General features: G+C 44.8%; 1 protein-coding gene across 1 annotated transcript; it reads left to right on the forward strand.

Moving 5' to 3' along the window:
• Positions 1–18,787: 18,787 nt before the first annotated feature.
• On the forward strand, positions 18,788–49,820 carry MECR (mitochondrial trans-2-enoyl-CoA reductase). Its single transcript, XM_066573370.1, has 10 exons — positions 18,788–18,965; positions 20,931–21,028; positions 34,627–34,758; positions 40,357–40,500; positions 40,595–40,697; positions 40,791–40,893; positions 41,439–41,512; positions 43,077–43,137; positions 48,255–48,327; positions 49,248–49,820. The coding sequence occupies exons 1-10, from the start codon at positions 18,868–18,870 to the stop codon at positions 49,409–49,411; spliced, it is 1,050 nt and encodes a 349-aa protein (XP_066429467.1). The 5' UTR covers positions 18,788–18,867; the 3' UTR covers positions 49,412–49,820.
• The last annotated feature ends 12,564 nt before the right edge of the window (positions 49,821–62,384 follow it).

Below are 62,384 nucleotides of genomic sequence, written 5' to 3' on the forward strand. Positions count from 1 at the left end.
CGTCCCTTGATGAGGTCTAGGGCACAATTTGCTATGTTGGCCTTGTGATATAAACAAAAGTCTGGCAGGCCCAGTCCTTCCCTTTCTTTGTCTCTAGTCAAGAGTGAATGTCGCAATCGTGGTTTTTGGCCCCTCCAAACGAAGTTTGTGATTATTGATCTGATTTTTAGGAAGAAAGATCTCGGGAGTCCTATTGGGATGGTTTGGCAGAGGTATAGGAATTTGGGCAATATATCCATTTTAATCGCGTTGATTCGTCGATTCCACGAAATGTATAAGGGATTCCATTTACCCAGGGTTCTTTCCAGTTTCTCGACAAAGGGAATATAGTTTAGTTTATAGGCCTGGGAGGGGTCTGCTGAGATGTTGGTTCCCAAGTATTTTATATGTGAGTTGGCCCACCGAAAGGGGAGCGCTGCCTCCAGTTGGGAGACCTCGGCCTGCGGGAGTGAGACGTTCAGGGCTTCAGATTTTTGGGCGTTGATTTTGTAATTGTTTATTCTCCCAAATTTTTCGAATTCTTTAAGGAGCACAGGCATGCCGACTCTGGGATTGGATAAATAAAGTAGCAGATCGTCTGCAAATAGTGCCATTTTGTGTTCTGAAGTGTTTATCTTGAATCCTTTTATCGAGTCGTTGCTTCTGATCGAATTGGCTAAAGCCTCCATAGTTAAGATATATAAGAAGGGGGAGAGGGGGCACCCCTGTCTCGTTCCATTACTCACTTTGAAGGGGTCAGACAGTGCTCCGTTTACTCTAATTCTAGCTGTGGGGTCTTGATACAGCACCATGACCCACTGGAGCATTCGAGGGCCCATTCCAATTTTTTTAAGTGTGGCAGAGAGGAAGGTCCAACTCACCCTGTCAAATGCCTTCTCGGCATCAATTGCCAGAAGGCACAGCGGGGTATTGGTGGATTTGGCTCTGGCTATCAAGGACAGTGTCTTAATGGTGTTGTCCCTTGCCTCTCTGCCTGGTACGAAGCCCACTTGCTCCAGGTGGATCAGCCTGGGTATTAGATTCTGTAGCCTGTTTGCTATCAATTTTGCAAACATCTTGACGTCTACATTTATTAATGAAATTGGTCTATAGCTCCCGCAGGCCGAGGGGTCCTTCCCTGGTTTGAGAATGATTGAGATGTGCGCCTGTAGTGCCTGTTTGGGAAACGGGTGTCCTCTATTTACTGTGTTGAAAGCGTCTAATGCTATTGGGGCCAGTTCTTCCATAAACAGTTTATAGAACCTGGCCGTATACCCGTCTGGTCCTGGGCTTTTGTTTGTCTTTAAATTTTGGATTATGGCAGTCAATTCTTGTGGAGTAAAGTCTTGTTCTAGTTCCTCTGCCTCCGTTGGCGTCAGGCTCTTTGGGGCATGTGCTAGTAGATATGCTTCTATCTCTTCCTCCCGGGCAGAAGAGGTAGAAGGGGGCTCTGTTGGGATGTTGTAAAGTTTGTTGTAATAAGATTTGAATTCTTCCAGTATATCTTTGGTGCTGTGGGCCATGTGTTCTTTAGATGATTGAATTTTGGAGATATAAGTAAGTGGCGAGCTGGGGTGGAGGGTTCTGGCTAAGTGGCTTCCGCATTTATCTCCATATTCAAAGGACCCCTTCCTGAGCTTATCTCTGGAGGTCAGGGAGCGCTGATCTAGAATTCCCAGTATTTGTTGACGTATTGATGAAATCTCTGATCTCAGGGCTTCGCTTTGCTGTTTTTTATTTGCGCTTTCCCTGTCCCTCAGAGAGGCTAATAGTCCCGTCAGAGTTGCTGATCTCTCTTTTTTAATTCTTGTTCCATGGGAGATTAATACCCCTCTCAGGATGCATTTTAGTGTTTCCCATTTTATTGGAGCCGGAGTCTGATCGGTTTGATGAACCTCTTTGAATGTTTCTATTGCATTCCTGATTGCCGTGGTGCATAGTGGGTCTCTTAGGAGATTGTCATTAAGTCTCCAGGACTGGAGTCTTGGAGTGGTTCCCCATCCCGCTAAGCCTCCCAGAACCGGAGCATGGTCTGACCACAATATGTCTCCGTGTGAGCATGAAGGATATCTATCTAAAAGGCTGTGTGAGATCAGTAAGTAGTCTATCCTGCTATAGGAATTGTGGGCTGCTGAGTGGAAGGTGAAATCTCGGTCCTCTGGATGCAATATTCTCCAGAGATCTACAAGCTGTAGTGTGTCTAATTTTTTCTTAAGTGTCCTAAGTGCTTGTTCGGGAGACGGAGGACTTACCCGATGAGGTGTCCATGGTGGGATCCATGACCAGGTTGAGATCGCCTCCCAGGATGATTTCCGATCCATCCACGAATTTGGCGAGGATGTTTAACACTTTCAGTGCTTGGGATACCTGGTTCTGGTTAGGAAGATAGATATTTGCAAATGTGATTACTTTACCCAGAATTTCAACCTTGAGGAAAATATATCTACCTCCTTCATCGGTCAGTGAGTCAATTCGCTGGTTCTGTAGAGTTCTATGTAAAGCTATGGAGACCCCTCCCGCCTTTCTCAGGGGTCGGGGCTGTGCAGCCACGTGGTGTAGAACGAGGAGGAGCAGGCCGGCACACAGCCCACCTTGAAATGGGTTTCTTGTAGTAGAGCCACCATCACCTTTTTTTGTGGAGATGGTAGAGGAGCTGCCTTCTCTTCTGTGGGCTGTTCAAGCCTTTAGTGTTAAATGAGCAAAATGTTAGATTCGCCATTTGGAGTCTATTGCAAGGATAGGTGTGTGCCTTTGTCTCCTCTCGATCAGGTTGTTGGGGGGGGAGGGGGACACATGAGGGAAGGAGGTGGATAGGAAACACATAAGGGGATAACGCTTAACTGGGGTACAAACAATAACTGTTGGGGTGACCCTGCTGGTCCCCTTCAACTAATAGCCTGCCTAGTTCAGGCAGAGATCGGCAGCTTTAATTAGCTGTCAGCCCTACGTGGGAGAGTGGAAACCAAGGAGGGGTAAGCTCCTCCCGCTTCCCAACCCCTAGTATTTGTTGTTTCCCGGCTCCCTTCTTTCAAAAAGAAAAAAGCCCAGGACTGGTGATAATAGGCGTAGATGTTCCCAGACCCAACTGGGTCTAACTTTGCCCCCCATCTGATTAGATCTGATGACACGTTCCCCTAGCGGGGTGATGATTGTGAAAGAGAGAAGGGGGGGTAACTAACGGGTGAGATAGAGGATAGAGGATTAGGTTGAAGTAAAGTTAAATCACAGGGTGAGTTAGGATAAATATATGGTTCGTCGGATCATTCCGGGGGTTCGCTTCTTTCTCCCTGTCACGGTTCTTTGCGGCGGCGTCTGGATTTTGCAGGTGCTGGTTGCCATGTGTTCCTTGGGGGCATCACCGGTAGGGCGCACGGGGTGGGCCAGTCCGGTAACCGGACCGGGGGGAGCTCTAGGGTGCCCAGGAAGTTTGGTAGGTCTCCCAGTCCTCTGAATGTTGTAGATTTGCCATTCTTGGTTGCATGTAGTTGGAAGGGGAACCCTCATTGATAGGGTATTTCCCTGTCCTGCAGTAGAGTCAGTAGGGGTTTTAAGGCTTTCCGCAGCTTGAGGGTCCTACGAGAGAGGTCTGGGAGAATATGGATCGGTGTTCCCTTGAAGGTCAGTTCTTTAATGACATGGGTTTTTTGTAGTATTAAATCTTTATCCTTGTAAAAATGGATTCGACAGACCACATCCCTTGGTCTGCCCGGATCCGCGGGTTTCAGGCCTAGTGATCTGTAAATTCTATCGATTTCCAGGATGGTAGCTTCGGGTCTCTTCAGGATATTGTTGAAGAAAGACTGGGCCCAGGGTTCGAGTTGGGATGGTTCTATTTCCTCTGTGAGGCCTCTTATGCGCAGGTTATTTCTTCGGTGGCGGTTCTCCAAATCGTCTATGTGGGTATAGAGGTCTAGTATCTGCTGGGAGTGTAAGTGGAGTTCTTGGTTATGGGCCTCGAGGGTCTCTGTTGTTTTCTCCTGGGCCTCCTCCACTGCCTCTACTCTTTGGCCAATCTGTCGAATCTCAAATTGGAGGGACTCCATGTCTTTCTTGCAGGCGGTTTCCAGTTGCTGGAATTGGGCGTCAATATGGTTCTGTGTTGGTAAGGCTCTGAGGTGCTTTTTCCAGTCCCAGCTGTCTTCCTGTGTCGGCGTGGGAAAATCATTGGGATTCCTCGGGGTGGGGCGTCTGGCCTCGGTTGAATGCCTCTCTGAATCGCTAGAGTGCTTATGGCTGTTTTGCCTCAAGGTCAACTCCTGTGTCGATGGTGCCTGGTTTGTGGGCGCAGTTGTGCCCTGGGTGTTTGGCTGTCTGGGTCTTCTTTGGCTCGGGATTCTTTGAGGCTGCGGGTAGTCCCAGGTTGACTGGGTTACTGTGGCCCCTTTCGCATCCACGTATGGGCCTCTTAAGGAGCCCTTGAAGGCATTTCTGGAGCTGTGCTGCAATTCGGGGGAGCTTTGTGGTTCTGGTGAGCTGCCTGATGGGGGGGAACCGCGATTTGGCGGTGGTGTTGAGCCGCTCTGGGGGGGTGAGCATTGTGAGAGTTCTCTCTCCAGATCTGGGGGTTGCAGGGGGCCTGAGCTGATGCGGGCTCCTTACGTTCCCTTATTACTGGTGGACACTGAGCCTGTTGCCCCTTGTGGGTTGGGAGCCCCCTTATGCGTGGGGATCTGTACTTGGATGCAGTCTTGGAGCGTGCTCCCTCCTGGCTCCTGTGTTCCTGTGGGGCTTGGGGGGGGGGAGTGCAGGGGGGGGGCTGGGGCCCTGGTGGTTTCAGCCCCTGTAGATGATGAGGCACCCCCCTCTCCTGTGTCTGTTATGCCCGCATCACTCACCGCTCCCGCCGCCACGGGTGTTGCTGAGCCGCTGTCTCCGGTCGGGGACTGTCCCCTTCTTCCTGTACTATTGCTGGCCGCAGGTTCAGAGGCTCCGCCCCCCTCCGGCTCTCTCCCGCTGGCCTCGGCGGCTCCCCTGCCTTTTCTGCCTTCGGGGCTGTGTGCCGTCTCGCTCCCTCCGTCAGTGCTGGCCCCGCTCCGTGTGCCCGGGCCGAGCGGCCCCTCCGAGCTAGTCTGCCGTGCCAGAAGTGCCGCGTCCCCCATCTTGGGCGCTGCCGTGCAGGACTCTCCTCCCGCCGTTCTCTTCATGAATGCCGCTATGCCTCTCCCTGTGTCTTCCGCTGATGTCCTGGAGGTTCCTCTTCTCTTCCCCTTGGTCATGGCCGTGAGTAGCCGGGTCTGGGTCATCCGCCTGTGGGTTTTCTGGGGTCGGTTGCGGGAGCTGTGCTGGCGTGTGACCTACTCCTTCATTGGCTAGCCACGCCCCCCCTGATAATCTATTTTTGTTCAAACGAAAAAAAAACATAAAGACTAGAGGCAAAAAACTTAAGATTTAACTTTTATTAGGTAAAACTATAAAATTACATATGCATCAAATTCTACATTAAAAGAATTTATCTCTTGCCATAAATAATAGATATATATGCCAGGACAGTAGGCGTATATCATCAATGGTTCCAGAGTATATAATGAGTAGTTGCAAAGATGTGTAAACATAAATAACCACAGCACAAAAATAGGTCACTAAACCAAAAGTTAGAATTTCTGACCCTAGTGTTCCCTATCTCTGCAATCTATACGCAGGCAAATAGCTCACCCTGAAAACAGCCCTAATACCTTCACAAATTTTGTACAGACTGTGGCATCTTGACGGGCAATCATTTGTTATCTTTATAGCACTAAGTATTTGTGCTGAGCACTAAGTGTACATACTTCCAGTGGCTGCTGTATTTCCACAGGGTCTCCTTGTTGTTGCTGAAAATTCAAGAAAAATACAGTCCTTTGGATTTTTATATGGACTGAGTGAGCCGCTGTGTCTTCGCCGACACCCCACACACACAGACATTGCTACATATGGTGGAGGATGCGGGCATGTCTGGTTGGTAGGGGCAACGGCAGGACAACCTGATGAGATATAAGGACTCTTGGCCAAAGAGACCAGCAATGTCCAGAGCAAGTGTGGCTGAAGATAAAACTTCAAGAGGTGAAGTGTTTGTGTTGCTTCAGATTGCAGGAATTTAAAGGACCAGCTGTCCCAAAGAAACAAAAGTACTGCTATGGTTTGAGGTGTCACAGTATGGCACGCTGTGCACTTAAGTGTCCTGTGGCCAGAAGGCCATCAAAATTGGCTACAAGAACATGGGAATTGCTGGTGGGTGGAATCCCACTGCTGGGGTGCCTTGATTCAAAGCAGGCAGTTTTTAGGAGTATGTCTGAGGTTCTGCCATTTCTTGCTGCAGATCTGGAAACTCGCAGGACAGTGATAATTAACGTTGGAACTGTGTCGTTTGAGGGCTCAGTCACACGGGTGCATCGGCACCCATGTTACTGCAGGAAGGAGACGGCCGTACCTCAAGACGGATGTCTTTCTGCAGCGCCGGAGGAAAGAACATGTGACGGGCTTCATGGCCGGTCATGTGTTCTTTCTTCAGCGCTGCAGAGAGACGGCCGTCTTGAGGTACGGCCGTTTTCCTACAGCAGTGAGGGCTAAGTCACACGGGCGCATCAGTGCCTGTGTACGGGTGCCGATGTGCCTGTGTGACTGAGCCCTGAGCTTGAAAAATGGAAAGCTCTGGAAGTGGAGCTGGTTCTGGACAGAGACTCTCCCCATTTCTGGTCTTTAAAACAGTTGCTGGCTAGAGTCGCAGTGACTGATTGTATGAACTGTGTCTAACATCCGGAAAAGCTGCAGTGCCGCAAGTTAGGTCCGAAGAATGGGAAGATCGTTCCAGGGATTCATGAAAAGGTGCACTATGGGCTTAAAAACATTTTGCAGGAAATATCTGGTGTGAAAGTGTATATTGAAAATGACAGAAAAAGAGAAGGTGAAAATGTCAATGCAATAGAATGTGATGTGCATAATATGTTTGCTTTTCAGGATGATGCAGTGAAAGCTGCACAATGTGCATTAGCATTTAATGAAAACATGTGTGAAAAGTGTATTGATCAGAATATTTTGTAAAAAAATGTTTCTAATAATATTGACGCAGAAGCCTTATGTAATAAAGGTTATGAAATGTCTAGTTCTGTGTATGACATGTCTAGAATTTGTGAAAGTATTCCACAATCTGCATAGGTGAATGCAGAGTGCGAATACGCTCGTACAGAAAGCTGAGCCACAGCCCACGTGGGAGTTAGCTCAAATATGCCTTTAGTGGTAGAGAGTAGAAATAATGCAAAGATTGCATGTAGTACTAAAAGTGAAGGCAAACTAGAGAGAGGTGTTGCCAGTGTAGTTTCCTGTGAAACTAAGGTACTTGCTGAGAAAGAAGAAAAAAAAAGAGAAATAGGTCTGTAGAAGATGTAGGCAGTAAAGTTCAAAATAGAAAAGAAGGTGAGCAATTGCACAGGGTTTGGGAGGAACGTGTACAGATGCGAACTAGCATTCATAGTCTGTTGAAGGGCTAAATAACTGCAGGAGAAGTCGAGAGGCAAAGGCTACTGGCAGAAGTGGAAAGAGAAAGGATACTGAATGAAAAGCTTGCTATTCTCAATGAAGTCGCGTGGTTGGATACCTGATCACAGTTTGTTGCACCCGAGCCCAGGGTCTCTCTTCTCTATATAGGGAGCCCAGGTCTATGAATAAAGCATTATAGTTGGGGGCCCTGTTAAAGGTTTTGCATGGCGGCCCAGGAGCTTCAAATTACGCCTCTGGCTAGAAGAGCAAATTACTCAGTGCAAGCAAGGCTAGGAAGAATTGCGAAGTGAGAAAAAAGAATGAGGGATATCTTGCATAGATCCACGAAAAAATGGAAGATCTCAGAATGCAAATGAGAACCCAGGAGTCAGAGGTGACTCAGTTAAAGAAAAGCTTAGTTGATAAAGCTAAATTATATGAAGCTCAAATCCAGGAGCTTAAACAGAAGTGTACTGAAGTTGTGGAGGAACTGACCGAATACATAGAGCAAACTAAACAGGCTCTGGAAAGTTAATCGAGTGTAATGAGTTGACCAATGAGGTAGAGGTATTTCTGCAAGACAAGAGTGACTGAAGAAAAGAGAAAAAGGGTAGTCAACTTCAAGATCTACAAGTAAAAATCACTGAAGGTGACAGATTACAGACCGAGTTGTCTGAGGTGAACAGACTGCATGTGGAATTGGAAGCTCAGATTGAAGATTCTCAGAAATTGTTGCAAGAAGAAATTAGTCAGATGCTTGACCTTAAAACGAGGTTGAAACAAATGGAAGATGAGATGAATGCATTCCTTAAACAGTTAGAGGAAGATATAGAAACAAAGAAAAACCTTGGGCAAAGTCTTCCTTTGCCACCTTGTTATGAGGAGTGGGAAGACTCGTTCATCAGCAATCTCCAGACATTTCTGGCCACCTTCAGGAGAGTATTTGAAGGGCCAAACTGAGTTACTACTGCTACTTCTTCACTGCTGCACTGCTGACAGGATTCCATGACTGTGGAACAATTTTTAATCTAATTCTGCATTTTGTCTTCTGACTTGGAGTGAAACGAATGGACATTGGTGGCAACCTTTTGGGAAAACCTTTCTGGCAAAATATGAGACAAACTGACAGGTCAAGATCATGTTGTTGACTTCTCTGCAAGAATTGACAAGCAATACAAAAGAAGGCCACATCAGACACCTACATTCACAAAGCCTCTTAAACCAATTTCTCCACCTGCAGTTAAGCCAAGAAGACCATGCCACTGAGGAGTCGTAGGAGAGGCTACTCTAGGTGATACAGTTCCCTGCTCAAAAAGTTTTTTTCCTGTGAACCTGAGCCATGAATTCATCCAGCTATTTTCTGAGGCCTATATTGATTCCGGGTCTGCCAGGAACTTTATCCATCAAGCTCTAGTCACCAAACATAAGATACCTATTCTACCCTTGTGGAAGAAACTTCTGTAGACTGGGAGCTGTTGTCTGACATCGGTTTGCCACAATGCCTCTGGTCATGTTGATTGAGGTCCTACACAGGGAGAAAATCACCTTTTATGTTCTCCCAACATCTATAAACGCCATACTTTTGGGACTCTTGTATCTTTGTCTCCATTCTCCCGACATTGATTAGTTTTCTGGACAGGAATCTTGCTACAGCACAGAATGTCACAAATATTTCAAGATTTCATTAACAGTATATTTTGTAACCTGTTCTATTCCTCCATAGTCGTATATTTGGACATTTTAATATTTTCCTCAGATTTGGTTTTCCATCAAAAGCTTGTCAAAGAGGTTTTGCAGTATCTACATGCCAATGATCTTTATGCCAAGCTGGAGTAATGTGTTTTTGAGCAAGAAAGCCAGCAATAAAGAAACACTTTGGACTCTACTGATTATGCCCTTTTTGAACAACCGTTTGAGGGTGCATACTGCTGTATGAGATGTGAGATCCACTGACAACCTGGAAAGGGGTTTGCTTTCATTGAGCAGACACTTGTAGCATAGATTTGGTGGGGTTTGGTAGTATCGGAATGCAGAGGGAAATTAGAGAGGTAAACAAGTGGCTCAAGAGTTGGAATAGAAAGAAGGAAATTGGGTTCCTAGAGAATTTAGCTGACATTGCTGTTGGCTGCAAGTTCTACTATAGGGATGGGCATCATCTCTATAGGGAGGGTGCAGCTGTGCTGGGGAAGAAGAGGGCTAGAAGGTTGGAAGAGTATTTAAACTAGGAACCTGGGGGGTGGGTGGAGAAGAGGCAACCAGAGAGACAGAGGGGAAGATAGTGTAGACAGAGAATGAGGGTGGAGTGGTGGGAGGGACTAGTAAGATTAAAATGGGCAGAATAGTTAGTAGAAATATACTTAGTATAAAAAATAACCAAAAAATCTCAACTGTATGGTGACTAATGCTAGAAGTCTGACCAATGAAGTTGACAAACTGGCAGTAATAATGTCTGAAGGAAACTATGGCACAGTCAGAATAACAAAGACCTGGTTTGAAGAAAGCTGTAACTGGGTGGTTAATTTGCCGGGTTACAGTCTGTTTAGAAAGGACCATGCAGCCAAGGGTCAGTCTCCCTTTCTATGTCTCTTTTGGGGCAAAAATTAATATAAGAAGGTCTTGTTTTTGGGAAAACGTGGTACCTATGCTGCCAGCCCTGATTCAAGCCTGTTTCTCCACTACACTCCTGTTCGCACGTTCAGGTACCACACCTTGGTCCAATGCAGTGTCAGCAGCCAAAAAAGGGTAGCGGTTTTCTTTATGTAAAATCCTGTTTAAAGTCCACAATATTGGAAGATATATGCAAAGATAATTAACATTTGGAGTAAGGGACAAACAATAATAAAATCCTCATAGGATTTTTATATAGACCACCAAAAATAACAGAAGCTACTGAAAATCTATTACTGAAACAAATAGATAAAGCAGCAAATCACAATGAGGTAGTTACTATGGGAGACTTTAACTAATCGGATATAAATTGGCAAGTTGAAACCTGTGGGTCTCATAAAGGAAGTGAGTTTCTATCAATAGCCAAAGATAATTACCATTTCCAACTTCCACAGGACTCAACTATATGGACAGCCATTTTGGACTTCATACTAACCAACAAACCTGACAGAATAAAACGTTCGGAGACACTTGGGAGAGAGTGACCATAATATAATAAATTTCCACTTGTCTTTCAATAGTCTTATCGGGTAGCTACAAAAATACTAAATTTTAGGAAGGCATCGTTCAATCAGCTAAGAGACGCCCTTAACCTTATCGACTGAGACATTATGCTCAAAAATAAGAGTACAGACAATAAATGGGAGATTTTTAAAACCATCTTAACCCCTTAGTGACCAAGCCTGTTTGTGCCTTAATGACCAGGCCAAATTTTGCAAATCTGACACGTGTCACTTTAACATGGAAAAACACCAGAAAGGTTTTGCATATCCAAGCGATTCTGACATTGTTTTTTCGCCACATGTTGTACTTCATTTAGGTGGAAAAAAAAGACCGATAGAATTTGTGTTTATTTATTGAAAGCGCCAAAATTGGGAAAATTTTGAAAAACTTGTCATTTTTTCACATTTCCAACTGCAATATCTCAAATATGTGCAAACATAATATAGAAATTTTTGCTAAGATATATATTTCTATCCGTTTACTTTATTTTGGGTGCACATTGGAAAAACTTTCGTTTTTTTTTTTAAACCATTTAGGAGACGTACAAATTTAACATTACTTTTCAGCATTTTGAGGAACACTTTGTTTTCCTACACCAAGCCAAGATTGGAAAGGCTCATAGGAGTCAAAATGATAGATACCCCCACAAATGACCCCATTTTAAAAACTACACCCCTTAACGTATTCACTGAGGGGTGTCATGAGTATTTTAACCCCATAGTTTTTTTAGGAGTCAATGCAATTTAGAGGAGAAAAACTAAAATTTCATATTTTTGCAAATATGTCATTTTAAAGACAGGACTTTTTTCTATAGTACACATGAAAATGAGGATTTGCACCCCAGATTGGATACCCCTGTTTGTCCCGTGCTCAGAAACATACCCATTGTGGCCCTAGTATTATGTCTGGATGCACAATGGGGCCTAAAATGAAAGGAGCAACCGGTGGCCTTCGGAACAGAAATTTTGCTTGAAGGAGATTTAAGCCCTATTGCCCACTTGTAGAGCCATTGAGTGACCAAAACGATGGAGAACCCCCACAAGTGACCCCATTTTGAAAAGTAGACCCCTTAACAAATTTATCTAGGGGTACGATGACTTTTTTGACTTCACAGTTTTTGAATGAATCTAAGCCAAGCCGAAGGAAAAAAATTACGATTTTCATTTTTTTGGTAATTCTGTCATTTCAAAAGCAGTTTTGTTTTGTACAGCACATATATGAATGAAATCTTGCACCCCAAAATGGGTAGCCCTGTTTGTCCTGTGCTCAGAAACGTACCCATTGTGGCCCTAGTATTACGTCTGTATGCACAATGGGGCCCAAAATGAAAGGAGCAACCGGTGGCTTCCGGAACAGAAATTTTGCTGGAAGATTTAGTCCCCATTGCCCACTTGTAGAGCCATTGAGTGACCAAAACGATGGAGAACCCCCACAAGTGACCCCATTTTGAAAAGTAGACCCCTTAACGAATTTATCTAGGGGTACGTTGACTTTTTTGACTTCCCAGTTTTTGAATGAATCTAAGCCAAGCAGAAGGAAAAAATTATGGTTTTCATTTTTTTGGCAATTGTGTCAATTTAAAAACAGTTTTTTTTGTACAGTGTACATAGGAATGAAGACATTCACCCCAAAAGGGATACCCCCGTTTGCCCCGTGTTCAGAAACATACCCATTGTGGCCCTAATCTACTTAAAGGAAACATGTCTAGGCCTATAATGGAAGGAGCACCCGTTGGATTTCAGTGTACAACTGAATAAATTCCAGGCCCCATTGCCCACTTGTAGAGCCATTGAGCAGCCAAAACGATAGCGAACCCCCACAAATGACCCCATTTTGTAAACTAGACCCCTTAACAAATTCATCTAGGGGTGTACTGCGTATTTTGACCCCACAGTATTTGAATGAATCTAAGCAAAGCAGAAGGAAAAAATTAAGATTTTCATTTTTTTGGCAATTTTGTCAATTTAAAAACTGTTTTTTTTGTACAGTGTACACAGGAATGAAGGCGTTCACCGCAAAATGGATACCCCCGTTTGTCCCGAGTACAGAAACATACCCATTGTTGCCCTAATCTACTTACAGGACACATGGCAAGGCCTGTAATGGAGGGAATGCCCGCTGGATTTCAGGGCAGAACTGAATAAATTCCAGGCCCCATTGCCCACTTATATGGGAAAAAAATTGACTTCCAAAAACAGGGAAAATTACAGAGGCTGGTTGGGTTAGTCACATTGGGCAAGAAACCGGGTATCCCCCCTCCTCTCATGCTTTTTGGGGGGTATTTCGTGACCTCAGCGGCGGGGATGGGGTGTAAAAAGTAGCGTTCCGTGAGTCTTCGTAAGAGGTGGTGCAGCAGTATCACACAGAAGACGCTCAACAAGCTGCTCCTGGAACTGCAGGAAGGCGAGCGTTCCCGGGGCTTCTTGTAAAATACGTATCACAGGTAGCGGTCTGAATAATGCCAGGCTCACGCAGCCGTAGGCGCAGTCCGCTTGCGGAGGCCCGCAGCGGATTCCAGCTGTGACCCTGCGTACGGACGCGTAATGTACTGCGCATAACTGCAGGCGGTCATTCGCAGTACACCTTTTTTGTTGTTTGTATTTCCCGCACCGTCGCTTAGCGATGACACGGGTACCCACAGCCCGTACACAATGTAGTTGCGTATGGGCTGCGGGTATATCCACGACCATGGAGCACAATAGGCTCTATGCTGCGCATAGCAGTGGTAAAATAGAACCTGCTGCATTCTCTTTTCTGCGAGTGGATTACACAATTCCAACCCACTAATGTGAGCGGAATTGTGTAATCCAATGTGATTGATCTGCGTAATACCGCGGATCAGACGCATGCGGAATCCATAAGTCCTATCCGGTCATGTGAGAGCGACCTATGTTAGATCGCTACTTTTTTATTACGTGACCGGGGACCGCTCAACGAGGCCACCCGTCACTGCTCCAGGCCCTCGGTGACCGTTGGTCGCCGAGAGCAAGGAGATTTTACATTTCCTGGGCTCCCCGACTCCTGCGCATGTGTCCGGTATTTTGCCGGCGGTCACATGTGGAGAATCCGGGTAAGTTCACGGATGAGGATTGCGTCGGGGTGCAAATACGGAGGCCTCCGGTAAAAAGTTCATCTTATCTCACCGATCGCATCGGTGAGGGGAGATGAAACTAACTTTTTTTTTAAACTTTTACTTGATAGCCATTATCCATTGGATGACGGCGAACACGTGATCAGGAACCGCTCACCGCGGCCCCCTGTGAAATTTCCAGGCTCTTGGCTAAGTTTTGTAGCCAGGAGCAGGGAGATTTTAAGTTATCCTGGCAATCCACAGCTTTTGCGCATGCGTCCGCCGCTTTGGCGACGGGCGCGTGCGCAGAAGCTGGGGTGAGGTGCGTGCAATAATCTGGGGGCCTTAGGTACGTAATTTCATCCTCCCTCACGGATTTGATCCGTGAGGGGAGATGAAATGTAAGCGTTTTAAACTTTTTTAAAAACTTTTTTTTAATTACTTTTTTACACTTTTTTTTACTTTAAATGATCACTGCTATCCATTGGATAACAGTGATCATCTTTGCAGTGACATCCCTCTGCTCCTGGCTACACATGGCAAGCCAGGAGCAGAGGGATTTTAAATTTCCCGGGTCCTGAGCCTCTCTGTGCACGCGCCCGATGTCAATCATCGGGTGCGCATGCGCAGAAGGGGACTCAGGTCCCGGAAGACCGGGACACCGCTGAGGACCGGGGGTGAGTATTTTCACCTCCCCTCATAGATCCGATCCATGAGGGGAGGTGAAATTAAGTTTATTTTTACTTTTTCGCAATCGCTGCTATCCACTGGATAGCGGCGATCGCGGGCCTGGGGACCACTCGCCGCGGTCCCCGGGGACATCCCCTGGTTCCCGGCTACCTTCAGGAGCCGGGAAGCAGATTTTAAACTCCCCCCGGCTCCCATTCTTCTGCGCATGCGCGTGACGTCATTCGTCTGGCGCGCATGCGCAGAAGAGCCGCGCCAGGTCCCGGAGGACCCATTCTCCGCGGCAGACATCGGGGAAGCTGGGTAAGTATTTTCAGCTGCCCTGATGGATCCGATCCATCAGGACAGCTGAATCTTTAACTTTTTTTTAAACTTTATTGCGATCTGCGCTATCTTGCTATATTCCGATCGCAATGCCAGGGGGGGGGGGGGTCCCCGCAGCCCGTGATGACAGCATATAGCTTTCACGTCCATAGCCCACGGGGCTTTATTCTCTGCAGGACGCATGTTTTTACGTCCTCAGAGAATAAAGCCCACTTGGGCAGGACGTAAAAAGACTATGGGCTGGTCGTTAAGGGGTTAAATACTGTGAGCAATTCATACCTTACAGAAATTATAGCGCTAGAAATAGGAAAAAAACTGTGTGGCTCAGCAAAGATGTGCAATAAACAACAAAAAGAGAGAGCATATGTGGACATATCTGTATTTAGCGTCCGCTGAACGCCCTGTACCATATTCAGAAGATATATACCTGTCCCAACATGTAGCAGTCTTCCAGAGCTCTTCACAAAAACAGATGCAATGTGAAAGTGGTACAATTCGCAGTAAGTAGAGCCAATGCTTTTCTATTGGTTCTTCCACACAAGCGATGTTTTGTAGCCTGCGACATTGCGAGACTACAAAATCGCGGCATGCTCTATATAGCCAGAATTTGCGATTTTTTTTTTTCTAGCCCAGGTTTCCCTATGGAGCCTTCCTTTTTGTTGCATGGCATCGCACGAAAAAGCAGTTTTTCATGTGATGCGATGGAACTTTTACAGTAGGAAATCCTACTGTAAAAGCCCCAGCTGCAGTAAAAAAATAATAATAATACATCACCTAGGAGACGCTGTCCAGCGTGAGTCTCTTCTTCACGTCCGGCACTCTTCTGCCAGCCCTTCCTGGGTTAAAGGATCAAAAGCCCCGCCTCCAGGAAGAGCTGACTGTGATTGGTTCATTGAGCACTGGCTCTGATTGGCTGAGCCACCGCGCTCATGAACTAATCACAGCCATTCAATGAATGAATGAATTCGGCACTCGTGAACCAATCACAGCCAGCCCTTGCTGGAGGCGGGGACTTTGATCCTCCAATCCAGGAAGGGCTGGCAGAAGACTGAAGACGAGTGCCGGGTGTGAAGAGACCTGCGCCAGAGGCGGACATTGCTTCTTAGGTGATGTATTTTTTGTTGTTATTTTTTTATTGCTGCTAAGGCTTATTTTCTAGGTAGGCCTTATATTTCAAGCGCAACCCCGCACCCCCACCCCACCAAAAATACTCGCAGATGGTGCTATAAAGGCTTGCCACTCTGTAGCGTGCCAAAATTGCATTATCGCTGCGAGAAAATGCAGGGATATAGCACGGACCACAGATGCAATATGGCTACGATTTTCTTGCGCCTCTATCGTGTCGCCCGTGTGGATGCGGCCTTACTGAGCAAAATGAGTGATTTTGAAGGACCTTCATCAGCTGCATCAGGTTTCAATCAAATAGCATTGAACGACCTCATAAGAAACCTAAATCTTCCACAGAGTTGTTAGCTTCCCGGCTGGCAGATAAAAGTTTACTGTTACTGGGAACTAAAATTACAGTATACCGTAACAAAAAATGATTTTGTTTTCTCCAACTACATGCAAGGGTACTCATAAAATTGAATGTGAGCGAATACACACCAATGAATGGCGGTTGTTCTTAGATAGTTCCAAACGCAGCTTAAAATGTGTACTTCTACAGAACAGAAACAGATTCCGGACAATTCCTATTGGTCACTCAGTATGCGGGAAGATCAGGGAACAATAGCCACAGTCCTACAGAAGATGGCATATCACGATCACTAATGGATCGTGTGTGGATTTGAAAATGGTGAATTTCCTTCTACGGCAGCAGGCGGGTACATGAAGTTGCTATGGAAAGCGCTGGCCCCTGTCCACGATTGGAGAATCATAGCGATTCCCCACTCGTGGCGGGCAATTTGTAACATGCTGCAAATTGCCCCGATTCTCCGCTGCCAGCCTATCTATCAGATAGGGCTGACCGGCGGAGATGCGGCGGCTCCTGCTCCCGGGCGGCGGCTCCCGCGGGAATTCGCAACGCCCGTGGACAGACGGCCTTAATGGTGGTATAATATTGAAATAAAATAATTTGTAGTGAAAAGGAGACCTGCTGGGCAAAAACAATGCCATTTGTGTAATCTACAAACCCAGAAATATCCAAATGTTCTAACATCTTAGGCCAAAAAGGTTGTGCTGCCCAGTGTAATTGTTCAGTTTCTTTCAGGAGAGGCGGGGCAGGGGCAGAGCTAATTCACGAAACTTAGCCCCGCCTCCTCTCATTGCAGAAAGTGCAGAAGGGCGGAGAGGAGGCAGGAGCTCAGAGCACTGCTCCCGGCTCTTCCAGCCTTCTCCCCCTGCAGAGAGAGACGCCGTATATCGGCTGGGCGTGAAAACCCAGCAGATATACGGTCGTCTGAATGCGCCCTTAGTTTTACCCCCTCCTTTTAAAATTCTTCTATTTAATCATCCATGCAGATGACTGGGGGTTGTTCTTTGCGGGATGAGTTGTAGTTTTCAATGGTACTATGTAGTGTACCTTTTTTATTTTATATAATTTAAAAAAAAATTACTTTCTGCCATTTTTTGACAGCCATAATTTTTGACCAAAAACAGCACAACTCTGGCGTTATTTTTTTTTCTAACGACGTTCACCGTGTGAGGTAAATAATGCGTTACGTTGATAGATTGGACTTTTACGGACACAGCAATACTAAATACCTTGTTTTATTTACATTCTTTTATTCTAAATATAGCAAAAGGGTTTGTTTTGTTTTTTTACTTTTATTACATTTTAATAAAACACAACATAGGCACACCTTGATAGGCAACCTGCCATGGCAGCCCTGGGGCCCCGACTGCCATGGCAATTGCAAGGCAACCCGCGATCTTATTGCGGGGAGGGGGAGGTAGGCAGTGCGGGACCCCTTCCAGCTACAGGACGCTAGGTTATGTCATGGCAGAGATCCCAAGGGATCTGGCCGCGGGGGTGCATCGGGACAGCGACTCGGGGAATTGACAGCAGCACTTAAAAGGTTAACAGCTCTGATGAGTTGTGCGGCTTAGCTGTTGCAAGTGGGTTTTCGGCTGTAAGCAGCAGCCGCGGTGTAAGGAGAGAGGTTGCCCCGCGATCTTCATCCATACCCCTAATGTGCAGGATGTGACTGTATGTCCTGTAGCTTTAAGGGGAAGTGTAAAAATATCAATACTTACCTATTGCATCTTCTCCCGGCTCCTCCAGCCCCCGGGTGATCTCACCGTAAGCCGGACGCATCCTCATCTTCCTGTGACGTTACATCCATTCTCAGCAGTCTCCTTCCTGCAGGTAGATGTAGGTTACATCACTAGTGACGTAGCATTCACAGCCTAGCAGGGAGGGCCGGGATATTGTAGAGACTGCGCATGTGCAGGGTCTCGCTGCAATACTATATGAACCCTCGAGGAGAGACAGCACGCATGCGCAGTCTTGGCAGTATCCCAGCATTCCTGGCTGGGCAGCGAACGCTGTCACTAGTCATGTAACCTACACTGACCTGCCGGAAGGAGAATATCAAGAATGGACACTCCAAAACAAAAGGATCCGTCCGGCTTGTGGTGAGGTGACCCGGGAGACTGCAGGAGCCAGGAGAAGATCAGGGAGGAGAAGAAGCAGTAAGACTGATGGGGAGGGATAGGGGAGTATAGAATTATTTATTTCTAATGATAGAACCCCTTTAATGCGTTCAGAGAAAGGCAGAATTGAGACTTTTCTAATCCACACAATACATTATATGTACCCAAATACCAGTACCAATCAGAACTACGGCTCGACACGCAGAAAATAAGTCCTCTTACAGAAAAATATAAAAAGTTATGGCTTTTGTAAATTGAACATTAACCCCCTGCCAAAAAAAAAAATTTAAAATTGTTACATCCCTATGCCCAAAGTAGGCCATGTCACTAAGGGGTTAATAGACAGTGAGGCCATACATTTAAGCTTCTGCTATCATGGCAGTTCTGTCAGTGCAGCCTGGGCTGCTCCTCCCGCTCTATGGGGTAGTTATCCCTCCGCCCGGCCGGCCGCACTGGCCCGTGCTGTACGTGTCTGCAGGCCGCCGCTCCAGCTGGCTCGCGCTTACTCAGCAGTGGGCGTGGCCATAGAGTGGCTGACGTGCAGGCGGTGAGCAGGGAGGCGGAACGGATCAGCGGCTGAGAGGGAAGCCATGTGGCCGGTGCTGAGGCTGCTGCGGCGGGGGCTTAGTACCGCTGCACCCCGGGGACTGGTGTACGAGAAGCACGGAGAGCCCGCTCAAGTGCTACGGTAAGAGCGGCAGCCTAATAGCTGCGCTGCATCATGGGAGGAAGGACACAAGGGGAGAACGTGACGGCCCGGTGGCTGCTGGGAAGAGGGGGCGTGTCCACGTGTACCTATATATACACGTCCTTCCTGACCTGTATATACGGGGCAGGCAGCTGTACAGTATAGTGCTGGGGCTGTAGGGTCCTCTCCACTGGTCATGAAGGGCTCTGCCACGAGTAGCCCTGCACTGACCGATCACAGCAGCGCCTCCTGCAGCCTCGCTCACATTTGCACGTATACATTGTATCATACGCAATCACAGATAAGACTGCGGCGTCTTCTGTTACACAGTAGCACATTGTTCTCTACGGGCGTGTAATCAGTGCTGCCCATGCGCAATTATGTCATAAGGGTGGCGCATGGACGCGCTATTATGAAATATAAATGGGTGGCCTGCGCACTGTGCGTGATATGTATACTCATGCACGGTACAATGTCGCTGCCGTACGCAACCATAGCCGGCTCCACAGCAGTAAAACCCTGCATGACCCACACACGTTATACACGTATGGACAAGTGATCCCGGCCCCACATTGTATGTTTGTGGGATTCTCCATGTTAGAAATGAGAGGCGTCCGGGCTGCTAGTGGTGTTATATGTCTGCTTATATAAGACATTTATAGTATGTCCTGTGGATATACAGGCAGTCTGGAAAACTCAAGGCTATCCTGTGTTTTATGGAGGAGAGGCTTCTTTCTGGCCATGAAGCCCAGATTGGTAGAGGCTGCAGTGATGGCGGACCTTCCGGAAGTTTCTCTCATCTGCAGAGAAGATCTTTGAAGCTCATCCAGAGTGACCTTGGGTTCCTGGTCACCTCTCTTACCAAGGCCTTTCTTCCATAATTACTCAGTTTGGTGGGTCTGCAGCTCTAGGAAGAGTCCTGGGTGTTCCAAACTTCTTGCATATAAGAATTTTGGAGACTACTGTGCTCTTCGGAATGTTCAATGTAGCAGAAATTTTTGTAGCCTTCTCCAGATCTCTGCCTCCACACTATATTGTCTCTCATCCCTACAGCCAGTTCTTTCCTCCTCATAGCTTGGTTTTGGCTCTGATATGGATTGTGAGCTGTGACACCTTATATAGACAGGGGTTGTCTTTTAAATTTATGTCCAATCAACTGAATTTACCAGAGCTGGACTCCAATCACAGTGTAGAAACATCTCAGAGCTGATCAAGAAAAATGTGAGGCCCCCAGAGCTAAATTTTACCAGTCATACTAAAAGGTCAGAATACTTAGGCCTCTTTCACACGAGCGACAGTGATATAGCCGCGAGATCACAATTTTTTACTTTACTTGTTTGTAATCTTCAGCCAGCACTTCCTGGTCAGGGGGTTTCAAAAATCCCGCCCCCAGGAAGCACTGGCTCTGATTGGCTGAGCTGCAGCCCTCGAGAACCAATCACTGCAGCGCTCAATGAGCCAATCAAAGCTAGCGTTTCCTGGAGGCGAGGTTTTTGAAACGCCTGATCAGTAAACACTGGCTGAAGACTACAAACATGTGACCTGCAGAGGAGAAGTGTGGCGGAGCAGACAGGGCCTCTTAGATAATTTATTGGTTTTGTTGTTCTTTTTTTAACGCAGATAGGGCTTATTTTAGGCCCCAAACAGTAGGACTACCTACTGTAAAAGCTGGATTACAGATACAACTGTGCTATTTCCACAACCTCAAATATATGGGAGTCGCTGAATCAGAGTAGGAAATTGCACGCCACTGTTTCTGTAAACTGGGCTACTTCTCCATTCAGCCATGACCTTGATGCGGGGTCAGGGGATCCCTGTCCAGAGATAAATGGGGCGTCCCAGAGGCGGGACTTCCATCTATCATACACCTATGGCTTACCCTGTGGATATACCATAAATTCATAAGATGTGAGTACACCATTTAATGACTTATCTGCATGTGTAATATTGTCTTCTTTTCACTAGTTTGAAGAATTTAGCAATCGCCTCCCCAGCAAATTATGAAGTCAGAGTTAAAATGTTGGCTGCTCCCATAAACCCTTCAGACCTTAATATGGTTCAAGGTGAGAAGTTTTATGTTTAACCTGTTTAAGTGTTAAAGAAATGTTACAGAAGTACTTTGTACAACACAATGAAGAACCGGAGCGAGAAAAGACCCCGTAAGGTGATCATACACTGTTACAGACGCAAAAATTCAGGGGGTCAGCAGAGGCATGTTGTAACAATGTCGGGTAGATGTAGGATCCAGGTGTAAGAGGGCTCTATGTTATTACAGCTTCAGACAGTCGTATATCTAGGCCCAACTGTTGCAGTAGGGGAGCTGAACATATCACCCTTCCTCCTTATCATATCATGCCCAAGACAGTATTCACATGTAGACCATTGGCAGCATAGCAGACCCTCAATGGAGAGTAGGGAGGAAGGGGAAGAAAAATGGCAGAGCGGAGAAGAAGAAAAGCACAAAGAGAAGTGAAAACAAAAGGGGAGGGCATAGAAGGAGAGAAGGCTCACGCTTTCCCTACCAGTCCTACACCAGGAAGTTTTGAAACTCCCAGATGTCCAGAATGGAGAACCAAAGATCCATATTGATCTGAGGGTCAGGGGAATTCTCAGCAACTAACTCCTCGATGCACTAAAGGTGATTAATCTCCTGAACAGGTTCAACCGTAGTAGGTGGTTGTGCCCATCTACAGTGTTGGGGAGTCACAACATGTGCAGCCACCAAAAAATGACATAGTATGCCTTGCTTTACAACAGAAAGGTTACCTGGGATCGTAGGGAGTAAGACCAGCTGAGGAGTCGCCATGATGGCTCAATGCGTTACTTTATGTCACATCAGGAAAATGATGTCCCAAAAGAGCCTAATGTTCAGACTCTCCCAGCAGATGTGAAGCATAGTCAGAATGCCAGAATGTGTCTGGTACTGTCAGGAAATTGCAGTGAATGAGGCTTGGATATCTGGACACCAAGTAAGCAGTTTGTAATTCTTCTCCCGTGCCGCACACTCTAGCGGCATCTTATGCTGTTGTTGTTGTTAGCCGTTTAGACGGCTAACAATTAATTGCAGCCGGTCCATGGAGAGGTGCACACCCAGATGAGAAGTTTAAATAGATTTGCTGCTTGTCCATATATATGTTTTGAAATTGATTGATGTCAGTTGTCTGTAGATTCACTGGACCCTCAGCGCACACCTAAAATGTTTTTATTTCTATAAAAAGATACATAGCAGCAGAAGTGTCAGGCCGCTGCTTATTTTCTTCCCTGTTGTTTCATTAAAGGGGTTTTCTCACAACTTAAAATTGCTTTATAACTAGAGATGAGCGAGTATACTCGCTAAGGCACTACTCACTCGAGTAATGTGCCTTAGAGAGTATCTCCCCGCTCGTCCCTAAAGATTCGGGGGCTGGGGCGGGGCGCTGCGGGGGAGAGCGGGGAGGAATGGAGGGGAGATCTCTCTCTCCCCCCCCCCCCCCGCTCTCCCCTGCTCCCCGCCGCAACTCACCTGTCAGCTGCGGCGGCCCCCGAATCTTTAGGGACGAGCGGGGAGATACTCGGCTAAGGCACATTACTCGACCGAGTAGTGCCTTAGCGAGTATACTCGCTCATCCCTATTTATAACCATTCTGTCCTTCCTGGTTGCTCCTGACCAGGATGTGACTGCTGTAGCCAATCACTAGCCACAGCAATTACTTTCTATAGCCAGAGATTGGCTGCAGCAGTCACATGTCCTGGTCAGCAGCAACCAGAACAAGATTTTCCAATTTTAACAAGTAAAAGCTGCAGTCCGGTGGAGGACACCTTGTAGTATGCAGCTCTGAGAATTTCTCTGGACTCAACTGAAGCTGAATTTATTTACATGTTTGTCATAGTGCAGATTTTGATGGAATAACAACAAAAATAATGCAGTTTTGCTGCAATGTTGTGAAACTCATTGAAAGAAGATAGCAGGCTGTGAATACACCCTAAAGGGTATTCTGCCCATTGATCTCAAAGAGTTTTGTTTTTTTAGGAAATTTAATATTGATGACCTAACCTTAGGATAGTCCATACAAAGAAAAAGCGTCGGCTCCAAATAAAAGAATCCTCTTTTTTTCAATAGTGTTAAAAACACATAACGTCTTATTAAAGGTACCGTGCAATAACTATGTTTACGCATGCGTGTTTCCAAGCCACCTAGCTGCTTCTTCACAGCTGAAATGGATGTCCTGATGCAAAAGTTAAAAGCAATCATGGACCAATCAAATCTGTCTATACTATCTGATTACCCGGCGTTGCCCGTGTATTTTATTTTTAGACACAAAAAGAATTTAAGTGTGTGTGTATATGTATGTGTGCACTGATTTAATATATTAGTATATGAGGAGGAAGAGGTCATCTGTGTAATATATTGGTATATGAGGAGGAGGTCGTCTGTGTTAATATATTAGTATATGAGGAGGAGGTCGTCTGTGTAATACATTGGCATTAGAGATGAGCGAACGTACTCGTTTAGGACAATTACTCCATCGAGCATCGTTTTTTTTCGAGTAACTGCCTACGCGGGCTAAAAGATTTGGGGGGCGGCATGGGGGAGCGGGGGGGGGGGTAGCAGTGGGGAACAGGGGGGAGCTCTCTCTCTCACACCCCCACTCCCCTCTGCAACCCCCCGGCGCCCCCCGAATCTTTTCGCCCGATTAGGCGGTTACTCGAAAAAAGCGATGCTCGATCAAGTAATTGCCCTAAACGAGTACGTTCGCTCATCTCTAATTGGTATATGAGGAGAAGGTCATCTGTGTAATAGTATTTGAGGAGGAGGAAGTTGTCTGTGTAAGATATTATCTGAGGAGCAGGAGGTCTGTGTAATACTGGCGTAATTAAAAAATTCAAAACTCGCCAACTTCCCCTGTAATTTTTGTTGCCAATAGCAACCAATCACAGCTCAGCTTTCTCTTGTTATACCACTGAAGTAAAATGAAAGCTGCGCTGTGATTGGTTGCCATGGGCAACACAGATTTCCTTTTGGACAGCTTTCATAAGAGTGGGTGCTGGGCTCATTTCTGTGGTACATAGTGGCTCAGTGCTGGTGGGAAGCTGTGAGGTAGTTGGAGCAGAGGAGGAGGTTGTCTGTGTAAGATATTATCTGAGGAGCAGGAGGTCTGTGTAATAGATTATTGTATGATGAGGAGTAGGTCGTCTGTGTTAGATAAGACTGTGAAATAAAAACCATCTGCTCAAGTGCAATTCCGGCATTCCCCCACCCTCTTCTCCCCAAGGGGTAGTGGGGCTGTGTCAAACACCCCCCCTCCAAAAAAAAAAAAAAAAATTCTGTTGAGATAACCAAAACTTGCTATTACTTTGCAACCAGAAACACTTTGGAACAGTCTCTTGCCCAAAGTTCTCATTCCTTTAGATACACGTTGTACTCAATTATTTGTCTCAGAACCTCATCTTGTTTTAACCCATTAAAGATCAAGCACCATAATATTATAACACTTGTGCTGGGCTTTAATCCCAGACAATTGTACAAATACAGTGTGGGATTAAAGCTACTTCTTCTCCAATGTAGCAGGAGCAGGTCGGGTCCTCGGCTATTAGTTACAGCCGAGGACTCGGATAAGAAAACCATGAGAAGGAAATTAGCATTATGTAGTGAAGAGAGAAAGTGGAAATGTTACTTTTGCTATTTGACCCGGCGATCATGTGATCCCCAGATATCCCCTGCTACAGCAGAGCTGCAGGGTCCTAGCAGATCCAGATGTATTGTCACTACAAGGGATGTTTTCCCCTGTAACTGGGGCTCCTATGGATGCTCTAGTTACAGTGCAAAAGTGTGAAATTTTAAAGACAATGTGAATGACCCCCATGTCTTATATGACATCATGGGGGACATAGATGGTAAAAAAAACGGTTAAGGAAATAAGTTAAAAAAAATTACACAATAAAATAAAAATATTTATCTAAAAAAGAAATTGCCCCAACGGCAGCCTAAACTGTCGCTATATACTCCATGTAATCCAAGGCTATGCAAATTAGATATTAAAACGTCCCAAACAAAATGAGGAAGCCCATATGTCACGGGAAAAAGAGCGGCAAACATAATTTTGGTAACTGAACAAAAAAAAAACTGGATACTAAAGCCACCACACGGGTAAAATCCCAAAAAAGTGTCTGGTCCTTCAGTGGTTAATATTGGTAAATAGGAATAAAATAATTGTTTGATGGTTTTAAAATTTCTGCTATAAGCTGCAGAGAAGATCAAGTGATTTTTGAATAAATCCATTTCTAATATCCCTTAGGCCCAATGTTCACGGGTGGATTTGATTTGCAAAATCCGCGCAGGTGATCCGCAGTTCAAGCCCGCATGGAGGAGCATGGGGCATCCACACTTCATTTAACAGCTGTGGATTTGATTTTGATTTGCAGATGTCACACGTGGATAATAATTGCGGCATGCTCCATTTTATCGCGGATTACACATGGATGTGGCTCCATCCATCACTATGGGAGCTTAGTATCTACAGTGCAACCGCAAATACATTTCAATACATTTGCGGTTTCACTGCGGATTTGAAGGTTAAAATCAATTAGGTAGGTGGGAAAAAGGCTGGGAGATGGGTTTGTGGTTTTTTTTTCATGCGGATGATACGCAGTTTGAGGAAAAAACCTGCGATCTCCTGCAAGCAATAAAAAATTCTTATAACGATGACTCGCAGTGAATCCGCATATCCACATGAAAAATCCGCGCGTGCCATAGACATGACGCCATGCTCTGTTCTTGAGTAAAACATTCCTATCCATATTCTCCACCTTCTTCATTGCTCTAGTTAGCATCCAATCTTTATAGCCCTGTTTTTTTTCAAATGTCCTTATGTGTCATCCCTAGTTTTTGCATTTCTGGCTCTGCTCCATTTTACAAAATAAACCTTTAAGTGAATATCCAAAAATTATATTTCCAAGAGCTCAATGCTACTTGTAAGAGTCAATTGTAATCATTGTTGTTTAAATCACTGATTGTCAACATTTTTCAGCCCAGCGCCCCCTTTTAGGTATTGGGATGGTGGCCAGCGCCCCCCCCCCCCCCCAAGCCTTACAAGTTTAAACCCAGTCAAATACTTTTTTGGGGGGAAAGTTTGATAGTGTTTAACAGATTAGCATTAATTGTGAAAATCTGTCTCTATTGTGGATACAATAATAAATTAGGTTTTATTGCAGAAGATTATTTGGGGGGGGGAAGGAAGTAATAATACCATCTTTAATCATCATTCGATAGAAAAGTTTTGTATATAGAGGAGCCTTTTGTATCAGTGGTTAAATTTCTGGTAAACAACAGTTCCTCCACTAGCTCTTCATTCCAATTAAGGAAACAAATGTAAGCTAGCAGCAATGCTTTATTATCTCTAACCACTGGCTCATCAATTTGTACAAATTCTGTGTTCTTTAACACATCCAAAAGCGTTTCTTCCACATCAGCAGCCATCTCGTTAATTCTTCTTGAAATTGTGTCATTACTCAGAGGAATCGATTTCACCATGGCACACGCGTCAGGCCCCAGTAAAGTACTGACAATCTCTTTAACTGTGAGTAATACAAGTGTTTCCCCAATAGTATGTGATTGCACTATTAATAAAGAGACTTTATAGGAAGCAAGGAGGCCTTCGTCAGCATTGAGAGCAGATTTTCCAAATAGCTTGCCTACAGTGCTGCGGTTCTCAAACTTTGACTTTAAACCTTGGAAAAATGAAATGGGCTAACCCACTTTGTCTAAATGCATTTTTGCAAGGTGATCACTCAGTCTCGAAGGCTTCATTTAAAAATGCCTTTTCACAAACGAGGCACAAGGGAAGCTGTTCGTTTGTAGGAAAAGGGCTGAATCTGTATTTCAAGTATTCATTTGAATATTGATGGCATTTCTTCTTCTTAGCCATTTTTATAAAGTTATTAACTTTCAATTGTGTGGGTCTCTGGGAGTTGTAGTTTATATCAGTGTTCAGAAAAGACACTTGGCGCTAACTAAGACTACAACTCTCAGAGATCCACACAAGTGAAAGTTTGAAGCAGTTCCAGCCAATTAGCGGCAATAATGGAATACAGTGGATTAGGTTGTGCTGTAGGTTATGAAGTGTGATCTGTAGCGGAGTCCTAAAAGTCATACGTTATATGATAGAGGCGCGCAGGCTGCACACAACTCCTATTACATGTAAGTGATTCATATAAAAATAATTGCCTCGGTTTTCATCAGTTTTGGATTTCACTGATTGTTTTCAAACGGATTATCGACAAAATCCGAGGCACCGCTACTAATTTTTAAAAAAATTTAATTACTAGATAGAGATGAGCGAACGTGTTCGGCTCCGCCCCTTTTCGCCCGAACACCGAACTTTGCGAGCAATTCCGTGCTCGGGCGAAAAAAGTTCGGGGGTCGCCGTGGCAGCGCGGGGGGGTGCGGCGGGGAGTGGGGGGGAGAGAGAGAGGGCTCCCCCCTGTTCCCCGCTGCTGCCGCCCGCGCCACCGCGCCTCTCCCCGCCCCCCGGCGCCCCCCGAAGCTTTACGCGCGGACACTGAAGTCCTCGGCAAAGCCGGTGTCCGGGTGCGGAAGTGTTCGTTAAGAACACGTTCGCTCATCTCTATTACTAGACAAAAAATCAACAAAGCAAACACAAAACGTCCCCCCATACCGCCTGTTTTCGTTCCACTGCCCCCTTGAGAAGTAAAAACGTCCCGCAGGGGGCAATAACGCCTACGTTGAGTACCACTGGTTTAAATAATCTACAAACTTGTGTGAGAGCAGTACACTGCAACACCACACAGAAAGTCATTGATGTAACATCCAAACCACACCATATTTCCTTTGAAAGGATTATGGGAAGTGTAAATAAAGTTTTCCTCCCACCATGCCGCAAATTTGCGATTATTTATTTTTTTTTTTTGTGGAAATCTAGATCTTAGGGTGAATGCATATGGGCGGAAATTCCCCAGTGAGATTTCCCGCCGAATGTCTGCCGGAGCACGATGCCATAGGATTGCATTGGTTTATGCAATCCTATGCAGACAGCCGTGACTTGACAGTGTGAAAACTCGCACGGTAAACAAATTGTGGCAATGACCTATGACTCGCCGGCTCTGCTCTGCGCATGTGCGGCTGGGCGGCGACCGGCACATAGCAGAGAGGAGGAGGAGGAGACGCCACAGGAGGTGAGCTGCAGATCACTGCTGGTGCACGGGTCGCATCCTGCTGCAAGAATTCTCGCAGCGGAATCTGACCTGGCCATCTGCACTCACCCATAATCGGGCACCCATTGTTTGTAAGTAAAAACTTCCTTTGAAGCAAAAAAAAAATATGTTTAAGTAAAAATTTTACACTTATGATTATAAATTCTTGTAAGCGCTCATCATGCTGACTATACTTGGATAAATTATGTGAAATGGCCCTTAATGCCAATTGATGGGGTTGACATGAGTCAAGCCACATATGATTGTCACCCCAAGAGAAATCTCGAAAATGATTAATTACCTTTTTGCCATCTTTCAGGTAGCCAGGAACGCATTGCATACAGGGCTTGATCGACTCAGGCACTGAGCCTCTCACTAAGGGACCCAGTGCCTGCGACGATCGGACACAAAGGAAGAAATATCTGTTTATGAATTTTTGGTAATCCATCAAAAATGGATAATAAAGGATGGTCAGAAATCAAATAGTTTGTCTCTGTCTGTAAGGAAGTCTGTACTCTTGCCCTCAATAAGCAACTTTTTAAATTTGGTCTAACATTAGACAGTGGGATCACATCCAACTTGCAGTAGGTTTGAACGTCGTCCAGTATACCATGAACCAGATTACAATATAAGACTGCATCAAGAACTACCAACAAGCCCAATGCATCTGCTTGTTTAAGAACTATATTAGGCCACTTTCAAAAGGGCGACAACATTTCGCGATTTTGCCATAATGCGATAGTGCGAGAAAACACATGTTAGTGAAGCCCATGCTTTACAATGGGTTCCTTCATATTAGTGCTGTTTTCCCTTTTTTTAATTTTTTTTTTTTTTTTTTTATAGCCCATGTTTCCCTATGAAGTCTTTGTCGCATCGCAAAGCATGAAATGGCGTTTTTCTTGTAATGCGATGTGATTTTATCGTTGCGAAATAAATCCTTCCCTGAAACTAAGCCTTGGCTGCCTTTAAAACAAAAAAGGGAATACTTACCTAAAAGGCTTGGTCGGAGTCCTCCCGCTGCTCTCCAGAGCTCTGCCAGATGTGCTGCAGTCCTCGTTCTCCCACAGAAGTCCACTTCCTGGTTGCGGGATTCATCACATCGCTGGAACTGCAATTATTTAGCGCAAAAGTCAATGGGACTTTCTAATATTAAAAGACGGATCATAAAAAAAAAGCACAAGTTCGAGCATTGTGATGACATATAAAGAAGACAAAAAATGCAAAAAGATAAGACATGCTGTGATTTTTTTTTTCCCCCTTTAAATCGCAACATCACAGGAGTGAAAATCATTGGTTTCATATTTCTGCGTTTTTATTCACTCTCGCATCGCATAAAAATCTCACAATTTTATAGCACGTGTGAAAGCCCCCTCAGGTACAAATCCTAAACCCTTATTCAGAATTTCCAATTGTTCCTTAGATAACATAATATGCATGCAGTCAAAACTGCTACAATTCCAGATCTTTTATTTCTGTTTGTGAACAGGATTTTTTTTTTCTCCTTCTTATAACTTTTGTTTCCTCGTCTTCCCCGTTTTTTGAACATGTAACTAATTCTTTTATATCTATTTATTAGATTAATGTCCTCTTTCTGGTTGGAATTGTCCTGACTTGATAAATCACCAGTAAGATCCGATGAACCACTTTGCTTGGATTTTTTCAAAATATATCTCTGGGCTCCTGCATTCTTTTACGAAAAAATGTTTGCACTTACTGTAAAATTCTTTTCTCATCATGTTCATTGGGGAGGACACCTCATCTTCATCCTCTCCTCTTCGGCTCCCCATGGGAATCGGCAGGGTCACTTAGTTGTGGGAGGACGCTTGAATTGGGGGGAGCAGGCAGGAATTGTAGGTTGCGCCATAGCTGGCAGGATACAGAGCAGTTAGTGCTACTCTATTTCACTTTGCCTTTTTAGGAGAGGGACTACAGTCTGTCTCATGCAGCACTGTTCGCCCTCTCCAACTGGGAACAATGCAGGGTAGTTAGATCATCCCTGAAGCCCAGCTAGAGGCAAAAAATAAATAAGAAAAGACAGGATGACTGCAGAGCAGCAGGTCTACCTCCTATGGACACTAAGCTTAAACTGATTTGGCTCAGTGCCTGTAAGTGGGGTATAGCTGGTAGGAGGAATAAACTCTTTTTTGCTTAGTGTCTGACCTCCTAGTGGCAGGAGCTAAACCCAAAGTCTTCCTGTGTCCTCCAATGAAACGGATGAGAAAAATAGATATACTGCTAGTCAAAGCAATGTTCTCCAGGAGCGCTAGAAACTAATTTCACAGAGAATAAAAAGGAGGAAAAATATGCGCTCACCTGAACTTATTTAACTCTGCTCTGAAAATAAATTTTAATTGTGAAAAGTTCATACAAGGAAAAAGTGCCAGCTCCAAATTAAAGTCTTTTTAATTTTCAATAGTGTGAAAACACATAATGTCTTAAAAAGGTACCATATAGAGATGAGCGAGTATACTCGCTAAGGCACATTACGAAAGCAAGTAGTGCCTTAGCCGAGTATCTCCTCGCTTGTCTCTAAAGATTCGGCTGCTGGCAGGGGAGAGCAGGGAGGAACGGGGGGGAGATCTCTCTCTCCCTCTCTCCGCCCCGCTTACCCCTGCTCCCCGCCGCAACTCACCTGTCACCCGCGACGGCCCCCGAATCTTTAGAGACGAGTGGGGAGATACTCGGCTAAGGCACTACTCGCTCGAGTAATGTGCTTTAGCGAGTATACTCGCTCATCTCTAGTACCATGCAATAACCATGTCCATGCAGATGCGTTTCCAAGCTGTCTGGCTTCTTGTTCACAGCTAAAATGGATGTCCTGGTGCAAAGGTTGGCCCCCTACACACGGGCGGGAATTCTGCGGTGGGATTTCCTGCTCAATATCCGCCCGTGGAAGCTGCCATAGGATTGCATTAAAAAACGCAATTCTAGGCAGACTGTCACAATTTGTCCACGTGAAATCACACGCTGAAAACAAATTGCGGCTTTCTCTATTGTCACTCCTGGGCAGCCGGCTCCGCTCTGCGCATGCACCGGTTGGCCAGCAGCCGGCACATCAGAGAGCCGGAGCCGCGGGAGAAGGTGAGACCCGCACTGGTCCCTGCAGGGGTGCTGGTCGGGTCCCGCTGTGAGAATTCTCGCTGGGAATCCGACCCGGCCATGTGCATGTGGGCCGTTAAAAACAATCACGGACCGATCAAATCTATCTTTACCTAGTGACTTATGTATACTATATTATCCACATTTTAATTAATAGAGGGTGTAATAAAGATATTGATATATTATATAATGCTTCTCCTAAGAGCTAATGTATTTAAAGCAAATTGCTTTTAAAGATTTCATACCTACTGGAGAACAAGACCCCAGTCTCAAGATCCAGTATGCATCTTGGCACAAAACGGGTTTCCTCTAGTCTCCACCTCTAGTTTTTCCACCTTGGAAAAAGTGAAGAAAAGAAGAACGTAGTTTAGTGGGTCTTGAGTACTTTGAAAACTTACATTGAACTGCTATGGTCCTGTGGTGGTTGCATTTAAAAAAGGTGCTAGCTACTATTTACTCTACTACATTCATGGAAAAAGTGGACTCAGGCATTATTGGACTGCTCATCAAGATTGATGAAATTGATTATACAATAGGAAGAGGATAAACTAAAAGATCTTAAGGATACAATCCAAACCGCGTCAGATTTGCATTGGAGTAATTTAACACGCACAAAGCCTACAATTTTTTCCTTAAAAGAACAGAGGATGGTCATCTCAAGTTGCAAGAGTCCGTAATGAAAACTAAACAAGTCAAATATGAATCGGATCAAAATGATTAATGGCAATGAAAAAAATTCTGACTGGAAATTTAAGAAATCTGCAGGAACTCCCAGATCTATTTTGAAGAAATCTCACCAAGGTGTTTCATGTGGATTTAAGACACATTGTGTTTTCATCTTCAGAATTAGAGACATCAGATCTCAGCGGTGATTTATCAAGTTAGAGAGTTCCAGCCAAGAAGAAGACATTAATCTAAAAAATTCACATAAGAGAGTTACATGTTCGAAAAATGGAAAAGACAAGATAACAGAAGATATAGGAGGGAGAAAAGAAATATCCTGTTCGCAAACAGAAACAAGTGACCTGGAAAATGGAGCAGTTTTGACTGCATGCATATTATGTTACCTAAGGAACAATTGGAAGTTCTGAATAAGGGTTTAGAATTTGTACCTGATGCAGATATTAATTGGCTTCAAACTTCCATTGGATTTAAATAGAGTCGTAAAAACATTAACTTTAAAGAAACCTTTTTCATTTTTTTCAATAAGGACAAATACGAAAAATGCCAATCAATGAAGAACACTTATGTTCATAATGAATTTAGGAATGTACGTTTCTCTATTTGCAGACACTGTAACGTTGGTATAAAGGATGTTTCTCATATACACTTTAAATATACTAAGCATCTTTTTACACTATCAGCTCTATATGGATAGGAGTGCTTTACTGAAGAACAGAGTAAGGCCCCCTGTCCACGGGCATTGTGGTATCCAGCGGCAAAGCTCCGCCGCGGGAACCGCCACCCAGGAGCAGGAGCCACTGCCGAATCTCCGCCGGTCAGCCCTATCTGATAGGCTGACCGCAGAGAATCAGGGCAGTTCGCAGCATGCTGTGAATTGCCCACCGCGAACGGAGAATCGCAATGATTCTCCGCTCGTGGACAGGGGCCGGCGCTTGCCATAGCAACGCTATGGAAAGCTTCAGAGGGTGTGATTCGCCGGCTGTTTACTGAGATAACCCTAATGGATAAAAGAAGTAACATGATCTTCTCTACAGCTTGTAGCAGAAACTTCAAAATCATTAAATGATTGTTTTACTCCTATTTACCAATATTAAAATGAGATCGGGTTCTGAGAAAAATAATTGCTGCCGTACAACGTGTACCTAAAAAAGAATCGAACCTTTGGGCAAGAGACTGTCCCCAAGTATTTTGCGGTTACAAGGTAATGGCAAATATTGTTTATCTCAACCTGGTGTTTGTTTTCTTATCTGCGGTACGGGGATGTAGTGTATGCAAATATGGTCTTAACACTATAATACCTCAAGCAGCTAAGACGACAACTGATTTTACTGTTACTAAGTACGTTGTCTACAACATTTACTATAATGAGTGCAACCTGATTTATGCTGGGGGTACGGTGTACAGTCCACAAACATAAAATGAGGGTTAGTAAGCATATATACAATATTAAAAAGGGCAATAGAAATGCCTCTGGACTATCTAGACACTTTGTTGGTTGCCATGCAGGGTCATTAGTTAGTTTTAGATTCTCTTCTAGAGGTGGAGACTGGAGGAGAGACACGTATTGTGCAGAGAGGCATACTGGATCTTGAGACTGGGGTCTCATTCTCCATTATTTAGGAATCTTAAAAGCAAATCTCCTGCCATATATATATATATATATATATATATAATTAGCTATTCTGAGAACAACTCTATATGTTAATATCTTTATTATAACATCTATTGAAAAAAATGTGGATAACCTAGTATACATAAGTCACTCGGTATAGACAGATTTGATCAGTCAGTGATTGTTTTTAACTTTTGCACCGTGACATGCGTTTTAGCTGTGAAGAAGAAACCAGACAGCTTGGAAACGTGCCTGCATGAACGTGCTTTTTGTACGGTACCTTTTATAAAACATTATGTGTTTTTAACATTACTGAAAAAAAGAAGAGCCTTTTATTTGGAGCTGGCACTTTTTCTTTGTATGAACTTTCTTGCGCTGTTTTGACTCACGGCGGGTATGTGTAAAATAGGAATCTTCTTTTGGCGGAGCTGAGTTGAATAAGTCTGGGTGAGCGCATATTTTTTCCCCTTTTATTCTCTAATAGAATAGAATAGGCCATCACTATTTGATTGGTGGGGGGTTCGACTCCTGACACCCTCGCTGACCAGCTGATTTAAGGTGCCATTGCAATCAGTAAGCTTGACGTCCTTTAGATTGTTTACCCAGGCATAATGCCTTCTCCAAAAATAGGCCATCCATATTAATACCCCCCCCCCCCATCCCCCCCAAAAAAATGTAATGGCTTATACACAGAATACTCCTTAAATATCTGATAGGTGGGTATTCAAATAAGAAAATTATATTATATGATTCCCTAGTCTTTGGTCTGGCTTTCTTTTTAGTGTCTGTTAATCCCACATTCTTCATTATTAATTGTTGCTTTACATTTAGAATAATACGGGCACGAACAGTTTAGTAAAATGTCAGTAGAATATGTCTGTCTGTTATTAAGAGTGATGGTGGAAAATATCATGCAGCAGGATAATTTTTTCCCCAAAATATAAACCAATACCAAAGGAATCTCTTCCTTTTTTTCTCTCCTGTACTCAGAGAGAATGATATCCTAGATCCGTGTATTTTACATGGATATGAAATGACTAAATATTAAGTTGGTTGCTTTGTTAATGTCTTCTACAGGAACCTATGCATTGCTGCCCCACCTTCCATCCGTAGGGGGAAATGAAGGAGTAGGTGTGGTAGCTGAAGTTGGCCATCATGTATCTTCAGTGCGGCCTGGCGATTGGGTGATTCCTGTGGATGCTGCTCTAGGTAGGTAAGAAGAGGGAACATAGCACATACAATTACATAGAAAAATCCAACCAGGCTTTTCCAAGGGAATTTATATACAGGGTGATTCAAGAGTCGGGATCACCCAGAATAACCTCTGAATGAAAAGATATGCAAATGGCAAACTTTGTAAAAAATGGTGATGCCTGTCAAGCATTTTGGTGGCAGTCATCTTTGATTCATCCCAAGACACTTCACTGAAAAGGCAGCCATGGTATTCATAATTTAGGGGTAGAATTTCAATACCTGCAACCATTTTGAGTTGTGGATTATGCCAAACTGGTAGTGTCCAGGACAAACCAAGAACTGGTGGTCTGTGCAGGGTTTTAAATCCCCAGGTGCCGAGAGTTTTCACAAAGAGTCCACAAAAAAACAACAGGAGACTGGCATTGGAGCATGGTGTAAGTCAACCATCATAAGGATCCTCAAGACACACAAATGGCACCCATACAAACAACTGTTTCCAGTTTGTCCTGGGCACTACCAGTTGCCCTGAACTTCTGGATGAGTTTCCTGACCGTTCATACACCCACTGGCTGTCTTCCTGGGTGTTCTTGATTGAAAGCCTCAGCCACCTCACATGATCTCAGTTCTGTCCTGGATTGTTAACAGCATCTTCTGGTATGTGAAAAGACATACAATAGTGTTTTGCATACCAGATAATACTTAACACGCCATCATGCATACCTCCAAAATGGTTGCAGATATTGAAAAAATAACTGCACCTATTAACCCTTTCCAATCCAGTGTCAGAACTCGTCCGACATTCAGATTTCCGTGCATAGCTCTGATGTTGGGGGTTAGGTCTGACACGTTACTAACACTATGTAGGACAGCTCTCGGATGTTTCTAACAGTAATGGACATATATACAGTACATATATTTACAGGATTATTACGATCTTCCTGAAGTGAAACACTCATAACTTATTTTTATGTGTTTCTGTTGAGTAATTCCAATAAATCCACAAATCCCTTTCCCACCCAAAATAAATAAGAGCTGGTGGCATGGAAATTAGATTGGAAAGGGTTAAATCATGTATCCTATGACTCTTTCCATTGAAGTTTCTTGAGCTGAATCCAAGATGATTGACAGGCACCATCATAGTGCCATCTTTTTGTGTCTGATTTAAGTATGAATTGCAAATAAAAATCTTTGTATGCTATTATAGGAAATCAGAGGCATACAGGGGTGCACTAGGGTCTCATAGACTACAAGGAGTGTCCTATTATAGCTACATCCCAGTCGGAGCTTGTAGGGTTACAGACCAACCATATCTGTCTCTGAAAGACTGGCTTATATTGGCTGATTACATGAAGATACTTTATTAGGATACAACCAATCTCTACAGGAAAACCTTTTTGAATCTTTTCTGATCTGGTCAGAACCTTCCTTTTCTTATGATGAAGTTGTGTTTCAGATCTTTTCCCCCTACAGCAATGATTGTCATCTGAAAGAAGTCAACGGCACTCCCCACCATATCAAGTCTGGAGGGCTGATCACACCTTAACTATACTGACAGTTGTCAAACCAACATTTCTAAGTATGTTGGATACATTTCCTGGTAGATGAGACCGATGTCAATCAGATCAATAGACCTGTTTACACACACTAATCTAGAATAAAGAAGTTTTCTGATTTTATATAAATAAAGCTTAAAGGGGTATTCTGGTGTACACAATTGGACTCATTTAAAGTATGTGGTATAAAGTAAAATATATCCTCCATATAGAGTAAATCTTTTCAGTAGTTTCCCACTACCTACTAGCCCAAATGTTGGTTGGGCATGCTCAGCACTAGGAGTTATAAGGGGGTTATTATAACTGGAATCTATTGTGAGAGGCGCTGTAGTGAGGAGGCCCAGTATGAAACATACAAGAAAGGGAGACTTGCTCTTCAGTAGCCAGGGGGAAGAGTACAGAGTGAAAATAAATGTCAGCAATGCAAGATGGTATCTGTAGTCTGCTACCCGCATGGGCTGCTGCTGAAGCCAAGTCCACTTTGCTGCACTGAAGAAGGGCGCATAGAGAGCAACAGTGTGACAAAAGGTAACTGTACGTGTTTAAGATGTACTACCCCTTTTCTTAATAGTCCGGCTACTGTTTGTTTTGAATGCATGCGTTTTTGTTAAATTGTCGTACATTTTTTTGTCAGTTGTCCAAATGTTATATGTTCTTAAACCATAAGGCCGCCTTCACACAGGCTGTGTGGAATTTCCACTAGAAGAATCGCTGCAGAAATTCCGTACAGTTTACAGTGCAAATCCCTTATGGAGGAGACTTCAGAAATGTCTTTCACGGGGTGTGGAAAATTTCAGCGATCAATCAGCCGTGTTTTTTAAAAACCGCTCTGCATTCTAAATCCGCAGCATGTCTATTTATGCTGAACGCCGCCGTGGAATTCAACCCTTGAAATACTGGAGTTAAATTCTGAAGCTGATCTGCAATTAAAAATGCTGCCGAATCAGCACCTAATTAGTGTGGACTTGGCCACTGCGGAATTGCTGGGGGTGTTCTGTTGCAGAATGGCCGCAGCATTTATGGCCCGTGTGAAGGTACCCTGATTATTCCTCTATACTAGTACAATGCAAGTTTGGAAAACAAACTGATGCGACTGAAATGTAGAGGATAGCTGGACTAGTACAAAAAGGGCTAGTAGTATTAGTGTTGTACTGTTGCTCTGTGTGCAATGACCCTGCAGCCTTCTTTTAAGTTTCTCATCCGAACACCAGATTAACCCTTTAATCACTGTCCAAATGAAACACTTCCCAATACGCTGTGTTTCAGTTCCTCACAATTGTTCGGATTGCAGTCAGTGAGTAAGGACACTTTTGTTTACATTCAGAGGTTGTAATCCTGCACATAGCTTCTAGTCCGGCTCTGAGCTGAGAAGTATCCAGTTTAGGTATTACTCTGAGCTAAAAGAAAAAAGTTTTGTACAGTGTTAGGCCTCATTCACAAGGGCATATTTGCACTACATATTACATGGGCAATACACAGTGCTGAAAACCCATTGATTTGCATTGCATTAGGGCTCATTCACACAGGCGTATTGTCACCGCGTGTTACGCAGTGAATGTAGGACATGCAAGTCTATGGATTTTTATTCTACCATTCACACCTGCGTTGGAACTGCGAGGGAACATCCATATAATGCACAGGAGAAATAAATCGCAGCATGCTCTATTTCTCTGCATTTCATACGGAGTCCTTGAAGGTCTGCGTATTATAACGCTGCCCCTTCACAATGCCTAGAAATGGACAGCGCTGCATACACAGCTCAGCACTGCACAGAGCGGGGGGTGGGGGTTGAAAAAAAAGAGTCACACTGTGGATCTCCGTGACATCATAATCCTGGACATACGCAGTGCCTTTCGCAGCCCTACGCGATCTCTGCCAGCACAGCCAATGGGCTGCGATGACTTGAACACTGCGAGACTCACAGGCTTGTACTCATACACGTGTGAATGAGCCCTTATTCAGACCTGCGTTTTTCTAGAGTCTTTAAAAAAATCGCAGCATTTCTTATTTTGGTCTGTATAACAGACCTAAATAGGCCATTGGAATCAATGGGAGTGCATAAAAAAATCTGTAAATGATACATGCATATTCAGTGCACATTTACACACAAAATAATTGGGGCCTTCTTACATTTTTCTTCGTACATGTGAAAAATGCAATGAACACCCACACAAAAATAATGTAGTACGCAGGGCATACACAGAGTTTTGCTCAGTGAAAACACTGCATATTTCACAGAATGAAGCAGAATACATCTGTGTGAATTAGGCCTCATGTCCACTTGCTAAATCCAACAGTGAAATCCGTGTGTGCCCGCAGACATGGAGTGGTTAAATACATTATACTCCCCTCTCTGGACGCTGCGGGGTTCTCCTTAGTGCAGGGCGGATCTTCTTTCTCCCGGCGAGCAGAAGTGCTCGGCACACCGGCAGCATGCCGCGCACACCATTTTAACTTTCTTTTTTAAATCTCCTTACAATCTCTCTCTCTCTCATACAATACACGAATAAGTTCCTTTTTGTGTGTCAGAGGGCAATGCACTCCTGAATATAAAGTTCCTCAAATTTGGAGGTTGTCCACAACACAGGAGGCGAGGGTCTGGGAATATGGTTTCCAGACGCTCATGCTGGTGCAATTTTCTTTTCAGTTTCTCTTAGTACCTCTAGCTGTGGATTGTAGGTCACTACTAGGGGTATACGATTATTCATGGTAGAAACCGTCCCATCTGAGGTATGTGAGCCAAACAATAGTTTTTTCAGCACAGGGATGGAGGTACCCAGAAAGTTAATTCCTGCATCCGAGTAGTTCAATACTAGATTTATGGTCAAGTGAAATTCACTAAGTCAATCCAGATGATTACAAGTCATCAATGTAACAGAAGTGGGCCAATAGTTTGTTGGAGCAGGATGCCAAGAAGTCACTTTCCAGTTTTGCCATGAAAAGGTTGGTTTATTGTTGTGCCCTTTTAACACAAAATCTCAGACACAATAGTGCACTATGGTACTGCTAATAAAATTCCAGATGTCGTGATGGAAATTACAGTAAGTGGGGTCCACTGGGTGTCATTTATGTCCAAAAAGTAATGGATCCATCCACTATTGGTATCCCAGTTCTCTGTTTCTATAACAGAAAAGGACAGGGGAATGCCCCCAGAGATGTGAACAGAGTCTAAGTGTATGTTCTCATTCACTAACTGCAAACTAAGATCCTAAACATGGTAAGAAATTGAAACCACATAAAGTTGTGCAACTTTTCATTTATGTAGTGATTAAAGCTTCATTAACATAAAACCTGAAAATCCCTTCAATATTGGTCTGATTGTTCAGAAATTTGTGTATATACAGTATGCAGGCTTACAAAGTAGTACTGGATCAACAATGTAGGTACTACTCACATAAAGAAAAAGGTATTGATCCAGAGGGTAGAAAGAATGTAGTTCTATAAGGAGAAAGGCTATTGTAATAATTAAAACATGCTGTTTCTACCTTCAGTCTGCCCACGTGGTCACCCATAGATTCACGTGACACTTTATGTGTAGGTGAGATTGAGAAAGCTTTCAACTACATCTAAGTACCCCTTCTTCCACTCAGGTAAGCACCATTCACATCACAGTGCTACATTTTACTGCATCAGTGGAGGAAGGGCATGCGTTGGATTTACCTATGCACAGCGTTTCTTGTGAACATTGTATCCAATGAGACCCAAAGGCCATGAAATGAGAGCTATATTTCATGGTCAAGTCATTGGAACACGGTACTGTAACTGAAATGGCTGCATGTGTTCACTGCTCAAGCCTCTGCTAGTTTTTATGCTGAGTTGCAGACATCCCATACCTGTATATTTCAAATGCTGGATGCACCAGTCAGTAAGGACTACAGTATTATACTGTATTCAGTCATGCCTTGTTGCACATACACAGTATTGTTACTAGATTCTTTAATTTCTTTCAGTAACGTTTCATAGACTTCATTTTTTTAGTTGTATTCATTTAGTTTTACTTTGCAAAGAATTTTGGGGAAAAATATTACAAAATAACTTTTTATGACATATTGATCCACAGGCACATGGCGTACAGAGGGCGTATTCAGTGAGGAGGCCCTAGTGCGAGTCCCAAGTGACATATCTATAGTGGGTGCAGCAACCCTAAGTGTTAACCCCTGTACTGCATACAGACTGCTCTCTGATTATGAGACTCTTCGGCCAGGTAAATAGCAATGAGCAAGATATGCGTGTAGAACAACTAACTGTAGCTTGTGAAATGCCTTTGCCATACATCATTCCTTTATCTCCATTCACAGGGGACTCCGTAATACAGAATGCCAGCAATAGCAGTGTGGGTCAGGCTGTTATACAGCTTGCAGCATCTTTGGGTATTACTACTATTAATGTTGTACGAGACAGGTATGTGTATAAAATGTATTTCTTGATATGACTATAAAGTTACTGTAGATGATGAGCTTAGTTTAAACTAGCACTTTAAATATGCATCTGTAGGCCAAATCTACAAAGCTTGGTAGAACGACTTCAGGATTTAGGAGCTGACCATGTGATCACAGAAGAACAATTGCGCAAGCCAGAAATGAAAGATCTTTTTAAGGTACTGTAAGAGAAATCTCCCCATCTGTTCTGGATACTTTCACATGTTCTTAAGGCCCATTTACACTGGATGAGTGTCGGGCAAACGATGCCCAACACTCGTCCCTGTATCCCCATGATCCTGCATGAGAGCTAGCACAGCTGGCTCACACAGGGAGCGGCCAACAGTGGGGTGGGGCAGTGCAGGAGATTTCTCTCCTCTCGCTCTGCCGCCCCTCTCCATTGAGATATACAGCGGCCGTTCACTGTTTAACGGAGGCTGTTTGAGCTGCATGGTGAGCAATGATCTTCATCGCTCATCTTTTATGCAGCATAAATGGTGGCTGTGTTATGTGAATGGAGAGGGGCGGGGGAGCGAGAGGAGAGAAATCTCCTGCACTGCCCCGCCCCTTGCTGGCTGCTCCGTGAACCAGCCAGCTCTGCTAGCTCTCGTGCAGGAGCATGGTAGCGCGGGGATACAGGGATGAGTGTCGGGCATCGTTTACCCGACACTCGTCCAGTGTAAATGGGCCTTTACACTATAGACATTGATCTTATTTCTTACAGAACTGCCCTCGTCCACGATTAGCATTAAACTGTGTTGGCGGAAAAAGCACAACTGAAATGTTACGTCATTTGGAGTAAGTACTTTCAGCTACAAAGTTTTTACAATATATAGATATTTTTGTGCTATACTAAGATACTGCAATTAAGCTTCTGGTCCCAAAGCTCAAGATGGCACTACTAAGAAATTCAAATGACAACGGACTTCATTCTGATCACAGTCAGGTGTATTGTTATAGAGACTACATCAATAGCTACATCTTCAGTGGCTTAGAGGGAGTCTGTCAGCTTGAACTTGCTGTCCAAACTGAAGGCGGCATGTTATATGGCAGGAGAAGCTGAGCAGATTGTATATATAGGTTCATGAGCAAAGATTCAGCATAGCTAGAATTTTATTCATTTACATCTCTGCTTATTCTGAGCTGGGCAATGTCATACACAGGTAGTTGTCAATCACTGATAGGCCCGCCCACTGGACCTCTAAGCCCAGAATAAGCAGAGATTTAAGTTCATTAACCCCTTCCCGCTCCAGGATGTACATTTACATCCTGGAGCGTCTGGGTATGTATGCAGAGAGGTCGCCACGTACTGTCGTCAGCTGTTTACTACAGCTAACACCTGCGGGCAATAGCCGCGATTGGCCATGAACGTCGTCCGAAAAAAAATAAAGAACGTCAGAAATGCACTTTTTCAGTCTCCCTGTCTCCCAGAAAAAATGCAATAAAAAGCGATCAAAAAGTCATATGTATTCCGAATTCGTACTAATGTAAACTTCAGGACATCCCGCAAAAAATGAGCCCTTGCTGAACTACGTAGACGGAAAAATAAAAAAAGTTATTGCGCGCACAAGATGACTGCAGAAAGATTAAATGTCTTTGAAAATAAAAGAGTAGTATAGTAAAAAAAAAAACTATACAAGTTTGGTATCGTAGTAATTGTACTGACCCATAGAATAAAGTTATCATGTCGTTTTTGTTGCAGTTTGTGCGCTGTAGACACAATAAAAGATGGCGGAATGTCGGTTTTTATTACATTTTTCAATACATTATATGGTACAGTAAATAGCACCATTAAAAAATACAACTCGTCCCACAATAAACAAGCCCTCATACAGCGACGTCGATGAAGGAGTTATGATTTTTTTAAGGGGGGGGAGGAAAAAACGAAAATGGAAAAGAAAGGGTTGCGTCATGAAGGGGTTAAATACAAATTATACTGATTCTGTCCCCATAAAACGATATATCAATCTGCTCAGCAAATTCTGCTCTATAACATTATGCCCGCAGAATAGACTGCATTTTTGTGACCGCTTCCCTTTAAGTAATGACATATATCATGTTTATATGTGTGAACACTGGATGTACACAACACTGCAGGTGCCACAAATCAGAAAAAGGAAATGTTGGCATCATCATTTCTCAGTAGTGCAGCCTAAACATTTTTGATTGTAGTTAAGAGCAATTATAACTTAGGATAGAAGTAAGCAGCAGACAAAAGAGGTATATTAGCAACTTCAAAAAGAGCCTTTCTTAAATTTGTTTTAGTAAGCACTATTATACTTTTTACATTGGAATGACATGATGGGCAATCTAAATTAAAATGTTCCCGATGTGAATGTCACAACTGCCTTTTATCCTATAGTTACGGTGGCACAATGGTGACATATGGAGGAATGGCCAAGCAGCCCGTTACTATACCGGTGGTGAGTATTGGATCAAGGTGTGAAATGTAAAGGCCGCTCTTAGAGCTTGTTTAGATAACTCATTTGGATAGCTCTCGGACTAGAAATATGATAAATCCTTTAATTATGTCACAGATGCAGATGCTACCAGGAAATATACTTTTGGAAACCTATTCATTTTTTTTTCTAGTACCTAATAGAAATACCAGGAATCCGTTTGCGACTCAGTTTTTGGTCATCTGATAGACTTCGCTTTCTTGCATACAGCTTTTAGGGATAATGTCCGTTACTGTCGCTTCAAAGACAACACTAACAAAGGGTTAGACTGGGATACCGTTGGCACAGCATACCACACTGGTCACCTGGGCAACTCGACTTTCTAATGGAGCATGAAGAAGTTTTATTAAATGATTCTGCTGATACAACCACTGAACCCATCCAGTGTCATAATATGAACTCGTATTAATGTAACGTTCCTGGCTGTCACCATCTGTCCTTTTTCGTGCAGAGAAGCCCTTAATACTTCATTTAATAAAACAGTAAACATTCTTTCTTTGTCACTTGCAGAGAATCCTAATCATACTGACGTACAGCTAACTACATTAACTGTCATTACAGACTTGCCGACAAAAGAAAATCTTTAGTACCCTGTTTACGATTTAGCTTAAAATGTCCAAGATAAAACAACCAATTCTAGACTATAATCAAAATAGAAGACAGTTAAGGTGACCCTGTTAATTCCTGCTGCCACCCAACCTGTACAGAGCATCTGCTCTTAATCACTACTCCTCTATCCCTAATGTTCACCAGAGGGAATAATAAATCAAGGGTAATTAGCAGACTAGAAATAACAAGATGAGAAATAATACGGGAGAATTAGGCCACCTGCACACGGGCGGGTCGGATTCCGCATGCAGAATCCGGCCCAGGCAGCAGGAGCGTCCGCGCGTACCTGCCTTTGTTTTTCTTCATCTGTACTGTGGGTGGTCCGCACGGGTCGCCATTGGACATGCGTAGTACAGAGTTGTTGTTTTTTTAACTCCTGCTTTTCCCGCCCCATTGCCTAGCAACGACGCAGAATCTGCAACCTTTCCACAATGTCAGTTGCGGAGGGGCTGTGGATTGGACGGCTTCCGTTGAAACTGTCCGTGCAAAAATGCAGCATGCTGCGTTTTTTTGGGGGTTTTTTTATTTCCCCCCCTTCACTGCTCCTGCGAGCAGAAGCCACAATTGGTTTCCGCTCATGTGCAGGAAGAATCACTTTTCCATAGCCTGCTATGGATGATATTGGCTGTGGAATCCAGAGGCGGATGCCCGCTCTGGATTCCGCGATGCAAATCCGCCCATGTGCAGGCAGCCTTAGGGAATCTTCCAAGTTATGGATACTTAAATGGCCATATCTTAAAACTTGGGTCCAGTGGATGAATAATTTTCCACCATTCTGTATACATGTACCAAACTAGAATTGCTTGCTTATCCAAACTATAAGCTAAGCAAACCAATCAAAGAAGCCAGAAAAGTTAAAGATAAACTGCAAAAGTTGTTTTAATTATATAGTTGTTAATGGGGTATTAAAGTTTTTCTTTTGTTGATAAGTATTTCTGTATTAAAATTTGTATACCCTGCTTTCTAACAAGGGGCGAAAACCCCCATAAAACAATGTTTGAATTGAAAGCAGCTAACTGTTATTGCAGCAGCACATTAGAGAGTAACGACAGACATTCTCCTAAATATCACCACCCTAAAGCTTGTCATGCACTTGTTTGGCTGACAACTACTCCTCATCATAGACATGCAAGTTAGTAGCCACATGTTTGTTTCAATAGGAATAAACCACTGCCGTCCTTTTTGTGACAGATAAGGGAGATGAAACAATACCTCTGCAGCACCACCTATTGGAAGACAGCATTGCTGTAAATCAATGTTAGACTCTTTATACAAGGCTTGTAACAATGACTGGGGATTGAAAGCCAAGCCAGAATCCATACACAGACAGCTGTTTTGGGGTGTTTGCCCCTAATCAGTGTGCAGTAGGTTTCTGGCTTGACTAATGAGAAACCTACTGCACACTGATGAGGAGTAAACACCCCGAAACAGCTATCTGTGTATGGTTTTCTGGCTTGGTTTTCAATTCCTAGTCATTGTTACAAGGCTTGTATAAAAGTCTAACATTATTGACTTGCAGGAATGCTTTCTTCCAATAGGTGGCGCTAGAGGTATTGTTCAATTTCCCTTATTTGCATATTACCCAGAGGAGCATGAATGGCCTTATAAGTCTCCACACTCACCTTCTAAGTGCTCTCCCTAAGGAGAAAAGATAGTGTTCATGACCCTTTTGTGGCAGATGCATAGCTGATAAAAAAGACTGGGAGGCTAAAATTGGTGGGTTTGGCTGACTTTTTTTCTTATGTGTCCGGTCAGCTTAAAGCGACCCTCCAATACTGGACAGACAAAGATGGCCGAACTGCTTTTTTGTCTACCTAATGCACACTGTGCATATGCACTATGCATTGGCAGTCTAAGACACTACATACTTCAGTGGCCAGGATTGCTCATGTGGACAACACTGGTTAATCAAAGCTGGTGTAGTGTCTTTCACACAGTGCATTAGTATGCATCATTAGTTTATCAGTTGTCATAGAAGCTAGTGTGGACATCTTTGTCCAGGCCTGAAGGGTTGCTTTAAAGATGTTGTTTCATGGTTAAAGAGGTATTCTCACCTTAGACATTTATGGCATATCCAGAGGATATGTCATTAGTGTCTGATAGATGTGGGTCTCACTTCTAAATCCGACCAATCATGGTGGAGAATGACTGAAGAGGTGGCCTTGCATTTCTTTCTCCATTTACTTCCATTAGATGCACAGAGGGCATCCAGCCTGCAGAGGACACCTTTGGGACCAGTCAAACACTTGTGGCATATTGTGGTATAATAAGTTACTACTAAAAGTACAGAGTTGTGCAGGAGCACAATGTCCACTGAAGCATCATGGCCCCTTCAGTCAGCTTAATGATGTGGGTGCTAAAGGTCACATCCCATAGATCTGATATTGATGTCCTGTTCTAAGGAACACACCTAGAATGTTTATGGATCTCTAAAACATCTGCACATCCTCGCACAACTGAAATGGACTACATACCTTTACAGCTGCCTCTTCACTGATTCTGGCATATTCCCCTCCTTATTCACCCACAATCTGTGCTGTTAGTTTTGTTGCCCTATACTAGTAAATTGTGAAGTGGACAATCTCCACCATACAATGTGAATGGAACATCACGTCAGCCATTGATATTGGGAATGGAGACTTGGCCACATGGCAATTCACTGGTACAGTGGGCCAAAACTAATGCAGGAATAGGGAAAGGGCTAGAAGGTGGCTATGAAGGTAAGCTGCCAGATTCAGTTGTGTAAGGATGTGATGGTTCCTCTTTAGAATTTGAGAACTAAATAATAAAGGCATTTTTTTAAATTGATGTTTTTATTGAGTTTTGTCATATAAAAACATACAACATATATAAACCTCCCAAACTATCCGCCCTCCCCCCTCCCAAAGTCTCTCTCGTATTAACCATCTTGAGGTCTATAAAAGATAATGTAATCTGAAAAAAACTTGTTTTATATTGTCTTTTGCGTTAAGTATCAGGGAACCAATAGAAATGGTATCACCGACAACCATTCCTTGTTTGCTAGGTGCACCTTTTCTTTTCATCCTCTCACTTCCGTGGCGTCCTTTATTGCATGGGTTGTCGGTCAATAGATGCACAAGGAGACAGAGAAATATTAATGTCACATCTCTGTTTATACCAGGGGATACCAATATGTTGTTCATTTGTCTGGTCTCTCTCCCCACTCTGTGTCAATTTTGATATAGTCTCATTAATAAACAGGCATTTTGTATTTGGATGAAATTATTGTAGGCAAACATGTGGACTCCAGTTCAGAGCTTAACTAGTAATCCCCTAGTGCAGGGATGTCAAACTCCTTTTCACCGAGGGCCACATCAGCCTTATGGTTGCCTTCAAAGGGCCGATTGTAATTGTAAGCCTATTTGTAATACGCACACTATTATACGTATATACGCACAGACGCACACTATTATACACATATACGCACAGATTCACACTATTCTACACCTATACGCATGGGCTCACACTATTATACACCTATACGCACGGGCGCGCACTATCATACACATATCCACACAGGCGCACACTATTATACGTATATACGCACAGATGCACACTATTATATGTATATAAGCACAGATGCACATATATATATATATATACAGACACACACGGACACTTTTGCATTTTTATATCCATCCAATATGGTCCCAATGGCAGGCATACTGCTGGCTGGCTTTCAGTCCCTTTTGGGTCCCTCCTGCATACTTGGGCCCCTGATGTCTCCCCATGAACAGAGGGAGAGCCGGTGAGAGAAGTTCAGCGCTGACCAGACTCTCACTCTGCAGCTGCTCCTCTTCAGCGCCACTCTCCTCGCACCAGAGATCATGTTTTCTGCAGCCTTCTTCCCTCCTCCGCAGCTGTTGTCATGGTGATATCGGCACTCCTCTATTACTGTCTGCTCTACTGAGACAGAACAAATAGATAGAAAATCACATACTGACAACCGCACGGAGGGTGAGGGAACTTGCTGCACAGCCAGCGGGCCATAGAAAATGAGGTGGCGGGCCGGAATCGGCCCGCAGGCCTTGTGTTAGGCATATGTGCCCTAATGTAATGTTATCAGAATTCCCCTTTGCAGTGTAAGGCAAAGTTAAATGCTAAACAGACCCCATGCAGGCAATGTAAGTGGTACGCAGGGACCACTGTCAGCAAACTGTATTCTGCCAGTAGTCTACTTATGGGTTGTATCGATGAACAGACAGGCATAGTAACGTCTTGATAGAAAACTATGACGCATAAAACGCTGAGGTATTGGGATGGCATTTCCTAGCGATATATAGTCACTTTATAAGATGTAATAACCCTTTAAATTCTAAACCCATTTTTACTTACTATTGACTTCAAACAGAAGCGGTTAGATAAATATTGCATTGGTATTTATCTACTTAGTAAATTGTTCCAATTTTTGTACTCTTTTTTTTTTTTTTTTTTTTTTTCATTTCCTTCAGAGTGCTCTAATATTTAAAAATGTGAAGCTCTGTGGTTTCTGGGTAACTCAGTGGAAAAAAGACCGATATCAAAGTGAGTATCTAATAAATAATAATCGTTATTTGTATAGCGCCAACTTATTCCACAGCGCTTTTGAGGCACATAGAGAACACAATATGAAAACTACCGAAATTACAAAAGTTACATGTGGTATTCAATTATTTGGAAACAAAGGGGGTGGGGTGATACAGGAGGTGGAGCAAGGGGGAACACAGCTATGCGACAATAACATGTGATATACAGTTTTTGAGACACATACGAGGGGAGAGGTAGGACAGCAGGAACAAGGCAGAAAGTGTACATAATAGGCAAAAGTGGAAAGCCATAAGGAGGGGCAGGGGGCATATTGTGGGGGTGGGAGACTAGATCAGGAGGTTTGGTATGCTACTTTGGAGAGGTGCGTCTTTAAGACGCGTCTGAAGTTCCGCGTGTCAGGAATTGTACAGTTGTTTTGGGGTAGTGCGTTCCAGAGGATCTGTGTTGCTCTAGAGAAGTCCTGGAGGCGAGCATGCGAGGTTCATATTAGAGGGGTGTTTAGTCTGAGTGTGTTAGCTGATCGGAGAGCACGGGCTGGGTAGTGTACTGACAGGAGGTGGCGCGGGGCCATGGAGAGCACTGTGGGTGACGGTGATGAGTTTGAATTGAATTCTGTTGAGTATGGGCAGCCAGTGCAGCGACTGGCATAGCTCAGAGGCATATGAGAAGCGGTTGGATAGGAAGATGAGTCTAGCTGCCGCATTTAGTATAGATTGGAGAGGGGAGAGTCTGGTGCATGGGAGGCCGATCAGCAGGGAGTCGCAATACTCTCTGCTGTGTGAAGGCGGCCTGAAGCAGAAGTGGAGATTCGCTACACAACAGTCCATTATATTCATCTATACTAATTGCATCAGGTTTTACATTTGTCTCCTCTTTCTTACAACTTGTGCTTTGTTATTTTCTGTTTGTTTGAATAGATCGGGAAGAGATTACTAAGATGATTCGGGACCTCTGTGATTTGATCCGCAGAGGGAAGCTGCTTCCTCCTCCGTGCACTGAATGGCCCCTGGAGGATTTTTCCCAGGCACTACGTGATGCACAGACTCCATTCCTTTCCCGGAAACAGATCTTAATTATGTAATTTGGAGTTAAATTTATTTGCACATGTATGACCGATCCTAATGACCCTGCTAAGACAAAATATATTTATAGATATATATATTTTTATGTCTGTAAACATTCTGTGAAATTTAGAATCTAATTTAAGGTTGAATGTGACCGTATATATGAATGGTGTTCTACTTATCTGTATATAACGCTTTATGACATCATCCAAAACCTCCTCTCTAGTGATAGAATGTGTTTAGTGTTGTATTACCTTCAGATCTTATCCATTCATATTTATGTCCAGGATTTCTGAGCTGAAATGATGAGGGCAGTTGTGTTCTAGGCTTACATATGCATCTATACGCAATGTGACAAACTTGCACAATAAAGAGGTTTGCTGCCCATAGATTGCACATGCTTGTAAATAAAATAGGTGGAAAGAAGTGTGATATTTTTATTATTTGCATTTATGGTTCTAAAACTAAAAACATTAGAAGATCGCCAATGACTTTATTTCCAGCCCTTTTATTTCAATTTACATCCACACTACCAGAATACTAGCATTATGATTTTTGATTATGGAAGGGCAGCTAGGAATGTGTTGCATTTTGATGCTGGGAGCCAATATTAGTTCCTTAGAGCTTTATGAAATACCTGGATAAGGACTGTCAGTTCAGCTACTATTAACCTGTCGGGCTTTGGCCACAGAGAACCCTGCGTGAAATTATGAGATTTTGCTGCCAGAAGATGGCGGCAGAAAATATATGTAATTTTTTTCAAAGATATTTTGTATTTTAAAAGTAGTACAGCAAAAAGTAAACTATATAAATTTGGTATCTTCATAATCGATCAGACCCATAGAATAAAGTTATGTCATTTTAGCTGCAGTGCATACGCCATAGAAACAAGACCCCTCTAAAAGATGGCAAAATGTTGGTTTTTTTTTCCATTTCACTCCACTCCACTCCAATTTTAAAAGTTTTTTTAGTACATCATATGGTATACTAGCTGATATACCCGGCTTCGCCCGAGTTAATTTGGTACTGGTGTTTATTTGGTGTTCACACGGAAAATCTTATGAAGTCGTGGTTACTTTAGAGATACCGAGGAAAAAAATATGTTCACCATTTAGAATGGTTCTTTGCGTTACCCAGGAAACACCACGTGGCGGTAACCATGCGACGTTTCCTTTATATAAAATGACATCAGTAAGTGAGAGAATTAGATTACGTACGTAAAATTTGGACGCTAATTCTTTTGCGCTTAGAATTCAATAATCGAGTTAGGACCCATTAGCTTTTCCTCTTTATGACATTGTCAATGCTCGTGCCAAATTTCATGTTTCTACGACATCAGGAAGTTGGAGAATTAGATTACGTCCGAAAAATTTGTAGGCTAATTCTTTTGCGCTTAGAATTGAATAATCGAGTTTGGACCCATTAACATTTCCTACTTATAACATAATCAATACCCGTGCCAAATTTCAAATTTCTATGACATTGGGAAGTGAGAGAATTAGATTACGTACATAAAATTTTGACGCTAATTCTTTTGCGCTTAGAATTGAATAATCGAGTTGGGACCTATTAAATTTTCCTATTTATGACATAATCAATGCTCGTGCCAAATTTCAAGTTTCTATGCCACCGGGAAGTGAGAGAATTAGATTACTTACGTAAAATTTGGACGCTAATTCTTTTGCGCTTTCAATAGAATAATCGAGTTGGGACCCATTAGCTTTCCCTCATTATGACATATTCAATGCTCGTGCCAAATTTCAAGTTTCTATGACATTGGGAAGTGAGAGAATGTGCTTAGAATTGAATAATCGAGTTGGGACCCATTAACCTTTCCTATATATGACATAATCAATGTTTGAGCCAAATTTAACGTTTCTATGACATCGGGAAGTGAGAGAATTAGATTCCGTACGTAAAATTTGGACACTAATTATTTTGCGCTTAGAATTGAATAATCGAGTTGAGGCATCTTTACTTTTCCTATTTTGGACATAATCTATGCTTGTGCCAAATTTCATGTTTCCACGACATCGGGAAGTTGGAGAATTAGATTACGTACATAAAATTTGGATGCTAATTTTTTGCGCTTAGAATTTAATAATCGAGTTGAGACCATTAAATGGGGAAGAGAACTGAGAGGCGAGGCAAAAATATACAGCTAATGAATACAATTATGTGTTGGCTGAGCACTAGCCAAAGGTAAGTAGCTAACCTAAATACTATGGCAATTATCTCAGCTTTATAAACCCTAATTACCCGTCTCCCCCTCTTCTTATTCTCCTATGCGGGGTGTTAGAGGCTCAGGGGTCGGGACAAATGATATGGCCAAATTAACTTTCTGTACGTACAATGTTATGGGTCTAACCACCTCCTTGCTATGCTTTGCTCTATTCGCCTAAAGGACACTGCTCTCTCCTGGTTCTATCTCTCTGACTGCTCTTTCAGCTACCCTTTTGATGGCTCCACCTCCCCTTCACTTCCTCTCGCTGTTCGTGTCCCCTTAGCCCCCTTCTCTATGCAGTTCCAATCAGGCTAACCATTCACATATTTGGCCTCCAATATCACCTCTATGCTGAAGACACCCAGCTATACACCTCCTCCCGTGACATCTCTTTACCTTTCCTCCAAACATCTCCAATTGTCTGTCTGCTGTCTCTTAACACCATGTCCTCCCTTTGTCTCAAACTTAATCTCTAAAAAACTGACCTTGTTTTTCCACGCTCTGTCAGCCGACCCCCACCCCCACCCCATCATAGCAGTACCAGGCACCACCATATCACCCAGACAGCACGCCCGTTGCCTCGGGGTCACACTGTACTCTGACCTCTCCTTCATCGCCCACATCCAATCGCGGGCCTGAACGTGTCACCTGCACCTCAGAAACATTGCAAAAATCTGTACATTCCTCACCAGGGATAAGCTAAAGACACTCGTCGCCCTCATCCATTTCCGACTGTAAAATTACTGTAAATTACTGCCTATTGGCCTTCCCTGCAACAGACTCTCCCCTCTTCAATCCATATTTAAAGCGGCAGCTAGACTCAGCTTCCTGTCCAGCAATTTCTCAGACGCCTCTGCACTATGCCAGTCGCTGCACTGGCTCCCCATACATTTAAGAACTCAATTTAAACTCATCACCCTTGCCCACAGAACTTTCCATGGTACCGTACCACCATATATCATCTCCCTCCTATCCATATATCACCCATCCCGCGTGCTCTGCTCTGTCAATACATTCCGACTCGACACCCCCCCCCCCCCAATATAAACCTCACATGCTGACCTCCAAGACTTCACTAGAGCAGCACCAACCCTACCCCAAGACATCTGGACAATCCCTGGAATTTCAGACGTGCCCTGAAGAGTTGCTTCTTCAAAGGAGCATACCAACTCCCCTGATCTAGTCCCCTACCCTCAAATTACGCCCATCATGTATATTTCCTGTCCCCAAAGCTCCCGTACCACCCCACCCCGTCCCGATTGAGCTCCCCGTGCATCTAATGCAGTACAGAATAAGTTGGTGCTATGCAAATAAAGATTATTATTATGTCTAAGCAGTCAAGCTAAGATAAGCCAAATTTTTACTCGCCTTCATAAAAAAGGGATGATGAGAGCCCTATTGCAAGCTTCTCAATTACCTAAATGCACTTCAAGAATTCTATAATGACCATGCATTGGATACTACACTCGCCCATTTCCCTTGGAAAGCCTTAAAATGTGTAGTCAGAGGGGACTTCATATCTCACACTTGCAGGTTGAAGAAAGAGCAATAATCTAAGCCTCACATGTCAAACATAAGGCCTGCGGGCCGAATCCATCCCGCCACCTCATTGCATGTGGCTCGCCGGCTGTGCAGTAAGTTCCCTCACCCTCCGTGCTGCTGTCAGTATCAGATTGTCTATCAGCTTGTTTTGTCTAGCAGAGCAGACAAAGATAGAGCAGTGCTGATAGCACACTGACATCCGCCGCAGAGGAGGGAAGAAGCCTGCAGATAACATGATTCCTGGTGCAAGGAGAGCAGGACTGAGGAGGAGCAGCTGCAGGATGAAAGCTCTCATCGGCCCTTCCTCAATTAATGGCAGCAGATCTGGGGAGACATCAGGGGACCAAGTATACAGGAGGACCCCAAAAAGGACTGAGAGCAGCCTGTATACCTGTCATTGGGACCACATTCGATATAAACATACGTGTTTGCACTGTCTATAAAAAAATGCAGTGTAAATAGGAGCCATTCAGTATTGAACGACCGCTATGTTAAGTCAATGGAGAGGGGTGGTGGAGAGCGAGGAGTGAAATAATAATAATAAACTTTATTTGTATAGCGCCATCATATTCCGCAGCGGTTACATAGACAGGGGATACAGAAAGACAAAAGTACAAACATTACAGAACCACGGTTACAAAGTAATCAATTGATGGAAACAATAGGGGTGCGGGTCCTGCTCCAACGAGCTTACATACTACAAGTAATGGGGTGATACGGAAGGTAAAGGGGCTGGAGATGTGCATTGTATGGCGAGGTGGAGAGTGAGGGGTGATATACACATAGACAATGGTCAGACATTTAGCCGTGTGACGGCAGAAACAGTATGACTGCAGGAGCAGTTTATGATGGCTAGCAGGGATTGCAGTCAGTAGGTCAGGGAGCATGTTATCAGGCGGAGTACAGAGGGGTTTGTTTAGGGAATTCGGTATGCCTCCCTGAAGAGGTGCGTTTTTAGAGCACGCCTGAAGTTCTGCTCCAGCTGCCCCACTGTGACCAGTGATGCTAGCTCCTGTGCAGCAGCACATGAGTATGTGCGGTGTTGGGCATTGTTTGCTCGACATTCGTCCTGTCTAAATGGGCCTTTAGTAACTTTAAGGTCAATGTCCATAAATCCGAGATCTTTAATATAAACATCCCAGTAACTGAGGTTTTAAATCTTAAAGCCTCTTTGCCATCCATTAGAGAGATGACCATATCAGGTACCTGGGGGTTCTCCGGACAGCCAACCCATACCAATTTGACTTGAACTATAAACCCATGTCCTTGTTTGAAACAAATTTAAAGAGATGGCGACCCCTTACCCTCTCATGGTTTGGTAGAATGGGGTTGCTTATTTTTATAGATGAGCTAGCACCAAAATGCTCGGGTGCTCGTTACTCGGGCCGAACTTTTCGCGATGCTCGAGGGTTCGTTTCGAGTAACGAACCCCATTGAAGTCAATGGGCGACCCGAGCATTTTTGTATTTCGCCGATGCTCGCTAAGGTTTCCTTGTGTGAAAATCTGGGCAATTCAAGAAAGTGATGGGAACGACACAGCAACGGATAGGGCAGGCGAGGGGCTACATGTTGGGCTGCATCTCAAGTTCACAGGTCCCACTATTAAGCCACAATAGCGGCAAGAGTGGGGCCCACCCCCTCCCAAAAACTTTTACTTCTGAAAAGCCCTCATTAGCATGGCATACCTTAGCTAAGCACCACACTACCTCCAACAAAGCACAATCACTGCCTGCATGACACTCCACTGCCACTTCTCCTGGGTTACATGCTGCCCAACCGCCCCCCCTCCCCCCCACAGCGCACACCAAAGTGTCCCTGCGCAGCCTTCAGCTGCCCTAATGCCTCACCACCCTCATGTCTATTTAGAAGTGCGTCTGCCATGAGGAGGAACCGCAGGCACACACTGCAGAGGTTGGCACGGCTAGGCAGCGACCCTCTTTAAAAGTGGCGGGGCGATAGCCCACAATGCTGTACAGAAGCAATGAGAAATAGAATCCTGTGCCACCGCCATCAGGAGCTGCACACGTGGGCATAGCAATGGGGAACCTATGTGTCACACTATTCATTCTGTCAAGGTGTCTCTGCATGCCCCAGTCAGACTGGTAATATGTACCTTAACAGTAACCGCGTTGGTGGTAATGTGGTGGTGACTGCGGACCTAGTAGCGCGGTTTTATTTTGTTGGTTTTCGGAATGTGGCCAGGATTAAGTGGGCCGTGGCGGGGGGATGGTGGGGGGTCTCTCTTGTAGTGTCGGTAAAGGTGAAATTCTTGGACTGCCACCAGACGAACCAATGCAAAGGCATTTGCCAAGAATGTTTGTTTTCCCTGTTGGAGGAGGAGGGGGATGTTTTTGAGGCACTACGTGTCCTCTACACGTGTCCGTGGTTATATGCACCTTAACAGTAACCGCGTTGGTGGTAATGTGGTGGTGACTGCGGACCTAGTAGCGCGGTTTTATTTTGTTGGTTTTCGGAATGTGGCCAGGATTAAGTGGGCCGTGGCGGGGGGATGGTGGGGGGTCTCTCTTGTAGTGTCGGTAAAGGTGAAATTCTTGGACTGCCACCAGACGAACCAATGCAAAGGCATTTGCCAAGAATGTTTGTTTTCCCTGTTGGAGGAGGAGGGGGATGTTTTTGAGGCACTACGTGTCCTCTACACGTGTCCGTGGTTATATGCACCTTTACAGTAACCGCGTTGGTGGGAAATGGCCTCGCCGCCATCATGTCTTTGGGAAGCCTCTGTTTCCACACCCCAGAGACATACCATTAGCAGCGGTATAGGCAGAGCTTAGAATTCGTAACATTTCAGCCGTAGCATTAGGACAGGCCCCACTAACATATCACTAGCAGCATTATAGCGGGAGCGCAGTCTTCGTTCCATGTCAGCAATAGTAGCACTCAAGACAGGCCCCACTAACATATCACTAGCAGCATTATAGCGGGAGCGCAGTCTTCGTTCCATGTCAGCAATAGTAGCACTCAAGACAGGCCCCACTAACATATCACTAGCAGCATTATAGCGGGAGCGCAGTCTTCGTTCCATGTCAGCAATAGTAGCACTCAAGACAGGCCCCACTAACATATCACTAGCAGCATTATAGCGGGAGCGCAGTCTTCGTTCCATGTCAGCAATAGTAGCACTCAAGACAGGCCCCACTAACATATCACTAGCAGCATTATAGCGGGAGCGCAGTCTTCGTTCCATGTCAGCAATAGTAGCACTCAAGACAGGCCCCACTAACATATCACTAGCAGCATTATAGCGGGAGCGCAGTCTTCGTTCCATGTCAGCAATAGTAGCACTCAAGACAGGCCCCAGTAACAATTCCGAAGCAGCAGTATAGTGGGAGCGCAGTCTTCGTTCCATTTCAGCAATAGTAGCACTCAAGACAGGCCCCAGTAACAATTCCGAAGCAGCAGTATAGTGGGAGCGCAGTCTTCGTTCCATTTCAGTAGCTGCAGTATAGCCAAGGCCCAAGTTACATTTATGTAGCTAAAGTGTAGGTCAACCCCACACACACTTCTGTACCATGAGTGCAGGTGAAGAACATACAAATTGCTATGATTACACTGTAGGTGAGGGCCCCAAAAAATTGGTGTACCAACAGTACTAATGTACCTCAGTAAAAATTGGCCATGCCCAACCAAGATGGCAGGTGAAACCCATTAATCGCTTTGGTTAATGTGGCTTAAGTGGTAAGTAGGCCTGGAGGCAGCCCAGTTTAACGAAAAATTGGTTCAAGTTAAAGTTTCAACGCTTTTAAAAGCATTGAAACATATAAAAATTGTTTCGAAAAATTAGATGAGTGAGCCTTGTGGCCCTAAGAAAAATTGCCCGTTCAGCGTGATTACCTGAGGTTTCAGGAGGAGGAGCAGGAGGAGGAGGAGGAATATTAGACACAGATTGATGAAGCAGAAATGTCCCCGTTTTGGATGGTGAGAGAGAACGTAGCTTCCATCCGCGGGTGCATAATACGTATTGCTTACGTATCGCTGCTGTCCGCTGGTGGAGAAGAGAAGTCTGGGGAAATCCAGGCTTTGTTCATCTTGATGAGTGTTAGCCTGTCGGCACTGTCGGTTGACAGGCGGGTACGCTTATCTGTGATGATTCCCCCAGCCGCACTAAACACCCTCTCCGACAAGACGCTAGCCGCAGGACAAGCAAGCACCTCCAGGGCATACAGCGCTAGTTCAGGCCACGTGTCCAGCTTCGACACCCAGTAGTTGTAGGGGGCAGAGGCGTCACCGAGGATGATCGTGCGATCGGCTACGTACTCCCTCACCATCCTTTTACAGTGCTCCCGCCGACTCAGCCTTGACTGGGGAGCGGTGACACAGTCTTGCTGGGGAGCCATAAAGCTGGCCAGGCCCTTAAAGACTGTTGCACTGTCTGGGCTGTACATGCTGCTCGATCTACGCACCTCCCCTGCTACCTGGCCCTCGGAACTGCGCCTTCTGCCACTAGCGCTGTCGGATGGGAATTTTACCATCAGCTTGTCCGCCAGGGTCCTGTGGTATAGCAACACTCTCGAACCCCTTTCCTCTTCGGGAATGAGACTGGGAAGGTTCTCCTTATAGCGTGGGTCGAGCAGTGTGTACACCCAGTAATCCGTAGTGGCCAGAATGCGTTGAATGCGAGGGTCACGAGAAAGGCATCCTAACATGAAGTCAGCCATGTGTGCCAGGGTACCTGTACGCAACACATGGCTGTCCGCACTAGGAAGATCACTTTCAGGATCCTCCTCCTCCTCCTCCTCCTCCTCAGGCCACACACGCTGAAATGATGACAGGCAAGCAGCATGGGTACCGTCAGCAGTGGGCCAAGCTGTCTCTTCCCCCTCCTCCTCATCCTCCTCCTCCTGAACGCGCTGAGATATAGACAGGAGGGTGCTCTGACTATCCAGCGACATACTGTCTTCCCCCGGCTCTGTTTCCGAGCGCAAAGCGGCTGCCTTTATGGTTTGCAGGGAAGTTCTCAAGATGCATAGCAGAGGAATGGTGACGCTAATGATTGCAGCATCGCCGCTCACCACCTGGGTAGACTGATCAAAGTTTCAAAGGACCTGGCAGATGTCTGCCAACCAGGGCCACTCTTCTGAAAAGAATTGAGGAGGCTGACTCCCACTGCGCCGCCCATGTTGGAGTTGGTATTCCACTATAGCTCTACGCTGCTCATAGAGCCTAGCCAACATGTGGAGCGTAGAGTTCCACCGTGTGGGCACGTCGCACAGCAGTCGGTGCACTGGCAGATTAAAGCGATGTTGCAGGGTGCGCAGGGTGGTAGCGTCCGTGTGGGACTTGCGGAAATGTGCGCAGAGCCGGCGCACCTTTACGAGCAGGTCTGACAAGCGTGGGTAGCTTTTCAGAAAGCGCTGAACCACCAAATTAAAGACGTGGGCCAGGCATGGCACGTGCGTGAGGCTGCCGAGCTGCAGAGCCGCCACCAGGTTACGGCCGTTGTCACACACGACCATGCCCGGTTGGAGGCTCAGCGGCGCAAGCCAACGGTCCGTCTGCTCTGTCAGACCCTGCAGCAATTCGTGGGCCGTGTGCCTCCTATCTCCTAAGCTGAGTAGTTTCAGCACGGCCTGCTGACGCTTGCCCACCGCTGTGCTGCCACGCCGCGCGACACCGACTGCTGGCGACGTCCTGCTGCTGCTGACACATCTAGATTGCGAGACAGAGGTTGAGGAGGAGGAGGGTGCTTTAGTGGAAGAAGCATACACCGCCGCAGATACCACCACCGAGCTGTGGCCCGCAATTCTGGGGGTGGGTAGGACGTGAGCGGTCCCAGGCTCTGACTCTGTCCCAGCCTCCACTAAATTCACCCAATGTGCCGTCAGGGAGATGTAGTGGCCCTGCCCGCCTGTGCTTGTCCACGTGTCCATAGTTAAGTGGACCTTGCCACTAACCGCATTGGTGAGGGCGCGTACAATGTTGCGGGGGACGTGGTCGTGCAGGGCTGGGATGGCACATCGGGAAAAGTAGTGGCGACTGGGAACTGAGTAGCGCGGGGCCGCCGCCGCCATCATAGCTTTGAAGGACTCCGTTTCCACAACCCTATACGGCAGCATCTCAAGGCTGATAAATTTGGCTATGTGGACGGTTAACAATTGAGCGTGCGGGTGCGTGGTGGCGTACTTGCGCTTGCGCTCCAACACTTGCGCTAGCGACGGCTGGACTGTGCGGTGCGAGACATTGCTGGATGGGGCCGAGGACAGCGGAGGTGAGGGTGTGGGTGCAGGCCATGAGACGGTTGTGCCTGTGTCCTGAGAGGGAGGTTGGATCTCAGTGGCAGGTTGGGGCACAGGGGGAGAGGCAGCGGTGCAAACCAGAGGCGGTGAACGGCCTTCGTCCCACCTTGTGGGGTGCTTGGCCATCATATGTCTGCGCATGCTGGTGGTGGTGAGGCTGTTGGTGGTGGCTCCCCGGCTGATCTTGGCGCGACAAAGGTTGCACACCACTGTTCGTCGGTCGTCAGGCGTCTCTGTGAAAAACTGCCAGACCTTAGAGCACCTCGGCCTCTGCAGGGTGGCATGGCGCGAGGGTGCGCTTTGGCAAACACTTGGTGGATTATTCGGTCTGGCCCTGCCTCTACCCCTGGCCACCGCACTGCCTCTTGCAACCTGCCCTGCTGATGCCCTTGCCTCCCCCTCTGAAGACCTGTCCTGAGTAGGCGTTGCACACCAGGTGGGGTCAGTCACCTCATCGTCCTGCTGCTCTTCCTCCGAATCCTCTGTGCGCTGCTCCCTTGGACTTACTGCCCTTACTACTACCTCACTGCAAGACAACTGTGTCTCATCGTCATCGTCCTCCTCACCCACAGAAAGTTCTTGAGACAGTTGGCGGAAGTCCCCAGCCTCTTCCCCCGGACCCCGGGAACTTTCGAATGGTTGGGCATCAGTGACAATAAACTCCTCTGGTGGGAGAGGAACCACTCCTGCCCAATCTAAGCAGGGGCCCGAGAACAGTTCCTGGGAGTGTTCCCGCTCCTGAGCAGGTGTCATTGTAGTGGAGTGAGGAGGCTGGGAGGAAGGAGGAGCAGCAGACAGAGGATTCGGATTTGCAGCAGTGGACGGCGCAGAACTGTGGCTGGACGATAGGTTGCTCGAAGCACTTTCTGCCATCCAGGACAGGACCTGCTCACACTGCTCATTTTCTAATAAAGGTCTCCCACGTGGACCCATTAATTGGGCGATGAATGTGGGGACGCCAGAAACGTGCCTCTCTCCTAATCGCGCAGCAGTCGGCTGCGACACACCTGGATCAGGAGCTCGGCCTGTGCCCACACCCTCACTTGGGCCTACGCGTCCTCGGCCACGTCCACGTCCTCTAGGCTTACCCCTACCCCTCAGCATGCTGTATTACCAGTGATTTGATTTCCCAGGCAGGAAATAAATTGGCGCAAGCCTGCAGGCCAAATATAATTTCTTTTCCTTTTTAGCAAAGGGAAGACCCCACTGCGTATATTCAATGAACAAGAAGTTTAATATCTGTGGTGTGGCCCTCAAAAAGTGTCACACAACTATAGTGTAGCAGAGTTATTAACTCTAGCTGAGCAGGTATTTGCCAGTCAGGAAAGACAATGGCGCAAGCCTGCAGTAAACCGTAGCTGGTTGCGTCTGATTTTTGTACGTTGTCCACGCAGCACACATGTACACGGAGACCTTAGGACTGACACAGGCAGGCCAAATATAATTTCTTTTCCTTTTTTGCAAAGGGAAGCACCCACTGCGTATATTCAATGAACAAGAAGTTTAATATCTGTGGTGTGGCCCTCAAAAAGTGTCACACAACTATAGTGTAGCAGAGTTATTAACTCTAACAGAGCAGGTATTTGCCAGTCAGGAAAGACAATGGCGCAAGCCTGCAGTAAACCGTAGCTGGTTGCGTCTGATTTTTGTACGTTGTCCACGCAGCACACACGTACACGGAGACCTTAGGACTGACACAGGCAGGCCAAATATAATTTCTTTTCCTTTTTTGCAAAGGGAAGCACCCACTGCGTATATTCAATGAACAAGAAGTTTAATATCTGTGGTGTGGCCCTCAAAAAGTGTCACACAACTATAGTGTAGCAGAGTTATTAACTCTAGCAGAGCAGGTATTTTCCAGTCAGGAAAGACAATGGCGCAAGGCTGCACTCAACCGTAGCTGGTTGCGTCTGATTTTTGTACGTTGTCCACGCAGCACACACGTACACGGAGACCTTAGGACTGACACAGGCAGGCCAAATATAATTTCTTTTTCTTTTTTGCAAAGGGAAGCACCCACTGCGTATATTCAATGAACAAGAAGTTTAATATCTGTGGTGTGGCCCTTAAAAAGTGTCACACAACTATAGTGTAGCAGAGTTATTAACTCTAGCAGAGCAGGTATTTGCCAGTCAGGAAAGACAATGGCGCAAGCCTGCAGTAAACCGTAGCTGGTTGCGTCTGATTTTTGTACGTTGTCCACGCAGCACACACGTACACGGAGACCTTAGGACTGACACAGGCAGGCCAAATATAATTTCTTTTCCTGTTTTGCAAAGGGAAGCACCCACTGCGTATATTCAATGAACAAGAAGTTTAATATCTGTGGTGTGGCCCTCAAAAAGTGTCACACAACTATAGTGTAGCAGAGTTATTAACTCTAGCAGAGCAGGTATTTGCCAGTCAGGAAAGACAATGGCGCAAGCCTGCAGTAAACCGTAGCTGGTTGCGTCTGATTTTTGTACGTTGTCCACGCAGCACACACGTACACGGAGACCTTAGGACTGACACAGGCAGGCCAAATATAATTTCTTTTCCTTTTTTGCAAAGGGAAGCACCCACTGCGTATATTCAATGAACAAGAAGTTTAATATCTGTGGTGTGGCCCTCAAAAAGTGTCACACAACTATAGTGTAGCAGAGTTATTAACTCTAGCAGAGCAGGTATTTTCCAGTCAGGAAAGACAATGGCGCAAGGCTGCACTCAACCGTAGCTGGTTGCGTCTGATTTTTGTACGTTGTCCACGCAGCACACACGTACACGGAGACCTTAGGACTGACACAGGCAGGCCAAATATAATTTCTTTTTCTTTTTTGCAAAGGGAAGCACCCACTGCGTATATTCAATGAACAAGAAGTTTAATATCTGTGGTGTGGCCCTTAAAAAGTGTCACACAACTATAGTGTAGCAGAGTTATTAACTCTAGCAGAGCAGGTATTTGCCAGTCAGGAAAGACAATGGCGCAAGCCT

This window comes from Eleutherodactylus coqui, chromosome 1 (assembly GCF_035609145.1).
Source record: "Eleutherodactylus coqui strain aEleCoq1 chromosome 1, aEleCoq1.hap1, whole genome shotgun sequence".
Taxonomy (NCBI): domain Eukaryota; kingdom Metazoa; phylum Chordata; class Amphibia; order Anura; family Eleutherodactylidae; genus Eleutherodactylus; species Eleutherodactylus coqui.

Coding starts and splice junctions, on each gene's coding strand:
- MECR (XM_066573370.1), top strand. CDS start 18,868: ATGTGGCCGGTGCTGAGGCTGCTGCGGCGGGGGCTTAGTACCGCTGCA. Junction 18,966..20,930: donor GAGCCCGCTCAAGTGCTACG/GTAAGAGCGGCA, acceptor TCTTTTCACTAG/TTTGAAGAATTTAGCAATCG. Junction 40,501..40,594: donor TTATGAGACTCTTCGGCCAG/GTAAATAGCAAT, acceptor CTCCATTCACAG/GGGACTCCGTAATACAGAAT.